The sequence below is a fragment of the Saimiri boliviensis genome, chromosome 7, assembly GCF_048565385.1.
Source record: "Saimiri boliviensis isolate mSaiBol1 chromosome 7, mSaiBol1.pri, whole genome shotgun sequence".
Lineage (NCBI taxonomy): Eukaryota > Metazoa > Chordata > Mammalia > Primates > Cebidae > Saimiri > Saimiri boliviensis.
In genome coordinates this window covers 119,219,234-119,291,322 of record NC_133455.1, presented here as the reverse complement: position 1 = coordinate 119,291,322, position 72,089 = coordinate 119,219,234, and the positions used below count along the sequence as shown (strand labels likewise).

Genomic DNA, 72,089 nt, shown 5'->3' with positions numbered 1-72,089 from the left:
TATAGCCAGCTCTTTCTCATACTTTATCTTAACATAAATATTAATAGAGGCAGAAGGCACAGAAATCCTAGACAGACAGGGATGGGTCCCTGGGAAAACCCCACCTTCAAACCCAAAACAGCCTGAAAACCTCAAACTTCAAGTCCTGTTTACCTGCTCTCCTCTGATTGGTTCTTCTGAATAATGCCTTTTAACCAATTGAATGTTGCCTTTTCCAATACTACCTACGGCCCATCCTATAAAGGCCCCAGTCTGTGGAGGGGAGACAGCTTGACTTCGGGGAGGAGAGAGCTTGATTTCGGAAAAGAGACCTCCTGACTTCGGGGGAAGATGACCTGCTTTTCCTGTTCCCTCTCCAGCTCCCCTCTTCATCGAGAGCTGTTTTCATTGTTCAGTAAAATTCTCCACCCTTACCATTCTTCAGTTGTCAAGCGTGACCTCATTCTTCTTGGACACTGGACAAAAGCTTGGGACCCACTGAGTGCTGGTACCCAGAAAGGCTGTCACACTGGCCCTTTGCCCTGGCAAGTGAAGGGCAGCCTGCCCATTGGCAGGGACTTCAGGATCGCGGGCACTCTTGTCTGGTTGCCACCATGTTCCCTTCAAGGCGACATGCCTGGTCTGGCTACGGGCTTCGCATGGAGCTTACTCCCACGTTGGTGCTGGGAGTCACTGGCCAGATTCCGCACTCACTAACTCACGTGCTCCCTCCCTGAAGGGGAAAAGCACAGTGGGTCAAGCGAATGGGGCGCCCCTTCTGGGAGTCTGGCAAAGGGGCCTAAAATCCTCCATCAATATTACTGTCTCTGATCACCCAGTTACAGATGGTAGGGCCCCTCCCCTGTTGATGTCAATCTCAAACACTTTTTTGTTTCATTTACAACACATATTGGAACTTGCATTATTTTTTGTTTGCTTTTTAACTTAAATTTTCTGATTTCTTTTATTAGAATATAGTTTCTATGAGGTCAGAGAACCTGTTTTTTTATTCACTGAATAATTTCATTACTTAACAAATATATGTCAGGCACCAGGCTGGCAGACACACACACAATATTTGTTAAATAACCATACATCTCTATAAGGAACCCTCCCTTTAAAGTTTTTCTATGTATAAATTGAGAAACTGGTAGAAAGAGTCCACATTCTTAGAACTTATTCTTAGCAGATAATTTAATTTGAATCTCAATGAGAATGAAATTTAATAGATATGACTATTAAGAAAGCGTCACACGGCCGGGCGTGGTGGCTCAAGCCTGTAATCCCAGCACTTTGGGAGGCCGAGGCGGGTGGATCACGAGGTCAAGAGATCGAGACCATCCTGGTCAATATAGTGAAACCCCGTCTCTACTAAAAATATAAAAAATTAGCTGGGCATGATGGCGCGTGCCTGTAATCCCAGCTTCTAAGGAGGCTGAGGCAGGAGAATTGCCTGAACCCAGGAGGTGGAGGTTGCGGTGAGCCGAGATCGTGTCATTGCACTCCAGCCTGGGTAACAAGAGCGAAACTCTGTCTCAAAAAAAAAAAAAAAAAAGAAAGCGACACTCAGCGTCATATTTTTTAAAAGTACATTCATTGACCTAATGACTTATTTTATGTGGACAACATATCACAGAACCAGAAATATCTTGTCCAAAATAGCCTAGCATACTTTAGTTCAACAAGCAAATAAAGAGATGTGTTGAAATTTAGTTGGTGAGATGAGACAAAGCCAGCCCCCACCTTTTTTTTTTTTTTTTTTTAGACAGAGTCTCACTCTGTCGCTCAGGTTGGAGTGCAGTCTCGCAATCTTGGCTCTGCCTCTTGGGTTCAAGAAATTCTCCTGCTTCAGCCTCCTAAGTAGCTAGGATTACAGGCACCCACCACCACACCCTGCTAATTGTTGTATTTTTCGAAGAGATGGGGCTTCACAATGTTGGCCAGGCTGGACTCAAACTCCTGACCTGAGGTGATTCGCCTGCCTCAGCCTTCCAAAGTGCTGGGATTACAGGCGTGAGCCACCACACCTGGCCATATCTTCTCGTTCCTAAAACATTTTGCCCAATGCTAAATTTTCTTGCTTGGTTTCACCATAGTAATCTGCTCTAGAAGAAAATTACCACAGATGGAAGGTGTACTGGGATCTTCCTTCCTCCCTCCCTCCTTCCTTCCGTCCTTTCTCTCTCTCTCTCTTTCATTCTTTCTCTCTCTTTCTCTCTTTCCCTCTCTCCCTTCCTCCCTCCCTTCCTTTCTTCCTTCCTGACAGAGCCTTACTTTGTCACTTAGGCTGGAGGGTAGTGGCATGATCTCAGCTCACTGCAGCCTCGACCTCCCCGGCTCAAACTACCTTCCTGCCTCAGCCCCCCAGGTAGCTGGAATCACAGCTGCACACCATTACGCTGGGCTAATATTTGTATTTTTTGTAGGGACAGGGTTTTGCCATGTTGCACAGGCTGGTCTCTAATTCCTGAGCTTGAACAGTCTGCCCACCTCAGCCTCCCAAAGTGCTGGGGTTACAGGCTGAGCCACAGTGCCCATCCTCATTTCTACCTTTTACATGTCTTTTTTTTTCCTTTGCTTTTATTGTTCATCTTCATGCCATGAGCTTACTCTGACCATAATGAGTCTCTACTAAAAATACAAAAAATTAGCTGAGCATGGTTGCGCGTGCCTGTAATTCCAGCTACTCAGGAGGCTGAGGCAGGAGAATTGCCTCAACCCAGGAGGTGGGGGTTGCGGTGAGCCAAGATCTCGCCATTGTACTCCAGCCTGGGTAACAAGAGCGAAACTCTGTCTCAAAAAAAAAAGAAAAGAAAAGAAAAGAAATATCAGAGATCATATGATTTCATTGGTCAGTACATTTCCCTGATTCTTAAGTACATTTAAGTTAGTACGTTTCCTATTTTTAAGTGAATTATGCAGGGATTCACTATGGTGACTAGTTAAATCTCTTACCTTTGTTGTGATCGTTTTTGTTGCTTGCATGAATTGAGTCAATTGTCTATTAAGGTTTTCCACAGTCTTGATTTTGCTGATTGCATCTCTGTATGTTGTTCAACATGTTTTTCTTTTTTCTATATATCCTGTGTATTGATAGCAAGGTAGATACTTGATAAGATTCAGGTTGAATTCATTTTATGAAGGGAAAAAAAGCCCTGCTATTTCACAGTATGAGTTGTGTGGTTACATTCAGAGGCATTTACTATCTAGTGTCTCTTTTATGTAATGTCAGCAGCAACTGATGATCATTAACTAGGTCCCTTAATTCATGACACAAAATGGTGAAAGTTGAATCCAATGTTAAATAACATACAGAGATGCAATCAGCAAAGTCAAGACTATTTATTTATTGACTGAAGTACTTCCATAAATAGTGAGTTCACCTCATCAATTATTAGGTTACTCTTTGTTACAGTTTGTGTAAGAAATAGTTTGCAGGAGAAGTACTCGATTCTTTACTTTAGCAGTTTTCTAACTAATGAATAAACTCAGGAGGGGAGGGATCTTAGACAGAATCTCCCTCTGTCTCCAGGCTGCCGTGCAATGGCGCGATCTGGCTCACTGCAATCTCCGACTCCCAGATTCAAATGATTCTCCTGCCACCGCCTCCCTAGTAGCTGGGATTGCAGGCGCGCACCACCACGCCTGGCTAATTTTTGTATTTTTAGTAGAGACGGGGTTTCACCATGTTGGCCAGGATGGTCTCTATCTCCTGACCTCGTGATCCACCCACCTCGGCCTCCCAAAGTGTTGGGATTATAGGCCTGAGTCACTGCGCCTGGCCCCAGATTTTTTTTTTACTTCCATAAAATAAATTAAGACTTACAGAAAAAATTGTGAGAAAGAGACAAAGAATGTGTAGATAGCTAGTTTTGACTCAGATTTCTTAAAAGTTAATGTGCTACATTTGTTTTATGTAATCTTTCTTGGTTGCCTTTCAAAGAGAAGGCTTCTAGGTCCTTGAGAAAGACATTAGTGAGTCGTAAAACTGGTAAGAGGTTGGAAAAGATTTAAACCTCAAAGTGGTAGAGAAATAATTTATAATTGCAAGTTTTCTAAAGTAAATACAGTAAGAAAAGGGAGGCCAGGGAACTATAGTTAGGAAGGAAATTGTCTAAAATTTTAGTCAAGATCAAGAGGCAGTTAAGGCTGATCTTGGACAGTATGTGTGTCTATACGTACATTTGTGTATATGTGTGTATGTATATGCTTATATGTATATGCACACATTCACACATATAATTGATATTTTTGCGCTGTTTACTAAAGCACTTTGCAGACACGATATTCTCTTAACCTTGCAGTATGTAAGTATTTCCACAAAAACCTGCTTACTTCTAAAGTTCTTCCTCTGGTGTTGGAAAGCTGGCTTTCAGGACATCACAATCTGAGTTGCCGGTTTGTTATAGCTCATTTGATTCCTCTTGTTGGATTGGAGAAACTTCTCCCATAATTGACTGGATTTGTTTGTTACTGTTTTTTTTTTTTTTTCCACCAATGAGAAGGTAACTTTCTTGCAGCTTCTAGTCAAACAAGAGCCATATGAGAAAAGTGGGACGTATGTGCTGATTTTAATTTCTCATTCAACACTCCGTTTTGATTTGTCCTCTGCAGTGCTGACCATGATACTTACAGTGGCATTTGGATTGTCAATGTCATGCTGATTTCATTTTACTAGTGTGGGATACATTTATAATTTTACTTTTCATAGTGACATGAACAAAGTCATTAATAAATATTAAACAAAACACATTCCACAAAGTCATCTTCACTTATATCAACCTCCAGGTTGGACATACACCGGAAAATATTTTCAATCTCTCCTCCCCGCAAAAATCCAAAACAGTTATTCACTCCACCATCTGGTTGACAGTGAAATACTAAAAAATAAATGAAAGATGTGGGAGTGTAGATATCTCTTCAACATATTGATTTCAATTCCTTTGGATATATACCCAGAAGTGAGATTGCTGAGATCATATAGTAATTCTATTTTTAGTTTTTTTAAATACAAAAATTAACTCCAGACTATTTTTAGTTTTTTGAGGAGCCTTCATACTCTCTTCTACAAATGGCTATGCTACTTCACAATTGCAACACAATGTGTAAAGTGTTCCCTTTTCTCCACAACCTCACTAATACTTATCTTTGTTGTTTGTTTCTTTGCTTTTTAAATAATAGCCAGTCTAATAGCTGTGAAGTGGTATCTTACTGTGGTTTTAATTTGCATCTCCCTGATGATTAGTGATATGGAGGATGTTTTCATATCTCGTTGTCCATTTGCATGGCTTCTTTTGCAACATTCTTGACAACAGCCAATATAGGGAAGCAATCTAAGTGTTCATCGACAGACGAATGAGTTTTTAAAATGTGGTCATCTATGGTCAGGTGTGGTGGCTCATGTCTGTAATCCCAGCACTTTGGGACGCCGAGGTGGGTGGATCATCTGAGGTCAGGAGTTCGAGATCAACACGGCCAACATGGTGAAACCCTGTCTCTAATAAAAATGCAAAAAATTAGCCGGGCGCGGTGGCTCAAGCCTGTAATCCTAGCACTTTGGGAGGCTGAGGCGGGTGGATCACGAGGTCAAGAGATCGAGACCATCCTGGTCAACATGGTGAAACCCCGTCTCTACTAAAAATACAAAAAATTAGCTGAGCATGGTGGCGCGTGCCTGTAATCCCAGCTACTCAGGAGGCTGAGACAGGAGAATTGCCTGAACCCAGGAGGCAGAGGTTGCGGTGAGCCGAGATCGCGCCATTGCACTCCAGCCTGGGTAATAAGAGCAAAACTCCGCCTCAAAAAAAAAAAATGCAAAAAATTAGCTGGGCATGGTGGCAGGCAATCCCAGCTACTTGGGAGACTGAGGCAGGAGAATCACTTGAACCCAGGAGGTGGATGTTGCAGTGAGCAAGATCACGCCATTGTTCTTCTGTCTAGGCAACAAGAGTGAAACTCCATCTCTAAAATAAAATATAAAATAAAATAAAATAAATGTGGTACATATGTATATGTGTATATATATATACACACATATATATATATACATATATACATATATATGTGTGTGTATATATATATATATATATATATATATATATATACACACACACACACACACACACACACACAGTGAAATACTATTCAGCCTTAAAAGAGAAGTAAATTCTGCTACTTGTGACAATATGGATGAATCTAGGGGGGCATTATGCTAAGTAAAGTAAGCTAAGCACAGAAAGACAAATATTGCAAGATCTCATTTAAATGTGGAATCTAAAAAAGTCAAACTTGGAAAAGTAGGTTGTTACTAGAGACTGGGAGAAAGAGGAATGGCGAGATGCTGGTTGAACAGTGCGAAATTCCAGTTGAGGCAAGTGAAATAAGCTTTTGAGATCTATTGCATAAAAAGTATGTGAGATGATGGAGATGTTAATTAGCTTGATTTGATCATTCTACAATGTTTGATTAAATCATTGTAGATATATCAAAACATCACATTGAACCCCCAAAATATGTAAAATAATTTTCCAGTTTAAAAAACAAAACAGAAGGCTGGGTGCGGTGGCTCATGCCTGTAATCCCAGCACTTTGGGAGGCTGAGGCAGGCGAATCACGTGAGTTCAGGAGTTCAAGACCAGCATGGCCAACATGGCAAAACCCCATCTCTACTGAAAATACAAAAATTAGCTGGTTGTGGTGGCGGGCTCCTGCAATCCCAGCTCTCCTGAGGCAGGAGAATCACTGGAACCCAGGAGGTGGAGGTTGCAGTGAGCCTAGATCACGCTACTGCACTCCAGCACACAGGCCTGGACAACAGAGTGAGTTGTCTCTGTCTCAAAAAAACCCCCAAAAAACAGAAAGATATGAAACAATGTGAAACATCTGGATATTGTTATTTACCTTATCAGTGCTTAAAACTGTCTAATAACAATTTTTCAGAATGAGACATCTAACTAGGAGAAGTATGCAAATAAAGGTGTTATAATGTGAACTATTAATCTTATTAGGGATTCTCATTGGGAGAGGTTTGAGAAACCAGAGTAAAGAGGATCAAATATAGATTGATTTCAAAATACAATAATTTCATATTTATTTATTTTTTCTTTTTTGTTTTTTTAATATTTATTTTTAATAAATATAATGAATTAATAAATTGCTGCATGTATGCGGGACTAAAATGAGGCATCAGTACTTCATGCCTCATGCAAGAGTTTCAAATGGCTTCACTGCTACGGCTGTCTGTCTATGTGGTTAGAAACTGTTGTTCAGTGGTGAGCAGTTCGTGGGCTTCAGGTTTCTCTTTCTGAAATGGCCCAAGGATAGTGGTAAATATGTCACTTCTTGTTGGTCACGAGCTCAGGCAATATTTTTAGGGATCTGTAACGTGGTTCTGAAGCATCTTGCAGGGATTTAGAAAAAAATGTCTAAGTCATAAAACTCTGTGTTCTGTGATTTTGTTGTTGAAACTGGAGCATAAAAGAAAAGAGAGAGAGAAGAAGACAAGCCAATGTATAAACAGAGCTCAGGATACAGCTTCAGGACAGGGAACTGGAGATCAGTAATCAAATCAGTCACTACCCACCAGGCTCAAGGCCTTGAAAACCATTTGTGACTAATACTCTCACTCACTCGATTTCAGTATGTGTCTGAGGTATCAAGCTCTAGAAATCAGAAATAAAGCCAGAAGCAAAAGAGAAAGTTCTCATTTCCAATAAACTCAGTTAGGTTGACACTTCATTGCTGGGCACGGCGGCTCACTCCTGCAATCCCAGCACTTTGGGAAGCCAAGGTCGGGGGATCACCTAAGATCAGGAGTTTGAGACCAGCCTGAACAACACGGAGAAACCCCATCTCCACTAAAAATACAAAATTAGCCGGGCATGGTGGTGCATGCTTGTAATCTCAGCTACTCGGGAGGCGGAGGCAGGTGAATCACCTGAACCCGGGAGGCAGAGGTTGCAGTGAGCTGAGGTCATGCCACTGCACTCTAGCCTGGGCAATAAGAGTGGAACTCCATCTCAAACAACAACAACAACAAAAACACACGCAAAAAAAACCTTGCTGAAGAAATTATGCTCTTATCATAGAGTGGTAATGGAGTATTGATTTAATTTTAAACATATCCTATATTGATGGTTAATATTTATTGGTGTTTACCATATGCCAGGCTTTGTACAAAGCACCTGAATGCATTAGTTCAAATAATCATTGTCATAATGCAGTAAGATATATGAAAATCTGGTTTATTTTTAGCTCAATTTTCCAGTAATTTTTAACTCTCTATTTGAATTTAGCTATATAAAGAAACCTGTAGATACTAATGTATATTGATTATTTAATCATTTATTTCTGTACATGTACTTGTCTTTCTGTGTACTGTCTACCTGTCCTCATTGAGCCAAAACACAGATCGCAGTGTATGATTAACTTAGACATGCCAACTTCCATGACAGTCATACTATCTCTTTTTAAAAAATGGAACATGACTATTGTTCTTCATGGCATGGAAACAATATTGTGTTAAAAACAATTTGAGTAACGATTAGTATGTTTTATCTGCTTGACATGAATAAACTGAAGATTTTATTTTTATGTGTATTTTATTGTGTGAAATTAGTTATGTTTAAATATATTTTCTTTCTTTCTTTTCTTTTTTTTTTTTTTTTTTTTTTTTGAGACACAGTTTCACTCTGTTGTCCAGGCTGGAGTTCAATGGTGTGATTTTGGATCTCTGCAACCTCCGCTGCCTGGGTTCAAGTGATTCTCCTGCCTCAGCCTCCCAAGTAGCTGGGATTACAGGTGCCTGCCGCTATACCCAGCTAATTTTTGTATTTTTAGTAGAGATGGGGCTTCACCATGTTGTCTAGGCTGGTCTTGAACTAGTAACTTCAGGTGGTCTACCCACCTTGGCCTCCCAAAGTGTTGGGATTACAGGTGTGAGCCACCATTCCTGGCCATAAATATGCTTTCTGATTGATGAGTGCATGTTTTTTTCTTTGAACCATATGCTTAGATAGAACATCATTACCATTCTGTTACAATAGAGATTTTTAACATGTTCACATTTGAAAAAAACAATTTTGAGTTCCGTTTGTATCCATAATTATATCAGGTATAAACTCATATATAATAAGCTATACATTTCAGTATGTGTAACGTGTACTCTATTATTCCATGCATAAACGAAGTAAATTTATTTCCAAGGATGGAGTCATTGGCATCAGCCAACTTGTGGGAGAGATTCTAAATTAGGCTTAAGAGCGGGCAGGGGAGTTGCTAACATCCCTTATAGTAAACAACTGAGGCAGTCCTTGATTCTGCCAGGTCATGAGGATTTTACCCATAAGATATTTTGTGAAAGAAAAAGAAATAGTGAAACTGCACCACAGGAGAAAGAGTATTGAATTGGAAGCAAAGAAGACGTAAGAAACAATAACAACAGTTAACAATGCTTTTTCATTCAATCCCTAGGAAAACCTTCTGATGAGGGTACTTTCATCCCCTTCATTTTACGGATGTGGAAAAAGCAGATTAGGGAATTCAGCTGGACCAAAATTATAAATACAGTAAATGATACAACTCAAACTATTATCTTACATTATCTGGTATCAAACTTGTGCCCTTAATCATAATATCAAAATGCTTCCAAGAAATTTAAATATGGGCTTTGCAACCAGGGGATAAAGTCTTGGGGAAGTCATCACTTACTTAAAAAAGAATTTATTGAGAAGCAACCTTGAAAAAACTTGACAAAAAAAAGGATGAAATTATTTCATACTTACTTTTCTACAAAGAAAAAAAATAACGTATCTCACATTTATCACACATATGCAGTGAGAAGGTGCTGGAGGCTGCAGCAGTGCCTTTCACACAGGAAAGGACCCTTACTCTGAACTGTGCTAAGCAGAAGGGTGGGAGTGCCTCATTATGGCTCATAATGAATTTCTTGACCCAGTGACTTCCTTTGTGGTTTCACAGGAGTTCACAGGAGCTGCCAACACTCTAGCTTTATGGTTTTCGGCTCTAACAGAGTGAGGAGCATAGAAGTCCTTTTGTTTGCTCGAAGACCAACTGTTAGGATCACATATTGTACATGCCTTGTCTGTGATGCTCAGATTTCCTAGGAGTTCAGCTTCTGTACTGAGTCTCTGTCTTTATTTCATTCTGGTGCGTTAGGCTGTCAACCTAGAAGGAAACATTTACATCTCCTCAAACACTCTCTCTCTTCAGTCTTTGTCAATTCCTAAAATAGTAATAATTTTCTGCCTTTTTTTTTTTAAAGGAAGCTGTTATGAGTTGTGCTGGAAACCAAGAAAGGATGAGCAAAGAAAAAGTTCCCCTGAGTCATTTGACCCCAAACATTTTGGCATACCCAAAGGCTCCAGAGCCCTTTCCGTCAAATGTATTATTGCTGTCGAAGATCCTGCCCCTTGGTTTGGCTTCTGTAGCTAGACAAAGAGAAAGTTAAGACCATCTGCTTCTGTGTCACATTGTCCCAAACTTTTCTACTTGACCTAGATAGAACTTGGGTATTAATTTATCGGTTACCTTTTCTTTTCTTTTCTTTTTCTTTTTCTTTTCTTTTTTTTTTTTTTTAACCTGATAGCAGTACTTAGTATCAGTTACCTTTTAAAACACATTTTAAAATTTACATTTGCAACACCCCTTTGATTATTAACTTCCAGTGTATGTTGAGGCAAGTCAGTGCAAAGCGGTTTCAAAGTCACATCATACTTAACAAAGGGATAGCATATTAAGGTAATATAAAGGGTCTTGGTTCTGTGAAGCTAGAGAAGATCTAGACCAGGAGAAAGTCTCAGGCATTTAAGACCATGTTTTCTGGTTAAGGAAAGGATAATTGAAAGCAGTCACAAGTGCCATGTTTCATTCATTTACCATCATTATCAACAACTTATTTAATGTAGTAATAATTTTGTAATTGGGATTTCTAAAGTCCCATAAACTGGAGCTAACATATATGGCCTCACAAGCATTGACTACAGATGCTACTGTATTAACCTTTCATTCTGGAGTTTGAGATGTTGAGTGATTTCTGTGACTTGGGCTTATTGGTAATAGTTTAATAGGCAACAGAGTATACATTTTGTTCAAAATAAATGAAATGTTTCTAATCAACAGATTTTATTTGTTTCTTTTATGACTTTTAAGAAACTTAAATGCAGCCCAAAGTAGCCTTTGCATATCAGGCCAGCTAGAGATTGTTCAAAGAGTAGTAATAACCTTTTCTCTTTCTCCTGACATTTTTACTGCTACTGAGTATCATTAATAAAAAAACATTCTGGGGCTGGGTGTGGTGGCTCATGCCTGTAATCCCAGCACTTTGGGAAGCCGAGGCAGGCGGATCACCTGAGGTCGGGAGTTCGAGACCAGCCTGACCAACATGGAGAAACCCCATCTCTACTAAAAATACAAAAAAAAAATTAGGCGGGCATGGTGGTGGGCGCCTGTAATCCCAGCTACTAGGAAGGCTGAGGCAGAGAATCACTTGAACCCAGAAGGAGGAGGTTGCAGTGAGCCAAGATTGTGCCACTGCAGTGGGTGCCTGGGTGACAGAGCGAAATAGTGTCTCAAAAAAAGAAAAAAAAAGGCTCTTTTTTTTCAGTTTCCTGTACAAGCCTAATATTTCTCTTTATTGATTTTTCAAATTGCACTACATTTATTTGCTGAATCATTTTGAAAATTTATACATATGTGTGTAAATACATGCTAAGCATCAATTTTTGGAAAAAATGAGTAATACAATGAACAAATGTAATTTTTTTTCAAAGCCATGATGACAGGTTAAAATAGAAATTAGAATATAAGATACGCATCAATAAGAAATAAAGGGCACAGGTCAGCAGTGTGTTGCCATGGTTGAGTCATGGATATCCTTTTATACTATTTCTTTGTGTTTTTTGAGACGGAGTCTTACTCTATCACCCAGGCAGGAATGCAGTGGTGCGACCTCAGCTCACTGCAACCTCTGCCACCCAGGGTCAAGCAATTCTCCTGCCTCAGCCTTCTGAGTAGCCAGGATTACAGACAAGCACCACCACGTTAGGCTAATTTTTGTATTTTTAGTAGAGAGGGGGTTTCACCATGTTGGCCAGATGGGTCTCAAACTCCTGACCTCAGATAATCCTCTGGTCTTGGCCTCCCAAAGGTATAGGATTACAGGCCTGAGCCACTGCACCCAGCCCATTTATACTATTTCTTTAGCAAACCAAAAAGGAATGGTCTGGTCCAATGGTCCTCAACCTTTTGGGCCCCAGGGACCGTTTTCATGAAAGACAATTTACCCATAGATGGGAGCAAGAGGGTGGTGGTTTGGAATGATTCAAGTTCATTTCATATACTGTGGATTTTATTTCTATTATTATTACATTGTAATATATAATGCAATAATTCTACAATTTACCATCACGTAGAATCAGTGGGAACCCTGAGCTTTTTTTTTGGGGCAACTAGACAGTCCCATCTGGGGGTGATGGGAGACGGTGACAGTTCATCAGGAATTGGATTCTCATAAGGAGCACGAAACTTAGATTCCTTGCATGTGCAGTTCACAATAGGGTTCATGCTCCTATGAGAATCTAGTGCCTCCGCTGACCTGACAGGAAGCAGGGCTCAGCTGGTAACGCCAGCAATGGGGAGTGGTTGAAAATACAGGTGAAGCTACAGGTGAAGCTTTGCTCACTCACTCGCCATTCACCTCCTGCTGTGTGCCTGGTTCCTAGCAGGTCACAGTACTGGTCTGTGGCCTGGGACATGGGGACCTCTGCTCTGGTCAATTACACATTTCTCCTGAATTCTGGAGAGACAACGTACCAGTTCCTCAGAGGAAACAAAGATTTTTCTAAAAAATCACATCAAATTAAATTACTGCTGACTGCATGGTGGTCCAAAAGCTAATACCATTGATTGATCAGTGCATTCAAATCTATAACACTATGTGAGAAGGTGAGTTTTTCCTTACTCTGGAAGTGTACAGCAGCATCAAATTAAATCACCCACTGTGTGAGTTTTTCTGATAGAAGAAATTATTTTTATTATCCACCTGAAGAGAGAGAAGATAGAAATGGGGTAAAATTAATCTCTAAGAAGCCTATGAGGGTGCTATGCCTTTAAAAACTCATTACCACTTGAACAAATTAGGAAGAGACAAGATGGCTGACTAGATGCAACCAGGAAGAACTTCTCCACCAAGACAGGCCAGAATATCAAGCTGACCAGCATACCCAGAACAGATCATCCTAGAGAGCACATTGAGAGTGGATAGGGAGACAACCCAGATGCTGAGGCTGAAGGAGAAGGAAGCTGGGAACCCCTGTACCGGGTTTCTAAGAACCTGAAAGCATTCAAAGGCTAGAATCACTCCTAAGGAAAGGATGAGTGAAACAAATATGGAGCAGCCCACTCCGAACATGGACCTCCAGGAGCATAGCTTCAGGAAAGCCCATGACCCCTATGGATATTTGAGTGTTTGGTTGTGGGGCAGAGGGAACTGCCCAGAGCATAGCCAAAGATAGAGCTTGAATCTTTCTGGAGCCCAGGTGGTCTAGGGAAGGGACAGTTACAGTGGAACATGGTCATAGACACTCATCCTTCAAAGTTCTTCATACTCCTCTAGGTGGCTCTGACCTATGTAATCAATCAGACCTGGAGATAGCAGGGCTGTCTTGGCCATGGGACCAAGGCAGGTCCTACCTGCACACCCCACTGTCCACTGGCCCTTCCCAGAGTCTCTGCCTTGCTTTGCCAGCATACAGTATCAGATACTCTGCGGACCACCTTTTCCAGGGGCCATCACTGCCGTGGTTTCTCCAGATGCCAGTGCTGACCCACCAGAACACTTTTGCTGACAGCCTCCTGCCAGAGTGTGTTAGCTTGTGACCTTGCCACTGCCACTCTGAAGCATGTTCACCTGTGGAGCCCCAGCCAAAACCACCAAAATGTTTCCCACTCATGGTACCCCTGGGTCCCCCACCAGAGAACTTCACGTCCGCAGTGCCCCACTGGACAGCTTACCCCTTAAACCACCCTCATCACCTCCGGCAGTCTTGGAGCACCTTGGCTCTTTCAGCTTACCTGAGTCTCAACCTCAAAAAATCTGGAGAACTAAACTGTGGGCTTTATCTCAGCCACCCAGGGTTAGAGCACATAGCCTAAAACTGCAGAGTTGAGCCTGGGCCCTCTGAAAGCATCCAGAAACAAAGCCATTAGACTATACTCAAATCGTGTCACAGTCAAACCTTCAAAGACAACAAAGAACATAAGAACAAAAAGCCCCATTCAAAGGACAGCAACTTTAAATGAAAGAAGAACATCAGCTCTCACAGATGAGGAAGAATCAGCACAAAATCTCTGGCAACTGGCAACTCCAAAAGCCAAAATGTTGTCTTACCTCCTGCCTCAGTCTCCTGAGTAGCTGGGACTACAGGTGTGTGCCACCATTCCCAGCTACATTTTTTGTATTTTTAGGAGAGACAGGGTTTCACCATGTTGGCCCGGCTGGTCTTGAACTCCTGACCTTAAGTGGTCTGCGCACTTCACCCCAAAGTGGTGGGATTACAGGCATGAGCCATAGTGCCTGGCAATACTATGTCTTTCAATCCATGAACATAGAATGCCTTTTCATTTATTTATGTCTTGTTATTTTATCTTCTTTTTTGAGATGGAGTGTTGCTCTGTCATCTGTCACTCAGCCCGGAGTGCAATGATGTGATCTCAGCTCACTGCCAACTCCCAAGTTCAAGTGATTTTTCTGCCTCAGCCTCCCAAGTAGCTGGGACTACTTTTTTTTTTTTTTAGTAGAGACAGGGTTTCACCATGTTGGCCAGGCTCGTATCGAATTTCTGATCTCAGGTGATCCTCCTGCCTCCCAAAGTGCTGGGATTACAGGTGTGAGCCATTGTGCCAGCCTCCAATTCATTCTTTGAAAATTATCAGCCAGGTATGTATTTGGATGCACATGTTTGATTAGCTTACTTATTTTTTCTATGGTATATAGTAGTATTTATTCAAATTGTCTCTTTTTTCCTGAGTTGTTTTTATCAAAGTATGTATCTTCATAGGAAATCATACATTTTAAAAAAGTTGATGTTTATTCCTAAAAGTTACCTATTCTGTTCTATACTAAAATAGTTTACTTAGAGATTAGAATTGCTTTAGATCTATTTACGCCTTCTGAATCAATATATCCTCCATATATTTTGGGTTAGTTTTCTTTTTTTAATGAATTGAATTCATCTTAACTTTCTATATTAAAATAACTTCTTAATGTTTCTAGTTTTCTTATAGTATGGAATATTTTATAAATTTATTATTTTAAAAGCTTATATGTTTTATAATATTAAGACAAATTTGGTGCAAGCAATGTGCAGACTCAGTTTGATATCTTGATCATTTTCTTTCCTTTTTTGATGATTCTCTACTTACCATCTTCTATTGCCTCTATTAAATTGCCTCTTTGAAATGATCTGAACTTGATGCCGTAATAAGTTAACTTTTAACTGCCTAACCAATAAAATCTATAAACATTTTTACATTTTATTACATTTCACAGCTTGTGAATCTAATGTCAATAAAAATATAATAAAATATAAAATACTGGTACTATTTTCTGTTTCTATCAAAATACTCAGCTATCCACTAACATGTTTTGATAAGGACACCTGGGTCTATGCCATTGCTAATAACTCAAAAACTGAATTGATGAAATTACTCTTACATAATTAAAATAACAAATGATAAAAGTATCTTGATGAAAACCTTAGATCCAAATATAAAGGCTATTTAAAATTATATTTTAGTAATTAAAAATTAATGAAATTGTTCTAAAAAATCTTATCCTTAGCTACCATAGCTGCAACTATTACTAGGGCAATTAAATAAAGGAAGGCAAATATCACAGCAGCAATGCACCATGGAGACACTGTTCAAAAAGAGAGAAGTTGGCTAATGTGATCACGCAAACCAGATTCAGGAGTTGATATTAAAAAGAACTTTCACCAAGAATATTTAACCCAGTTGAATTGATCTAAAATCTAAGCCCATGGGAGCACCATGCTGTGGGAAAATATACTTTAGCCTGTGGGGAGAAATTCAAAAAATTATTTTGCACATTTAGGTGCATCCTGGGAAGATATGAACATTTTAATGTTGATATAAGCTGTTTATGGAATAACAAGTTGCCCTCATAAATAACTCTTTCAAAGGCTACAAAGGAGCACTTCAGAAATCCTACTGTGGATTTAGTTCATTTTCCTGCCCTATTTTTTTTTTCTTTTTGATACAGTCTCCCTCTGTCTCCCAGGCTGTAGTGCAGTGGCATGATCTTAGCTCATTGCAACCTCCACCTTCCAGTTTCAAGCAATTCTCCTGCCTCAGCCTCCTGAGTAGCTGAGATTACAGGTGCATGCCGTCATGGCTGGCTAATTTTTGTATTTTCAGGAGAGATGGGTTTCTTCCCTGTTGGCCAGGCTGGTCTCAAACTCTTGACTTCAAGTGATCCACCTGCCTCAGCCTCCCAAAGTACTAGAATTACAGTATTCTGTGACCATTTTGATAAAAGTTCATTCATCGTGAGCTATCTCACATGCTCCATTTGTTTGTAGAAATATGGTAGCACTAAAGAGACACGTAACTTTTTCAAAATTAAAATACAAAACCCAGAGACTGTGTGTGAAAACATTATTTTTCTGTGACCTTGGTACACCATGCTAAGTCATTGTGGCCATTGCTGCCTCATTTGCTCTTAACAGAGCACTGTAGGTTAGTATGACCCATTAAAAAGTGTGGGGACAAGAAATAAATCCTGATTCAAACATTAGTCTAAGAATATTTGTTTTCAGGATTAGTTCATTAAAATATTTAAGCAAAAAAGTGAATCTAGAGAACCTAGAGGCTTAACTTTTTTTTACCTTTTGTTTTCAAAGTTTTAGTTATTTTTCCTTTCTGGACATTTGAAGAACAGTGAACTTTGAGGTCTGAGTATGTTATACTTTCCTCAGAAAACTTTGAAAAATATAAAAAAAATTCATACAATGACTATAATCCAGATACCTGTATATACACATACCTATTATAGTTGTTGCATGCATTTTTTAATATTTTTCAGTTTCATATTTTTCAGAAAACGATAAAGACTAAATAATGTAATGTAATGTGTATGATACATAGACATATAATTAAGTGGCATGTTATATGTTATACAAATTGTCATATTTTATGCTCATAAAAGAATTTAAAATTGACTTCTTCTTTTTTTTTTTTTGCTTTGTGAAATGTGGTAAATTCTTACTCTTTTAAAAAAATTCTTAGTTCCTTGATCTATAATATAGGGATGACAATACAATAATCATTTATTGATATATTATAGGAATTAAGTGAATAGCATAGTGCTTGAAACATATTAAACACTCAATAAGTGTTTTTCTTTAGTAATAGTACTAATACCAGTAATATAGAATAGTAATTGTAAGAATATAATGGGTGTTAGCAGTAAAATTAGAAGTAGAAGCAAGAGTAGAAATATTCAAATTCATTTAAATGCCTATTTCTGCCTCTTCTTATAGTTGAATTTAATCTTAATGAAAGGAGCATGAAAAGCAGTTATCTAATTCTTACTAAATAAATTCTCTCAGCAGCATATTGCATGTACTCTTTCTGTACAAGCGAAGCAGAACTCATAGACACCAAAGTCAATAACATTCTCCTAAATAATATTAAACCTAGTGCAATTGTAAATATTTACTTACCAAACTATAGTTTTCTGATATTTAAATCCCCTTTAATTAGAAAGTTTTTTAACTCATTCATAAAGACAAAAGATTTTCAAATCCTCCTCTAAAAGTACCCAGTTATGAACTCATTATTTTAAATATTATTTACTCATCAAATGAACAGATTATTTAGTAATAACAGCAGTATCTGGTTTTACCTGCATTTATTTCATGAAATGCCGGCGAAGGATGAAGATCGTGAGAGAGGCTGGGCAGTGCTAATGTCTCTGGTTCCATTGTTCAGATTAAATTGTAAGGGCCAATGAGGAGCACAGGGTCAGAATGAGGTGGGACCAAGGCAACAGACGTCTTAATATTGCAACATCAGAGACGATGTTTACACTAAGACTAATATGTAAATGTAACCTATGTTTTTGACTCAAGAAAATTAAAGATAATGTACTCTTATAGATTAAATTTGTTTTTTCTTTTATGTATGATGAACCACTTATTTCTAAAAATAAAATTTTAAATGTTAACCATGAAGATTTCCTCTTTGCCTTAAGTGCTATTTTTTAAAAACAAATGAGAAAACAATAAAGACTAAATAATGTAATAGAAATAAATGGCATTGCATTTGAATGATTATAACAGGTACTGATTTTCAGAAATACCTTTTTTTGTGATTATTGTAAATGATTCAGTGAACACAACATACAACCTTATTCCTTCAATATAATCTCTAACATGATTATTCATAGCTTTGCCTAATTTTTCAAATGACCAATGGATGTTTTACTTTAAAAAGTAAAATAACTGGGCACAGTGGCTCAGGCCTGTAATCACAGCACTTTAAGAGGCCGAGGTGGGCAGATCATGAGGTCAGGAGTTTGAGACCAGCCTGGCCAACACCATGAAACCCATCTCTACTAAAAATATAAGACTGTCTAGAAAAAAAAAAAGTAATATAACTGTCAAATTAAATAATGAAAACGATTATTACTTATTTCTATAATAAAATTTATGGAGTCATCAAACATAGAGGAGATAGCTTTGCAGGTATTTATGTGGATAATTTTCCATGATATATTAAGTGGAAAACAATAAAATTATAACATAATATGACTTTATATTTTGGTAGAAAAAATTCTATAATTATATGTGTTTGTAACATAAGAAGGTTATGTGTCTGACCTGATAAAATTGTAATTCAATAATATTTTGGTCATTAACCTGTTAAATTTGTATTTTTCATATGTGGTTTTCTATTTTTGCATTACTGTTCTGATGAGCATAATTTATTTTTATCATTGAAAGGATTAAAGTGTGCATATGTGAAATTTCTTTTATAGTCCAGTGTGTGCTCTGAGACATGCACACCACAGTAACCACAGGTCTACTGCCCTCACCTTTGATAGACAGAAATAAACTTCATAACAAAAGCATATAATTTGACTGGGAGACTATGGAACATTGTTGGGTCTTAAGTTGTTTTGGAAGATACAGTGCTAATGTTTTGGAAAAGTACAAAGATAATGATCAACTTCAGATAATAATTTGAGTATACATGCATTAAATTCTAGAGTGAGGAATACAATGGTGAAAAGAAAGTATAATTTCAAAAATTATAGAAGAAAAAACAGATTGAGAAAACTAAGTTTATCTAAAAGAAGCTATAAAGGTGGATGGGGTGGAGAAGAGACATAAGATCAGGCAGGACAAGCAGAAAGCATAAATTTTTGTAAATTATGTAAATTAAAATTGGACATATCAACAGTAAAGATAAACTGTAAATGTTCCAGGGAAAAAAATATAAGAATTATCACAAGGAGTTCTTAAAAATTTAAAAATATTACTGGTTATTTACAAAAGTTATATCTAGTAGATAAGGATGTGAAATGGTTGAAAATAGAAGATCAACATTTATATAATGCAAACATCAATCAAACTAAAATATCATAGCTCCTAATGTCTGACAAAACACACTTCAAGGAAAAATGTAGTAAGAAGATGGTTTTTTTTTTTTTTTTTTTTTTTTGAGACAGTCTTGCTCTGTTGCCAGGCTGGAGTGTAGTGGCACAATCTTGGCTCACTGCAACCTCCGCCTTCTGGGTTCCAGCTATTCTTCTGCATCAGCTTCCTGAGTAGCTGGGACCACAGACAAGTGACACCATGCCTGGCTGATTTTTGTATTTTTAGTAGAGACGGGGTTTCACCATGTTGGCCAGGACGGTCTTGATGTCTTGACCTTGCGATCTGCCCGCCTCGGCCTCTCAAAGTTCTAGGATTACAGGCGTGAGTCACCGCGCCCAGCCCAAGAAGACGGGTTTTTAAATAATAATAAAAGTTTCAATTCAACAGTCGTATATCACAATTTTAGTATAACCCTTTAACACTTCAAAATATAGCAAGGACTAAATGATATATATAGGGAGAAGGAATAGTAAACAAAACACAATGATTTGAATAAATTTTAACATACTCTGATATATACAAACAGACCCCCAAAATTACATTTGGACAATATAAAGAAGATTTAAACAGCACAAAATAATAAATTTTCTTTATTGAATAAAGACGTTAATTTCTCTCATCCTATTTGTCTAAAAAAATATGTGTTTTTGGCTAATGCATGAGGAAAAAGGCTGGAGATTGAGTGCTGTCTTGATTCATTTTCTGTCAGCAGATAGCCTGTATAGTTCCTTTTCTTCTGACTTCCATTTGCGCTGTTGGAAAATCAGTCGACAGAATGAATGCTGTTTATTTCCACTCATTGTCTTTTCTCTCCTGGTTATGTCTGGAAATTTATCATTGCTCCTGGTGTTCTTCAGGAGCACTATGATGTGCTTATATGTGGGTTTATTTATTGTTTCTTTTCGAAAATCTTGATTGATATTAATTAGACTTCTTAAATTTGTGGATTGATGTCTCATTACTCCTGGATTGGAAAAGTCACAATCATTAATTCCTCAGAGAGTACATCAGCCCCCATATTTGCGATTTCTGAAATACTAACTGGAGCCATTTGTCTAAACTGCCTTATGTTTAATTTCCTTTTCATGCTGTCTATCTTTTTGTCTCTATGCGCTGTTATGAAAAATGATGGCAGACATGTCATTCAATTCATTAATTCTCAATCTGTGTCTAAGTAAATATTAAATGTATCCAATATATTATTGTCTTTCAAAAAATTGTATTTAGTTCTTTTACAAATCCATAAATCTACATAGAGTTTCTTGCTTTCTAAACACATTTCCAAATTTGTCTTATGTTCCCTTAACCATGGTAAATGTAGTTAATTTATACCATGTGTCTGATTATTGAAGTAATGGTTGTTTTACATCCTTTTCTTCTTCTTCTTTTTTTTTTTTTTTTTTTTGAGACAGTCTCGCTCTGTTGCTCAGGTGGGAGTGCAGTGGCGTGATCTCAGCTCACTGATCTACATGCCTTAGCCTCCCAAAGTGCTGGGATTTCAGGTGGGAGCCACAGCGCCTAGCCATTGTTTTGTAACTTCTGCTGTCTTTTGTGTTCCTGCTGGGTTTTTTTTTTTTTTTTTTTGAAAGTGTTTGTTTGCTTATGTGCTTAGTTTTTTGTTTCTAGCTCTGAGCTTCTCATCTTTCTCACTAATTAATTCATGGTAATGGTAAATCATTAAGCCTGGATGAAATGAGTTGTTCCGTAGAATATTACAAATTAAGTTTTTATTTATTCCTGCTAGGTGACAAGAAATATTACTAATTTAGACTATTTTAAAATGAAATCTTGACCTGCTGACTTTTTGACCGGTGGTGGTGTTAATTCAGCCTGCAAATCCACATGATGTCTCGCTCCAGAGATACTATTTCAGGAAGAAAATGTGTCTTTCAATCATCATAGGGAAGCTGATTTAGTTTAAGCTTACCTTATCCAAAGCATATAGTTAGGGTTAGGTGTGTGTGGGAATTGTTGAGATATATGAGAAACCAGGTATTCAAAGTTCACAGTTATAATGGAATGTTATTTTAGTCATACCTCTAATATCAAGTGAGATAACATGCAAAACTGCATTTATATATTCTCCATTCTTTTTAAAATAAACTTTTATGATAATGAAAATGACTGATTAAATAAGAAATCGACTAAGCTTTTTCCCTCTGAAACATGACAAACATACAGGAAAGGGCAGAAAACATATATGTAGAGATTGATGAATAACGATACAAGTTAGGTCAAAATAGATCTACTACCTTCCAGAGTGTTCTCTACTTTCTTCCTCTTTATTACAATGCTTCCTCCCAGAATTAACCATTCTTCTGATTTTCCCACTTCTTATGCATGTATTCTTAGACAGTAGGCTCTTTTGGCTTATTTACATTTTATTTACGTGAATAGAATCAAACTACTTTTTTTTTTGCAATGTTTTATTCTGTATTTGTTAGAGTTACCTATGCTGCTGTAGACAGCTACAGTTTACTTCTATGGGTGATTTCTTTGTATGAAATGCTCTCAATCAGTTTACTTACTCTGCCTTTGATGGATATTTAATTGGTTTCTTTCTAGGGCTATTATAAATAACATTGCCTGTATTTCATAAATTATCATTTTGCTATACTTATAATCTATATTTAAAATTGTCATATGTTTTCTGTTCTTGTGCTCTGTTTGTTTGGATATTTAGTGACTAGGTGGGTATATGGGTATTAATGGTTATAAATTTCTCTAGGGTAGCCTCTGACATTTTCCATTTTATCACAGCCTTTGATTCTCTTTATTCTTTTGGCCTTAGCCACCTCTCTCACCTTCCTGTAAGAGAGGTGGTTTAAGGGCAGTGATCAAAATTTGAAAATAACAACAAAACATCTTGGTATTAAAAATAAGAAAATTTAACAAAAAATAAGTAAAATGTTGGTCAATTGCCAGTGATAATCAAGGTGAAATTTGAGAGCCTGATAAGCATTAACACCAGCATGTTTGACATCTATCATCAGAATATGCAATCTGGATACAGTAAAAGAGAATATTAAACTTCTTTTTTAAATTTTTAATGATTTTTTTCTGCATACTTAGTGACAAGAGAAGATGAAATTTAATCTAGCTGCGTGCCACAGTTAATTAGGCATATGTAATGGAAAATAAGAAATGAATGGCAATAAAATCATTCAGGCGACTCACCATTAGGTCTAGTTTTGTATGGTTAGGGCATGGCAGTAGCAACAAATGAGAAAATAAAAGTCAAACCTGAACGATAATGAAGAAGAAATTAAGCAGAATGAATGAAATAAATACGGAAGACAAATGTTGGCCTCACAGACCTTTTTTGTGGTTGTTTTTTTAGATATTTGATGTTCCAAAGGTAGAAGTGCTTCTGATCTGTCTCAACCAGGTACTGTACATGGAACTGTAGACTCACTGAGACTCACCCATTTTTCTGTATCCCCATTACTGGTTCTAATTCTTGCATGAAATATTTAGAACTTTAATATGTTCACTGAGATAAGAAAGGCAAGGAGGAAGTGGAAAAGGGAAAAGATGCCAGAGAGTGATAAAGACTGTGATACAGTTGTTAGAGCTCAGCTTCCAAGGGCACAGAATATAGCAAAAAAGCGTGGAGAACGGAGGTGAGGTGTGGTGTGAAAAACCGATGTTGAGAATCATGTCCCCGGAAGCCTGTGGTGGCAGAGTTGTGAAAGAGCCATTGGGAACCCATCACACATCTTTATGAAATAAACTGTGTGTGAATGTTTCTTTTGGGTAAAAGGGGTCCAAAATGAATAACATGGATTCATCCTAGATTCTGTAGTAGGCTGAATAATGGCTCCCAGTATATCCAGGTTATAATCATTGGAAGCCATGAATGTTACCTTACAGAGCAAGAGATACTTAGCAGAAGTGATGACGATACTGAAGTCCTCGAGATTGGAGGATTATTTTGGATTATCTAAGTAGGCTTAAAATGTAGTCACAAGTATTCTTATAAAAGAGATTCAAAGGGAGATTTGAGTACAGAAAAGGAGAAGGCAGTGCAATCATTTGAGCAGAAGCTGGAATGACAAAACCTCAAGTGAGGAAATGCTGGCAGACATGAGAAGCTAAATGAGGAGAGGAACAGATTCAGCCCTACGGAAACTTTGATATTAACCCCATAAGATTTTTTTGGACTCCAACCCTCTAAAACTGTAAGAATAATTTTTATGGTCTTTGTCTACTAAATTTGTGCTTATTTGTTATAGCAGCAATAGCATACTAAGACAGCTTCTATGCATGAAGAATGATGGGTGGGATATAGAGCTCTAACAGAAAACATGGGACACCTGGTTTGAGGGTGAGGAAGAATCTGAACCACACAACACACTAAAGCAGGTTCATTGCCCATGTCAGAAGCCGTAGTTGCAGGGCTCCGTAGGAATGTATCCAAGAACTCCCTGAGATTCTCTCCGGAGACAAAGAGAGAAGTAATCCACACTACCTTTTTCTGGGCTGATTTTCCCATCTGAGTTCAGTTGGAGAGGAAAAAAAAAGAAAATTTTAGCTTTTCATAAAATTCCAAAATTTTATTATATGGACTTGGGAATCTGAATTGCTAAAATTACATGTTCCTGTGACTGAAAATGACTAAGAGATAATTATCTGAAAATTACTTGCATAATTGGAGATGCCAGGGAAGCCAGTGAAGAACAAGACTACATATCCAGTTTAGAAGGAAACTGAAGGAAACTTTGGTCATAAACTTACACAGGCAGTATCTGAATTACTTTAATTGTTTTGTTTATATAAATAGAATTCTGGAATCTTGAGAAACAATAATTCTTATACAAATGCAAACCTTTTAATCAGAATCCTGTTAAAAATACCAATGACTGGCTGGGCGAGGTGGCTCATGCCTGTAATCCCAGCACTTTGGGAGGCTGAGGCGGGTGGATCACCTGAGGTCAGTAGTTCAAGACCAGCCTGGGCAACATGGTGAAACACCATCTCTATTAAAAATACAAAATTAGCCAGGTGTGGTGGCACAAGCCTATGATCCCAGCTACTCCAGAGGCTGAGGCAGGACAATTTCTTGAATCCGGGAGGTGGAGGTTGTGGTGAGCCAAGATCGTGCCATTGTATCCTAGCCTGGGCAACAAGAGTGAAACTCCTCAAAAAAAAAACAAAAAACAAAAAACAAAAAAACCAACCAATAACCACTAATCTCTTCTAGTTTTAATCTTCTGGTTTCTCACTTTTGTGAATTTGAGAATGAAGGACTCTGATGGTTATATGTCACTCTTCTGTTCATTATTTTCATAAAAATATAAATATTTGACGTCTCTAACATTGCCCATAATCTTGTATAATGTCAGCATTATATAATAAAATACATTCTCCATAATGTTATAAATATCAAATAAAAGCATAATTACTACAAAGTTCATATATACTATTATGTTTAAGATGGTATGCTACTTTATATTTTGACTTTAAGTTATTGGTCCTGTGACTGAACTTTGGCTTCTTTATCGGTCGTAAGAAATATTGTGGGCATAAGTAATAATGTGGGTACAAAGTTAGAACATGTGTTCAAGGAAGGCATCTCAAAGGAGGTGTCATTTGAATAATGTCAAATGAGTGATATTTGACAATGGAGAGCCTCTAAAATATTTGAGCAAAGAACTGTTCTGATAGTGGACCATCTCTAAAACATAAGACTGAATGGTTTGTTTGAGAAATAGCACTGTGGCTAGATCAGAGGGAGGGATGGAGCAGAAATAGGGTAGAGAAAAAGACAGAAAATGTCAGGGAAACAAGAGTGTAGTCGATATTATTCAAGGTAGGTTGATGCATTCGTGAATGTCAGGCAGGAAAACAAATTTTGTGCCAAAGTCATTACATAGAGGGAAGTTAATACAGAAGGGTATTTACCAAGCAGTTGGAGAACTCTAACAGTTAGTCGGGAGAAAGAAGATCATTTAGATATGGGCAAAACAGGAAGCAAATACTATTCCCAAAGCTGGAGGAAACAAGGGAGCAGGTGGATTCACAAGAACCGCTTGATGGGCACTGGCACCACCGTGGCTGGTGCCTTACGGAAGCAGTTGTTACGTGGCAGCAGTTCAAATGACATAGCCTGAAGGAGGGACGAAAACATGATTCCAGTTTTGTGAGGCATCTAAAATAGTCTAATTCATAGAAGCAAGGAGCAGAATAGTGGTTGCCAGGGACAGTGAGGAGCAGAAAATGGGGAAAATGTTTTAGTAATGCAAAATGAGTAAGTTCCAGAGATCTGCTGTACAACATTGCGTCTGGAGTTAACAATATTGTATTGTACATTTCAAAATTTGTTAATAGAGTAGATCTCATGTTGTGTTCCTATCACAGTGAAATAAATATTAAAATTAAGTAAAACGGACAAGTACATAGCATGTGTGGCCACCGCAGGAGATAAAGCCTGGAGCAGAGAGGGAGAAGACAAAATACCAGACTACTTCCCTCTTCCCACCTTCTAAATCTCAACCCAGTGATTCCCTCGACTGGACCTACTGGTTAGCCATGGAGCTGGTTAGCCATGGAGACGGTGAAACACGTATTGCCAAAATCAGCAATCCAAGAAACAAGCAGAACGGGGGAAAACCACAGAGGACAAAAAGAAAAGTGACTGACAGAGTGGAAGAAACCAAATCTACCAAAGCATAGAATCACACTATTTTGGGAGAGATGCTTCTCATACTCAATCAGACGTAAGACTTGTTGGCTGGGCGAGGTGGCTTACGCCTGTAATCTCAGCCCTTTGGGAGGCTGAGGTGGGCAGATTACCCGAGATCAAGAGTTTGAGACCAGCCTTGACAACATGGTGAAACCCCATCTCTACTAAAAATACAAAAAAAAAAAAAAAAAAAAAAAATTAGCCAGGCGTGGTGGGGGATTCTCCTGCCTCAGCTATTCGGGAGGCTGAGGCAGGAGAATCACTTGAACTGGGAGGCAGAGGTTGCAGTGAGCCGAGATTGCACCAGTACACTCCAGCCTGGGCAACAAAAGCGACACTCCACAAACGACAACAACAAAAGACTTGTTAACACAATATTCTGTGAGGATGTTCAGCTTGACTTGTCCAATCTACAGATAAGTTTACTGTAATGTGTGTAAAATCACTCAGATAAATTATCAGTATGACACCACATGTGGAAGGGTTTAGTAAGGGGGGAACAGGTGTTTTGAACAAAGAATTGAGTATACTTTAATTCACATACTGACACAGGAGATAAGACTCTAATTCCTTATCCATAAGGCTAAAAACCAAATAGCTATAAACAAAATGTTTTCATCAACTTGGTTCCAAAACCTGAATTTAGCTAATAGTGGTTTTTGTTTTATACATTTTGCTGTGGAAATATTAATGTGGTTGGTTATAGGGTGAATCACCAAATGCCAATGGGGCTGTTAATTTATGTATGCATACACACACACACACACACACACACACACACACACACACACACAAATTTTTTGAGACAGAGTCTCTCTCTGTCACCCAGGCTGGAGTGCAGTGGCATGACCTCAGCTCACTGAAAACTCCCCCTCCCCCGTTCAAGCAATTCTTCTGCCTCAGCCTTCTGAGTATCTGAGACTACAGGCGCACGCCACCAAGTCCCGCTAATTTTTTGTATTTTAATAGAGATGGGGTTTCACCGTGTTGCCAAGGCTCGTCATGAATTCCTGAGCTCAGGCAATCCGCCCACCTCTGCCTCCCAGAGTGCTGGGATTACAGGGGTGAGCCAGCGGCCTGGCCTAAGCACATATATTTCAAAATATAAACTAATAAATTTTAAAATGCATTTCTTTCCACAAATTCCAGATAAGAAATTAGGATCTCTGTATCCTACACATCATTTAGTTTCTACTTGAAAGTTTTTAAAGGTGTGATGAGAAAACTATAGTAAAAAGAACAATCTTTGATCTATTCCTGTGATATTTCTCTTTGTTATCTGCCTCTGCCAGTGTTGCTAGTGTTTCATGCTAGCAATGTTGCATATAAACCTGGAGAAAATACCATTTCCGTACTTTCAAAATACTTTGCTACTATTTATAAAAGAAATTCTTACCTTTAGATTGTGTTGTTGTTAAAATTGAAATTAAGTACAGAGTCTTATGACTGATAAAAACGGTTGCTTCTTTAAAAAACAGTCCGCAAAAACATAGCTTTTGATTCCAGGAATTATTTTTGCCATATGCTTCTTTTCTTTCCTCTCATGTGAACCATCGTTATGTCTAGTCTCAAAAATTTCTGTTACAGTCACAATTCTGTCCCGGTAAATATTCAGAAGTAACTCAGGGGCAAACAATTCATTGCCTTAAGCTTCCAATATTAAAGAAGTCCTTTGTGTATCGATAGGCACCATGATAATTTTTCACATGGTGTTATTTAACATCGTTCTCCACAGCAGCTTAACGTTGTTTTTTGTGTGTGTGTGTCTTTACCTGTCCATTATTTCCTCGTACAAAACATGCTATCTCTAAGCACATTATCAGAAAAAAATCCAGTTAAAAACCATCTCATAGAAAATACGACTAGTATTTAAGTCCAATCGATGCATTATGATCCTTAGGCTATTTTTTCTTTGTGATTGGCTCTTTCCACCTCTTTCCCTCCTCCTCTCTTAACAGGTAAATATTGTCACAGTTTTGAGTTTAATAATGTTTCCTATGGTTACACTTTCTGTAATAACAAAAATCATGCAGTTACAATGATAGCGATCAGGTACATCCATGCTTAAAACCTCAGTTCTGGTCTCTTCTCTCCTCCCTAAGCCACATCTTCTGCTTTTTGGCCAGGTACATTGCTTCAACTTCCAATATTGTTTGCAACAGCATCTTACTCTTTTTGCCAAACACGCCATTTCCTCTACCCATTACCCATCTACTTTATCTCCAGCATCCTATGGTCACACCAAGACCAGTGTTAGGTGTTAACCGTTATTTCGGGCAGCAGCAACTCTGTGGTTGGAAAAATTCTGTACGGTACGGTGTGATGTGTCGGCCACACCCATTACACACAAAGTATACTGATGACTGAGGCCTGACAGGGGGCCAGGGTCATATCAGAATCCAGAGATTTCCATTAAAGTTTAAAGTTCAGTCTTCAAACTCACTATAGCTAATAATAAATAGCTTATATTCTATCTGCCGCAATATGTTTCTTAATGGTTTGAGGCACTAATTGGGTGTTAAATACCTTACACGTTTATACATTAAACCATTCTCAGAACATATTTCCAATAAACTATTTAGCTGCATTTTACATTTTCTTTACAGGTGATGGAAATGAATCTTAGAGGGGTTATATAACCGACTCAAGTTTACAATCTACCAAAAGTAGAATCAAGCCCTTGAAACTACTTACTTTTGACACCTCATATTTAGCAGGTTGAAGAAGCAGAAAGAATGATTACCTGACAAGGATTGACTAGAAATTAATTTTGAATGCAAAATAGTCTTTGATTCATCATCATTTTATTTAGCCTGTGATGTTGTTTTTGTTGTTGTTGCATTTTTTGTAGAGATGGGGATCTCATGTTGTTGCCCAGGCTGGTCCCAAACTAAGCTCAAGCCATGCTCCCACCTTGACCTCCCAAAGTGTTGGAATTACAGGTGTGAGCCACCGCACCCCATCCCATAACTGTTTACATATAGTTTTGGTCTTATAGAGAACCTCACTGGGGGCCGGGTGTGGTGGCTCACTCCTATAATCCCAGCATTTTGATCACCTGAAGTCAGGAGTTCGAGACCAGCCTGGCCAACATGGCAAAACTCTTGTCTTTACTAAGAGTACAAAAGTTAGATGGGCACGGTGGCATGCTTGCAGTCCCAGCTATTCGGGAGGCTGAGGCAGGAGAATTGCTTGAATCCAGGAGGTGGAGCTGACAGACTGCACTTTGTTGCCCACGCTGGAGTGCTGTGAGCCAAGATTGTACCACTGCGCTCCAGCCTGGGTGACAGAGTGAGACTCTGTCTCAAAAAAACCAAACAAAATTAAAAAAAAACCTCATTTTTTTGTTTGTTTATTTGTTTGTGTTTTTTTGATGATTAAAAACCGTGGCAAAATTGAAAGATGGATATGCATTGTAAGGCACAGATTTGAAGTTAGATTAGACAGCCATGGGAGATGCAAGGGTATGTATAAGATTAGTACACAAATACGTGCATACATACAAATAACTCAGAAAATTTTTTTTACTTAACACTCAGACATCTCACTGATAGGCTGCAAAAAAATGTTATACAAATAATGAGAGCATTTCCTCCCATTAACCTAACTTCAAACAAATCCAAATAAATTCTAAGTTTTAAAAAAGACCATCCATTTTGGGGCCAACATCCGTTTCAAGTAAAGTATTTATATACTAAAGTATTATAAAATCCATAAATAGATATTGTTATATATAGACAGATACTTTCATGAATTAAATTATGTTTCTTAGAAGACAGAGGCATGAAAATGGAGAAACCAGGAAATAAAACATGTAACTAAAAACTTACTAGGACTTTAAAAACCACCCCTCAGTCACACAAAATTACGGGGATAACTTAGTTTAATTATCTGTCTACATATGGATTTTTACCTCTGTGAGAAAGATCAGGCCAGGCATGGTGGCTTACACCTGTAATCCCAGCACTTTGGGAGGCTCAGGCAGGTGGATCACGAGGTCAGGAGTTCAAGACCAACCTGACCAACATGGTGAAACCCCATCTCTACTAAAAATAAAAAAATTAGCCAGGCCTGGTGGCGCGTTCCTGTAATTCCAGCTACTCAGGAGACCGAGGCAGGAAAATCACTTGAACCCAGGAGGTGGAGGTTGAAGTGAGCCAAGATTGCACTACTACACTCCAACCTGGATGACAGAGTGAGACTCCATCTCAAAAAAATAAAACCAAGAAAGATCAGTCAGTACATAGTCAAGTGTGTGTGTGCATGCATATATATGCATATGTATAGATATATGTAAATATATGTTGTCATTATTATATAATAAACCTGCATTTAATATATTTGTAATATTTATCTAAATTTGAACAAAAACTAAAAATTCCCAGCACAATTGAGGCAAAATAAAATACAATTTTCTTACAGTTATGCAAAATGATTCTCTACATTTTAATCCGTTAGAGGCAGAGGTAGACAAAGGTTAGTGAGACTCAGCTTGATCACTGCTTTGTTGACTTTGAGCATGTTCTCTTGTGTCTTTAACTATGAAATTTAAGAATGAGTACTATCAATATCATTGGGTTTATGAAGACTAGATGAAATGAATTCTGTAAAATAATCGAACACAGAGCCTGGCATAAAATAGACTCAAAAATTGTTAATTGTTTTATAGATAATCATTAAATATAATCAATTATAGACTATATACTTCACTATTAAAGCATTAGAGGCAAATTATAAAATATTAACAATAATCATTTATAAGACTCTTTTCCTAAGATTTATTTCAAGCTCCTGGAGCTTGAGAACGTACAAATTGTTTAACATGTACTGAATGAGTGTTTACTCACGGCATGTTAAAAGTTGAATTGGTTAGTTAGATAGAGTCTTACTGGTCTGATTCATCATCTCCTGTTTGGGTATTTATGTGTCTTATTATTCTGAGTTAGGGAATCCTTTTACTTCCTGTGTCTCTTTTTTTCTTTATGCCCAAGTTCTATCAGCAGATACTGACCAAAGAGCTTTGCAATGTAGACAGTTTTGCCTAAAGGTCAAGACAGAGGCTCAGTTCCACTTCACTGACACTTAGTGAAACTACTCAGGCTTTGGACTTTATGACCAATATGTTGACTTTAGTTTGTTATTTCAGAAAGAAGACCCAAAGGGCCACCCAACAATTCACCACAGAGAAACTTGTTACTAGCCACATAGGAGCTAACAAGCTGCAGCTGCAACTGAGCTCTTTGCTGCTCTTTCAGGAGGTTCTTACATCTTGCTGGGTCCCATGTGAGGCATAACCTATTATTTAGAAAAGGTGCACACTAAGGACTCAAATTAAGAAATTTTGAAACAAGTGATGTTTTCTCCACTCTGGCTTCATAAACATCTTTCTATGCTAGACAATCAGGGAGACTGTCAATGTTTTATTCAAAATACATGTTACCAAATCTGTCACCACCAGCTGCACTCTTCTTTTACTGTATAAACATGTCACTCTGTAAATAGCTACTGGGCAGTGTAGATTTAGTTATATGCATAACTTGAACATTATTTTGTTTCTTTTGGAGGCTGCCTATTCCTGAATCTGATGTGGAATTGGCAACTGCTTTGGTTTTTTTAAATTTATTTGCTTGAAAGGACTCCTTGATTCATAGATACAGAATGAATGTTGTCTTAGCAGGCTTAAAAATGACATGAATCTCCTTGGACATCTTCATCAGAGCTCTTGGGTGACCAGGCTCATTCTCAATGAGCAGTAATATTTTTAAAGGAATGTTTTTTTTCTGAGCACTAGGTCTCAACTATGGGCTCAAAATACTTAGTAAACCATGTTGTGAACAGATATGCTGCCATCTGGACTTTGTTGCTTTATATATAGAACACATATAGAGTAGATTGAGCATAATTCTTAAGGGCTCTAAAGTTTTTGAAATGGTAAATGAGCATTGGCTTCAACAAGTCACCAGTTAGCCCCTAACAAGAGAGTCAGCCTGTCCTTTGAAGCTGGTGCTTTGAAGCAAGGCATTGACTTTCCTCTCTAGTGAAGTCAGAGATGGCTTTTCCAGTGGAAGGCTGTTTCGTGTACATTGAAAATCTGCTGTTTAGTGCAGCCACCTTTAACAATTATCTTAGTTAGATCTTCTGGATAACGTGCTGTAGCTTATTCATCAGCACTTATTGCTTCACCTTATACATTTGTGTTATTTACATGGCTTCTTTTTTTTTTTTTTTTTTTTTTTTTTGAGACGGAGTTTCGCTCTTGTTACCCAGGCTAGAGTGCAATGGCACGATCTCAGCTCACTGCAACCTCCGCCTCCTGGGTTCAGGCAATTCTCCTGCCTCAGCCTCCTGAGTAGCTGGGATTACAGGCACACACCACCATGCCCAGCTAATTTTTTGTATTTTTAGTAGAGGCAGGGTTTGACCATGTTGACCAGGATGGTCTTGATCTCTCGACCTCGTGATCCACCCACCTCGGCCTCCCAAAGTGCTGGGATTACAGGCTTGAGCCACCGCACCCGGCCTTACACGGCTTCTTTCCTTACATCTCATGAACCAACCTCTGCTAGTTTCCAATATTTTTTTTCCTGCAGCTTTCTTTTCTCTCACAGTCTTCACAGAATTGAAGAATCAGCACCTTAGGCTCTGGCTTAAAGAAACATTATGTGGCTGGTTTAATCTTTGATACAGACCAGTAAAACTTTCTCCATATTAGCAATAAGGCCGATATATATTATGTATATATACATAATTTGCATGTTCACTGGAATAGCAATTTTGATTTCTTCCAAATACTCTTTCTTTGCATTCACCATTTGGCTAAATGTTTGACTGAACAGACCTTTTGGCCTGTGTAGACTTTCAAAATACCTTCCTCACTAAGCCGAATCATTTCTGGCTTTTGCTTTAAAGTAAGAGATGTGTGACTCTTCCTTTCACTTTTACTCTTGAGGTCATTGTACTGTTATTAACTGGCCTAGTTTCAGTATTGTGTTTCAGGAGATTGGGAGGCCTAAAGAAAGGAAGAGAGATGAATAAGGGCTGCCCAATGAAGCAGTCGTAAGTGTACATTGATCAATGAAGTTAATTCTGTTACATGGGTGTTGTTTGTTGCATCACAAAACCATTTCAATCGAACATCAAGCTTCACTGGTCACAGATCACCATAAAAGCTATTGCAATGATAGTAAAAAATTTTTAAATATTGCAAGAATTACCAAGATGTGAATCTGAGACAGAAATTGAGCACATGCTGTTAAAAAAAAAAAATTGCACTGATAGACTTGCTTGAAGCAGGGTTGCCACAAAACCTCAATTTGTAAAACATACCATACCTGCGAAGCACAATAAAGTGAAGCGCAATAAAATGAGGTGTGTCTGTACTATCACTGGGGAAACCCAACAGCAGGGACAAGGGAGCGCCCTATGCTATTTTTGTAACTTTTTTTTTTTTTTGTCCACCTATATTCATTTTAAAATAAAAACTGAAAAAAAAATCCCAGAGGTTAACAGTAGGCAGTATTCTTATTCCCTGGGTATTAATGCTAGTTACCATCACTTTCCTTTTCTTCTTGTGCCTCAGCCACATTGCTGATTCTCTCCCTCCTCCTTAATAAATCTTCAGGCCACATCAAAGATGGTAAATTCAGAGATGGCGGATGTGCTGTTTCCAATCAAAGCTTGTGAAAGTCATTGCTGTTCTTTATTGATGAATACGAACTTGGAAGATTTCTCTATCCAACACACTCAAATGTGTGTTCTTTACACTTGTCTTTTCCCAAATACTGTATTTTAACATGAACTTGCACATGTAAATCAATAGTAGACTCATTCAGAAAGATCTTTCTTGAGAAAAAACAAAACAAAACAAAATGAAAATAACCAAGTATGAAAAGGAGTTACCAGTTTGTCAAAGTGCATCCCCCTAGAAGATTAGTACCTCAAAATTTTCTCTAGACAATCATTGCTACCTGTTAGGGACAAGAAAACCCCCTCTGTGCAGGCTGACCCCTTCCCCTGCTCTGATTGCTCTGCAGCTGCATTTCTGAACCTCTACCTGCGTACCACATCAAGGCTGCCAGACATGCTACAATTAATCAAAGCCTGAATACAGCCATCCAGGCAGCTCAAGGGAGGGCAGGGAGAACATATGTTGGTTATTCATAATTTTAAATTTCTGTTTGACACATATCTGTAAAAAACTCCTGGTTTCTCTCTTTTTTAAAAAAAGATTGTCGCCACAAAAGTCACAGGATAATGTATTGCAGGTCTATCACAAGTTAACAAATTATCTCTGTTCCTGTTACCAGTGGATAGATTACGCCCCTCTCATCCTATATTAACCCCTTGTTTTGTAAGCTCAGGGCCACCTTCTCTGACTCTTATGGAGCAGCCCGCAGGTTAATAAAGCTTTCTTGCCTGACTTTGGGTCTATTCTCCTCTCTCTTGGCTACCCTTACACTTCCTTTTTTTTTTTTTTTTTTTTTTTTTTTAAGAAGGAGTCTCACTCTGTCACCCAGGCTGGAGTGCAGTGGAGTGATCTTAGTTCACTCCAACCTCTGTCTCCTGGGTTCAAGCGATTCTCCTGCCTCAGTCTCATGAGTAGCTGGGACTACAGGCCCACGCCACCATGCCAGCTAATTTTTGTATATTTAGTAGAGATGGGGTTTCACCATGTTGGCCAGGCTGGTCTCAAACTCCTGACTTCAGGTGATCTGCCTGCCTTGGCCTCCCAAAATGCTGGGATTACAGGCGTGAGCCACTGCACCCAGCCTCCATTTTGTTTTGACTGAAGTTGGACTCACTCTGATATCCAAACTGGATCCCAACTGAGCCAGTCAGTGTATCTTGTCCACTGGCCAGGGTAATTTATATCCTGCCTAGTCAGTGTCAACGTTATGGAAATGATTTCTTGGATGAAGCTTGACACAAAAGAATTTATATTATGTCACTATATATGTTATAGTAACACAAATTCTCAAACCAGGCAAAACTGAACTATGCCTCGGTATCAGCAACCCTAACGCTTTTTCAGGGTTGTTACTCTGCTATAGTGGATTGGAATTTTCTTCTTCTCCCTTCACAAATGGGAAATTATTTCTGGGTCTTTGTCTCGCTCTCTTCTGACCAAACACTGGAGATTCTTTCTATGCATTATTCATTCACAAAAGGGAGTGATGTCGGGTGAGCTCCTCTGAGTGGTTCTGAGTCTGCAGCTCGAGTGAAAGTCCTTTGCCTCTTGCTTTGACCCAGTTGTTAACCCAGTGATTGCTTCTAGATTTTCCCAAATGGAATATAATCTATGCCCTGGTCACTTTAACTTTTTCTCTGGAGTGTGCTTCCTTTGTTTTTCCATCAACAAAGGAATCACTTGAACTATTTTTCTCCCTGATCAATCCAGAAAACACTTTCTCCAAATATCATGTGTCTAGTATTATTGTGCAACAAACTTTTATAATAATGGTACATATGTATCTTAAGAAACTTAAATTGATAGTCTTATTTTACATTTAATAGTATACTTCAAGTGCTAATGATATAATTGAGGAACACTTAACTGGACTTCATCATTTTAGTACACAACATGCCAAGAGTCAAGAAAGCCCTGAGTTACAAAGACGATGTGACGTCAAACCAGAACCATTTCCATAGTTGAATAAAGGAATAATTTGGAAAATGAACTCAAGTTTGTGGTGATTGATATAGTTAGTAATTATGCTTCTTGGAGATCTAATTTTTTTTCTTAATTATTTTTTAATGAAGGTAAAACATACATATGCTTTAAAAATCCATAGTACAGAAGGACTCATTATGAAAATTAACAGTTCTGTTTCCCACTTGTACTCACTCTGGTCCTGCCCCAAGGGAAATAATTTTCATTCTGGTTCTTCTATTGTTATCAGATTTCTCTCTAAAGGTATAGAAAGCTGCTTTATTACTTTTCCAACCAAGAATCAATCTAGGATTTCCTTGGTCTAACCAAACCAAGGTTCAGAGATAGTCTCTTCCATGTAACCATTAGGATTCCGTTCTGCTTTTTTTAAAAAAAATTTGTTTTGTTTTGTTTTGTTTTGCTAAAAGTATGCAAGAATTCTTGACTTTGACAAGGAACAGAGGTATCTCCACGATAGTATGGATGCTGTCTTTTTCAAAGGAAGTTTATCTCCAGATAATGATAAGAAAACTAGCTACAATATCTTTTGGGTGCAGGAATGCAGAAGATAGGCATATCTTGGTGATATTGTGGGTTTGATTCTAAAACACCACAATGAAATAAATCACACCAATATTTTTGGTTTCCTAATGTATATTAGTTATGTTTCTATTACACTGTATTCTGTTAAATGTGCAATAGCATTATGTCTTAAAAATCAGTATATCTACCCTAATTTGAAAACATGTTATTGCTAAAAAATGCTAATGATCATCTAAGCTTTCAGCTAGTCCTAATTGTTTGCTAATGGAGGGTCTTGTCTTAATGTTGATGGCTGTTGACCGACTGGCATGGGGGTTGCTGAAGGCTGAATGACTTTGGCGATTTCTGAAAATCAAAAAAAATGAAGTTTGCGCACTGGTTGACTGTTTATGAAAGACTGTCTGTAGCATGTGATGATGTTTGAAGCATTTTGCCCACAGTGGAACTTCTTTCAAAATTGTTCAGTTTCCATGTAGTTGTACAGTTTTGTGTGACTTTCTTAATCCCGAGTTCTAATTTGATTGCACTGTGTTCTGAGAGACTGTTATGAGTTCCATCATTTTGCATTTGCTGAGGAGTGTTTTACTTCCAATTACATGGTCAGTTTTAGAATAAGTGAGATGTGGTGCTGAAAAGAATGTATATTCTGTTAGTTTGGGGGTGGAGAGTTCTGTAGATGTCTATTAAGTCTGCTTTGTCCAGAGGTGAGTTCAAGTCCTGAATATCCTTGTTAATTTTCCGTCTTGTTGATCTGTCTAATATTGACATTGGGATGTTAAAGTCTCCCACTATTACTCTTTGGAGGTCTCTAAGTACTTGCTCTATGAATCTGGGTGCTCACCTATTGGGTGCATATATATTTAGGATTGCTCACTCTTCTTGTTGCATTGATCCCTTTATCGTTATGCTGTGTCCTTCTTTGTCTCTTTTGATCTTTGTTGGTTTAAAATCTGTTTTATCAGAAACTAGTATTGCAACCTCTGCTTTCTTTTTCTTTCCATTTGCTTGATAAATATTCCTCCATCTCTATATTTTGAGCCTACGTGTGTCTTTGTAAATGAGATGGGTCTTCTGAATACAACACATCAGTGGGTCTTGACTCTTTATCCAATTTGCCAGTATGTGTCTTTTAATTGGGACATTTAGCCCATTTACATTTAAGGTTAATATTGTTATATGTGAATTGTATCCTGTCATTATGATATTGGCTGGTTATTTTGTTCGTTAGTTGATGCAGATTCTTCATAGTGTCTATGGTCTTTACAATTTGGTATGTTCTTTCAGTGGCTGGTACAGTTTTTCCTTTCCATGTTCAGTGCTTCCTTCGGGAAGTCCTTGTCAGGGGAGCCTGGCAATGACAAAATCTTTCAGCAATTTCTTGTCTGTAAAGGATTTTATTTCTTCTTCACTTATGAAGCTTCGTTTGGCTGGGTTATGAAATTCTTGGTTGATACTTCTTTACTTCAAGAATGTTGAATATTGGCCCCCACTCTCCTCTGGTTTGTAGGGTTTCTGCAGAGAGATCTGCTGTTTGCCTGATGGGCTTCCCTTTGTGGGTGACCCAACCTTTCTCTCTGCCTGCCCTTAACATTTTTTCCTTCATTTCAACCTTGGTGAATCTGACAATTATGTGCCTTGTGGGTGCCCTTCTTAGGAGTATCTTTGTGGTGTTCTCTGTATTTCCTGAATTTGAATGTTGGCTGTCTTACTAGGTTGTAAGCATCCTGAAGAGTGTTTTCCAACTTGGCTCCATAAGGCTAGCATTTTTATGGACAATATGGTAGCCAGGGGGTTAGGAAATGGGTGTTGCTGATTGGTTGGTGGGGGGTGGTGGTGAAACCATGAAGGTGTAGAAAATGATCCTCATGCCCTCAGTCTGCCTCTGGGTGGGGCCACAGAATTAGTTGAGTCATGAGCCAGGAGTCCAGGTGGGGTCAGTCTGAAACAGCATTTCAAAGAAACCAACCTTAGCATCTGTAACGGTAATGGTATCTATAGGAGCAATTGGGAAGGTCACTAGCCACATAACTCCTGAGCAGTACGTGATTATAGAAACTACATCTACACTTTAGCAGAGCTCAGGTACGTCTCATAATCCTAACCTTGTGGCCCTTTTCTTAGTTTGTCAAAAGCGGTTTAGTTTTGAGAAGGGCTATTACCATCCTTGCCTTAAGGTTAAACTATAAACTAAATTCCTCCTGAAGTTAGCTTGGCCTACATCCAGTAATGACCAAGGACAGCTTGGAAGTCAGAAGTAAGATTGAATCAACTATGTCAGATTTCTCTCACTGTCGTAATTGCTGAGGTAGCTTCAGTCACAGCATGAGACCCTTCATGTCAGAAGCACTGCATCCTGCTTCTCTGACCTCTTTTATCTGCCTACTCATTCACCACTTCACCTTCATGCTTAACCTCTTTTCTTTCATATTAGGGGAATTTTCTTAGTCTTGGGTCCCACAAAAATGTGAAACTCAATGAAGGGCAGATGATTGATACTTGCGTGGCATCCTGAACTGCATAAAGGAAGAGGGCCTGGGGCTTCTGAAAGGGACTTCTGGAATAGGGACATGTTGTGGGAGGGCGAAGGTGGGGAAATATGTTGAATAAAGGTTTTCTTGTTATGTAAGTAAGCGTCCTTCAGGGGGAAAAAAAAACGTTGTTTAAGAGCAGCCCTTTTCCTGATATAGATAATTTTACTAACATAGATTCCTTAACTAACGTCATTTTCCTTTACAAAAGGGCAGCTTTTCACATGAGCTACTCTTGTGTCTGCAGTATCTCAAAATAACCAGCTTGAAATATGCCAAAAAAGAAAAATATTTTCGGGTGACATATTCTGGTCTCCTATCATATTTTGGGGTGATATGTCCTGAGCCTCAACAACACGTTTCTTTTTCTGACATATATCCTCAAATAGCCTTTTCATATAAGATAAGCAAAATAATTTTGGATATTTATATATACATTCCTGAGATCCATTGGTGTGAGGGTGGCAAAGCTTTTAGCAGATCTAGGGGGAAAAGAAGGCCCGATGCCTGCAGATGTGAAAGTTTGTCCAAGTATAACAAAGTTTCCTACATTTATGAGAGGGGCAATGATAACTTTTGCTATACGATGAAAAGCAAGGAGTGTTGGCTTCTATACATGTTTTTGTATGCATATTTTTCATTATCTATGCAGACAATACTTAACCAGTTCTTCAAGAAAGTAATGCAAAGGATTGGATTGTCAAATCCGAATCATAAGCATCCTCAGATATCTTGCCCCGTATCATGCTGTACTCTTAATTTCAGTTATACAGTAATTGTGAGATGCAGACAAAACAGTGGAAAACCCAGGCCTGCAAGAGCAGCTTCTCATTCTTACTTTCCCGTTAGGATACACTCTGGCCCAGACAAACAGATAAACATATAAGGTCTCTTTATGATGCTTATGGCTGCACCATTTACACACAGGGAGGTGCGTCGGTCATGACACATCCTACTTTATGCTCAGATGGTTACATGGTTATGGTTACACATAGTTTATGTGACATTTTCCAGGAAGCCATTCTCCATAAACCCACAGATTCTAGTTTTATGCTTTATTATTATTATTATTGATATGGTGTTTTGCTCTTGTCACCCAGGCTGGAGTGCAGTGGTGTGATCTCAGTTCACCCGGTTCAAGAGACTCTCATGCCTCACCCTCCCAAGTAGCAGGACTTACAGGTGTGCACCACCATACCAGATCAATTTTCTATTTTTAGCAGAGATGGGATTTGTCCATGTTGGCCAGGCTGGCCTCAAACTCCTGACCTCAAGTGATCCACCCACCTCGGTCTCCCAAAGTCCTGGGATTACAGGTGTGAGCCACCATGCCCAGCCTTAGTTTTACATTTTTATTTGATTTTACTAACAATTTTAGACACTCTAATACATCCTGCTAAAATCATTCAATTGATAAGGATTTTGCAAGCAAAGCCCACTATCTAGCTAGTAGGTTTATTATTAGCATTTTTACAATGAGATTTTACCAGGTCAGTAACATCTCTTATTTTTTCTCAGAGAGCCCTCTCTCCCTGTTAAAAGAACAACTTGTAGCCTGATGCTAGCAATTTTTTTTTTCCCGCTCAAAGAATACATTTTCTAAAAGCAGTGAGATCAAAATAAATTTCTTCCTTGGGGATATTAAAATGTATACTATTACTATGTTATGCAACAATTTAATTATAAATTTTTAGGTAGGGAAAAGACGCCAATGTTTATATCTTAAGTGAACATTAATTTATTTTCCCAGCTCTTGACTGAGGTTTAAAAGTCGGCTTAGCTGTTGAAGTCATCACTTGCTCTGAACAAAAGCACTAGTAAACAGCAGGGGAGCAAGAGGGTGGCTTCCTGCAGTGGCTACTAGTGGACGGGAGGTCCCACAAAGAAAGATGTTCTGTTGGCGGGATACCTAACTTTTCAAAAGCAAATTTATATAAGTGAAGCTGGAAATTTCAGCGGAATTTAATCTGGGTTCTCTCTGTAGGAGCCCCAGGGAATCTTTTGAGTGCAAACTTTATTTGGAATTGTGTATGGAATAAAGGTAGGAAAGGAAGTGTAAGAGGAAAGGGAAGGTGGAACACAAGAAAGATTTTCTGAATCTAGTTTCTAGAGGAGGGGACTGGAGCATAACACTTTGAGTAATTCTGGGAAATGGGGCAAAACACAATGTTCAGAATTACTTGACTTTAGGGCTGAGACTGCTGGACTCTAGAGAATCCCAAGGTTCATTTGTAGAGGATGGTTCTGGTGATGATTATTCAGCACTTCCGGACTAGCATGTCTGAGAACAGCAAGGCTTTCAGCAGTTATCACACAAAAAAGAACCCACAGATACAGCTATACAGAAAACTGGTTGGCCATAGTTCCCCAAATATTCCAAGGGACGCAGGCAAGGCAATGTTAACCTCAGGAACAACTGGGGATGAGTGGAAGAGATATAGTGCATGGAAAGCATTCACCTGCCTGTGTACAAAACTAAATAGAAAGGACATCAGAGTTGGCAGCTCAGAAAGAGTTAAAGGAAGGAGATATATATATATATATACATGCTTACTCTGTGTGTGTGTGTCTGTGTGTGTGGGGAGGTGGGATTGTTTAGATATCTTACTTAAGGCTGGAGTTCTTTAATTAAACTTGCATTTGTTGGATTTTTATTTCTAAGTCAGTGAACTAAGAAGAAGAAAAAAAAAAAGACAATGATTGATGGATGTATTCTCACCAAACATGGTTCTAAAAACTTAGAATAACTTCCAAATAAAGGTGGCTCAGTGAGTAATGAAAGTGTAGTAATAATCCCTATTGCACATTCTGTCATAAATGTGTACTATTTCAAGAGAAAAACTAAAAGCAAACCCCTGAACTCCTGTATTTTAAGGCAATTTTACAGGGGGGGAAAAATAATCAATATCAGATAGGTTTCTTCTAGATTAGGTTTTTCTAACACTAAAACTGAAAATGAATAGATTTCAAGTAAGCAAAGGATTTTTGAATAAATCACTTCAACTAAGATTTGCATAAATTCTGGATGAAGTAGATTTTATGCTTATATTCTTCAGTAAGGATTTATATTTCTACAAATTTGGTGGTGCGGTGAAACCAGCTCTATACACACAATGCACACTGAAAAGACGGAAAACTTTTGACCTCATAAAAACTGAGAAATCAAAGTAGTCTTTGGCTTTTTTTTTCTGTTGTTGGTTGAAAGCCTATCTTTTACAAAAATGTTTATCTATAGTAATATTACAATGCTTGAACATAAACAATATACACAGCATAATAAACAAAAGTTTATCTGAGTGTCTGCTTTTGTATGATGATGCATGGTAAATTGTATTTCCAGATACTAAATCATAGATCGAAATCTGTCATTTGAAGATGCTTATTATAGCCAATCTGTTCCACATTGGAAATTTGACCTGTTCCACATTTCATATTCCTGTCAACAAGGTTACTCTTCTGTAGACAAAAAAGTATACATTGACGTAGCAGCATAGTATCTGAATCAGATAACACTAAACAATATAATAATTTATGTATTAGCAAAAATAAAGAAAATAAAGCAGCTAAAATCATGTTCAAAGAACTCCAAGGAAATGAAAAGTGAGGTGTTGACCAAAGCTTTTAGGGCTAATGAGAATGAGGCATCAAGTGGGAAACCCGTCCAGTTCCACCTTTTTGAACGTTTCCTGTCGTGGCCAGGATAATTAGGTAGGGATCAGAAGAACAGAGTGAGACAGGGAAATCCCACTTTACATGACATTGGGCAAATTACTTAGCTCTATATGCCTCAGTTTTCACATTGATAGACTGAGGATATTTATATATCTTTACTATGAAACCATTTACAGAAATAAATGAGCTAACATATGCCAAGTTCTTTAAATTGTGTACTCTTCAAGTACAAGCTAAGTAATAAATGTTTGTTATTATTAAGAGGAAAATTCTGTGAGTAATTCTATTACACTAAGTAAATTTACCTTTGGTTTGCCAATCATTTCCTTCATTTTCCAGGTAACTCTTCAAAATGAATTCTATTTTCAAACTTTAAAACCAAAACAACAACAAAACTCCATCTCACCTCTTCTCACCTTCTTTAGTGCTTACCACAGTGTTAACATTACAAAAGCACTGTGAGAATTTCCTGTATTGTGGTTCCTGGAACACGTTAGAAGCTTGTGATTTTACTGCTTCTTATTCATACTATAATACATGGCTCATCAATAGATGATTCAAAAACATCATTTAAATACACAATTTTTCATTCTTTTTTTTTTTTTTTGCCAAATTCCTTCATACTCAACTTTCAGAGTCTTTCAACTGCAGTTCAGCTCCATCAATTCAACACTGTTCTTTCTAAACAAGTACACATCGTGCCTTCTCTACATCGCTCTTGGAACATAACTTCTCATGGCAGGTATGTGTGATTTCAATCGCCAAATTAAAAATAACCAGAAAAGCTATTTCTTGGGTTGGCTAATTTTGGGGCAGTGCTTTAAGAGAAAAGGACATGATGAACAGTGGATATTTTTAGGCTTTTCATGCATTAGCACTTTCCGCATTCATTTTACTTTCCTGATTCTTCATTGTTTAACTTAGAAATGATTCCATGAAGCTTTTATAGCAGGTTGAAAGAGTGGCTTCTGGCAGGGCTACCTCTAAATTCTGAACAAGAATTGAACTTTAACCTGGTTAAATTGCGAGCAACAGAATTCTAGTACATAGAAATTCTAGACATAGAAAGTGCCAAATATTAATGACGCAATGCTTAAAAGTTTTAAATTTACTATTTATGTTGTGACATCCAAAAATTACACAAATGAGCAGTTTGACACATTGTACTGTTGTGAATGATAACATCATTATTTGAGAGTGTGGCAGTGTTAACACAGAATCTCCTAATGTTGAAGTGTTTTAGGTGAAAAGTCTAGAAACAAGCCATTTTGAGTGTGAACAAATGTAATGTTCTTGGGGGAAAAAGATTGTTTGTGTATCATAATTCAATGCACTGTGAAATGAACCCAGGCCTCCACGGTATCACCCATCTACTGATTGTAGAAGGAGTTATCACACAAAGTCCAGGATGTTCCTGTGTCTTCTTTTTCCTGTAATATCTCTATGAAGCCATGAGCAGCTAGACGTTTATCAGAGCAGAACTGCATTGAGAGGACGGGAGGACACACTCTCAATTAGTATTATTGTGACAATGGTAGACTATGTTAAATGAAAGATTCCTGAACTAGACACACTTTCATTTGATTTCCGACTTGCATACTTACTTGCTTTGATACCTTGAGAAAATAACATTATTATTGGACCTTATGCTTTCTCATCTACCTAATGAGAATCATACTATCTATCTTACGATTTTGTTGAAAGAATAAAAATAAATGGCTAATATGTAAGTCCATAAAACACAACCTGGTACCTCTTAATATCGTCTTCCTCCAGATCTTTAAGCTTCTCTGTCAGTTTTAAACATACATGGTAAATTCACTTTACTGAGACAGAGCTGGTAGAGAAGAAAATGTTTGAATGATCTCCCCGAAGAATAAGATACATCACATAAAAATGTTGGTATTGGGCGAAGTCCTGATTGGAAAGTCTTCATTTTTCAGTGTTTTATTGGCAAGCTGACTCTGTTATCAAATTAAAGAATGTTTTGGATTCTTTCTCACCAGTTTCTGCTTTTAAAACGCAGCTCCTGTGTTTTCTCTTTAAGTCATTACCCTGTCTGTCGTTCTTGCAGTGTTTAAGGCCACTTTCTGGAGGCTGATTTCTGGGACCTTGGGTATAATATGTCTTTCGTTGATGGCTACGCTGGGAATTTTGTTAAAAAATTGTAAGTTCTTCTAAGCAAGTCTCCATAAAAATCAAAACCATGATGACATCATTTAATAATAAAGGCTTCATCTTACTAATGTTAATATGTTATTATTTCAGAAACCCATATCTAATTAAACAAATTTCTAATCATTTCTTACAGCTTTTACTAAACTGAGTACTGAGTCAGCATTTACTCCGGGACCCAACATAGAACTCCAGAAAGGTAGGTCGATTTTTTTGGAAAACTTAGCATTGGTAAAGGATGAAGTAAGCAGTTTCTTGTTTCTCACACAGAGAAGCATGATAGACTGTTACACTTAGTGATAGAAATTTGCCTGCCAGTGTAGGATAGTCTCATTTTACTGTTCTCTAATGTAAACAGGATTAAATTACATTGAATGTGCATCATTTATACATTTAACTAATTAGGAAAATGGTATCTGAAATGAAAAATATATGAGTGTTCATCATTAGGTAACAAAAAATAAACCACAGGAAATATTACAGTTAATCCTCATTACCTGCCTGAATTTGCTTATAACCTATACTTTTGCATCTCATTAATTTTCCCTTTTGATTCTTAAATGACGCAGCATATAGTGCACAGATTTCTAAACCTTGCTTATCCAATGAAAGCCAGCTCAAAGTCCAATTTTCTCTTTCTTTTATTTTTAAGAGACGGAGTTTTGCTCTTATCTCCCAGGTTGGAGTGCAGTAGCACGATCTCGGCTCACCTCCTCCTCCGGGGTTCAAGAGATTCTCCGCCTCAGCCTCCCGTGTAGGTGGAACTACAAGCACCCACCACCATGCCTGGCTAATTTTTGTATTTTTAGTAGAGAGAGGGTTTCGCCATGTTGGCCATGCTGGTCTTAAACTCCTGACCTTAGGTGATCCACCCGCCCTGGCCTCCCAAAGTGCTGGGACTACAGGCATGAGACACTCTGACCGGCAGAGCCACAGCACCCAGTCCAGATTTTCTAAATATATTTTTTCCAAATGCACCCCAACTTGTCTCACCATTGTCTGTGATTATATAGTGCTTCATTTACAGTGTAACATCTTGGCCGGGCACAGTGGCTCATGCCTGTAATCCGAGCACTTTGGAAGGCTGGAGGTAGGCATATTACTTGAGGTCAGAAGTTTGAGACCAGCCTGGCCAACATAGAGAAACCTCATCTCTACTAAAAATACAAAAATTAGCCAGGCATGGTGGCGCACACCTGTAGTCTCTGTTACTTAGGAAGCTGAGGCATGGAGAGTTGCTTGAACCTGGAAGGCAGAGGTTGCAGTGAGCTGAGATGGTGCCACTGCACTCCAGCCTGGGCAACACAGCAAGACTCTGTCTCAAAAATAAATAAATAAATAAATGGTGCAACATCTTCAGCACCACTTACACAGCAAAGATTTGAGTGCCCATGCTATGTCATGCTTTTTATTACTGTGGATAAAAAATGTTGAAAACACTATTATTGATAAACTATATAATTAAGACTCAAGATAATTGATTCATTTATATACCCTTTCAAATATATCAAAATTCTCCAAATGTACCCAAATCCTACCCCACCACCTTTTTTTTTTTTTTTTTTTTTTTTTTTTTTTTTTTTTGAGAGAGAGAGTTTCACTCTTGTTACCCAGGCTGGAGTGCAGTGGTGCAATCTCAGGTCACCACAACCTCCACCTCCTGGGTTCCAGTGATTCTCCTACCTCAGCCTCCCGAGTAGCTAGGATTACAGACATGTGCCACCACACTCAGCTGACTTTTTTTTTTTTTTTTTTTTTTTGTATTTTTAGTAGGGACAGGGTTTCTCCATGTTGATCAGGCTGGTCTTGAACTCCCAACCTCAGGTGATCTGCCCACCTCAGCTTCCCAAAGTTCTGGAATTACAGGTGTGAGCCACCACTCCTGACCAGTGCCATATTCTTTTCTGACTCAGAAAACATGCTGAAATGTTTTCCTCCTTTCAATCTCTTTCATCTAGTTAACTTCTATGTATGCTACAGTACTTAGTTTTGAGTTACTTCCTCAAAAAAGTTCTTCTAACTGCCCCTCATCTTACACTCTGCTACATGCTGTTTTAAAATACTTAATTGTTTTTGTGTACTTACCTAAATCATCCTTAAGTATCATTAATACATTATTGAAAATGATATAATTCCGGTTCTATCTCTAGAATATAATCTCCATGTGGAAAAGACATCATGTTCATTTCGAATTAGCTCACCTTTATAGCCCCTGAACTGTGGTGTATACAGTAGATTCTGAAAGAATGCTAAAAGAATAAACAGCAAATAAATTTTGAATAATGAAATGGCATTGAAGAAAATGTCATCTCCTATGTCATTAGTTATGTTTTATCTTTTCTGTCAGACTCTGACTGCTGTTCTTGCCAGGAAAAATGGATTGGTTATCGATGCAGCTGTTACTTCATTTCCAGTGAATCTAAAACTTGGAATGAAAGTAGACATCTCTGTGCTTCTCAGAAATCCAGTCTTCTTCAGCTTCAAAGCAGAGATGAACTGGCATGTACTGTCTGATTTTCTACATTTTCTTTGATCTAGAAAAATATACTATCTAAACAAGTTAAATAAGTAATTAATCAGAATGGATGATTATATTGGAATTGAGTTATTGATTCTGTGTACCTTAAAATAGTCATTGTAAAATCTATATTAAATTCCTTGATGATTTATATCATAGAAATACAAATCAAGATAGGTGCCAAATAAAGTGAAAGAAACTTTTCAGGAAGAATTCAAAGTATATTTACCCATTTTAGATAATAGATCATTATATTTACCCACTTTATTTAAAGAACCAACTAAATGTGATTTTTAGCTCTTTTAATTAAATTTCTTTTTAAAAATTAATTTTATAGTTTTTGTCATCTTTCTGGCATATAAGCTAGTGTGGAAAATACGGTAAGAAAAATTACTAAATTTTTTTCTTTTTTTGAGACAGAGTTTCACTCTTGCCCAGGCTGGAGTACACTGGCACGATCTCAGCTTACTACAACTTCTGCCTCCTGGGTTCAAGTAATTCTATTGTCTCAGCCTCCTGAGTAGCTGGTATGACAGGAGCATGCCACAAGTATTTTCAGTAGAGACAGGGTTTTGCCATGTTAGCCAGGCTGGTCTTGAACTGATCTTGGGTGATCCACCCGCCTCTGCCTCCCAAAGTGCTAGGATTACAGGTATGAGCTAGCATGCATGGCCCTAATTGCCCAATCCATAAGGAAAAGTGAAAAAATTCTCCGGATGCATGCAGCACCTGTGCTGATTATTGGTTGAGTAGATTATACTAACGAGATTCATCCTTCAGAATATCATTATTTTGGAATCAAATTTAAATTGATCCCCTGCAAAGAAAGTGTTACATGAAGACTCTATCTCCTTTTGTAAGGTTTTTAATTCTTCAAGAAGTGAGATTTTGTGGTATTTTTTATCCATATACGAATGGGCCAGATAAATAAGAACTTTGAGTTATGTGACTATACCTTTTGTGTGATGGACAGGCTGAATCTTATTCTGAACACTGACTTTCCTTCAAAAATCTGTTATTCCCAGAGTAGATTAAAATTAGATTAATGTGATTGTTTTTCACTTGAAGCAGGATTTTATGACCTCCAGTCAACAATTTTACTGGATTGGACTCTCTTATAGTGAAGAACAAAACGCCTGGTTATGGGAGAGTGGCTCTGGACTGTCCCGGGATCTGTAAGTTTCTGCCAGTCATTACCTTCTTTGCTCTTTATGAATTTGTTCTTAGATGTGACTAGCAAAGGTCAGATCCAGGAGCACTGTAGCTGAAATAACCTTGTCTAGGGCATGAAAATACAGAAAAAGGAAAAGGTACAACAAAATAACAATTTTAGATCTGCCTAGAACATCCAAGTTTATGTTCAAATGACATAAAGTTAGCATATTTGTGGCTATAAAAGAACTTTAACATTGTGCTTTTTATTTATTTATTTATTTTATTATTATTATTATTATTTTGCCTTAGTACAAGCACTTGGCAGTTTATGTGCATGTACAGATACTCATATACACAGAGGCAGTCCAGATAAAACAGTCTATCCATTATTTTATTGATTCTGGTAGACTCAATATTCTCAGCATCCCCTTATGTTTTGTATACTGTAGATTTATTTTCTGTATATGTGTACTTTTTGAATCTCATTTTCATTTATAAACATGAGATTTGCAACATCACACAGGGACAAAGTTTATGCTCTGGCTTGTTTCTGTTTCCCTAGACTAGATTGGATAATACATCTTAAACAAAATAGAAGTAAAGCATATCACACATTTAAACCATCAATGACAACAAAAAAACAACAAGGAAAAATCCCTGGCCTCAGTGATATTGATCAGTGAGAAAACAACTGGGTATTTTGTAGCATTATACTAGAGAATCATGAAAATTGTGGTTACTGAAAAAGAAAAAAGGACTCGATATGTTAATATCTCACTCAAATGCTTTTAAAGGTTACATCATTTAATTGAAAACTTTCTTGATCATTCTCACTTCCTTTTTCTGTATGTTAACATTTTCTTCTTCATTGCAGATTTCCATTGTTTGAAACTTCTAATCGAAAGAACTGCATAGCATATAATCCAAGGGGAAATGTTGTAGATGAGCCCTGTGAAATTAAAAATCGTTTTATCTGTAAGCAACAGGTCATTTAAATGTTTCTTGGGGCAGAGAAGGTGGAGCGTAGAGACCCAACATTACTAATAATGATACATTTACCTGTTACATTATTGCTTATTGTCTTCTTCTGAATCTATAAATGTTTCAAATAGTGTCTTATACAATTGTCATATATGTGAAATGATGTGTTTTATAATTGATGAAATTTGTACATCTACATTTGAAATTATAAAGTTAATATAAAGAATTTTGTATTTTGATTTGATGTATGTATTTAATGTTAAATTTGATGTAGTTTTATTGCAGATTTATGTAACTTTATTTACATTCTTGCTAATTCTCAGCAGAAATTTAAATAAAATTTAATTCACATCAAATAAAATTTACAAAATAAAATTTAACTCACACTGCCTAGGCTGGAGTGCAGTGGTAAGATCATAGCTCATTACAACCTCAACTCCTGGGCTCAAGTGATCCTCCTGACTCAGCCTGCCAAGTAGATAGGTCTACAGGCACCATGCCACTATGCCCAGCTGATTTTTATTTTTTAATTTTTTGTGAAGACAAGATCTCGCTACGTTGCCCAGGCTGGTCTTGAACTCATGGCCTCGAGTGATTCTCCCACCTTGGTCTCCCAAAGTGCTGAGATTACAGGTGTGAAACACCATCCCTGGCCCTCTTCACATTCTTGTATGAAGACTGATTCAGGAAAAATGCACTTCAGTTAACTTACAAAAGATATAGGATGAAATATAATATCTTTCATATGTTTAATGTGAACTAAGCTTATTATGAATTGCACGTTCTGGAGATTTCTAATATTCTGGTTTTGTTGTCCATGTGATTACAAAATTATTTATTTTTTAATTAAAAATTTTAAAATAATATAAGCAAGCATGTAATGGTTATCAATATTTTTTTGTGCTAATTATTTTATCTCCTTGACCTCCTCTCATGAGGCATTGTCTTCTGTTTTAACACTTAGAGTGTTTTTCTCTTTTATGAATCAAAGCTGATCTATTTTCATCATTGTTGTGATGAAAAAAATCATTTTGATTGACTTAAGATGGAAGAATTTGGACTGGGTGTGGTGGCTTATGCCTGTAATCCCAGCACTTTGGGAGGCCAAGGTGGGCAGATCACTTGAGGTCAGGAGTTCGAGACCAGCCTGGCCAACATGGTGAAACCCGTCTCTACTAAAAATATAAAAATTAGCTGGGCATCATAGTGCACACCTATAATCCCAGCTATTTGGGAAGCTGAGGTGAGAGGATCGCTTGAACCCGGGAGCTGGAGGTTGCAGTGAGCCAAGAGTGCACCACTGCACTCTAGCCTGGGGCATAGAGCAAGACTACTCAAAAAAAAAAAAAAAGGGGGGGGTGGGGTGGGGTGGGGGGGAAGGATTTGGAACCCGAATTGCATCTGAAAAACGGCCTCATCTTTGTCATTTAGTGTAATCTAAACACGGAGTAACATCCCATCATAATCCCAAATCCTACTCAGACTAAAGGGGAAGGGATGGTGCAGGTGTACACTAGGCCACTGGGGTACCAATGAGAAACCACTTTAGAGTTATGTCTACTGTACCCACATAATCCTAAAAATATGTTACAACTGCCACTTCATAGTTTATGTCATTTTATTTATTTATTTATTTTTTTGAGACAGGTTTTCATTCTCGTTGCCCAGGCTATAGTGCAATGATACAATTATGGTTCACTGCAGATTCGACTTCCTGGGCTCCGGTGATCCTCCCACCTCAGCCTTCTGAGTACTTTGGGACTAAGGTGCTAGCCACCATGCCCAGCAAATTTTTAATATCATTTGTAGAGATGGGGTTTCTCAATGTTTCCCAAGCTGGTCTTCAACTCCTGGGCTCAAGAGCTCTGCCTGCCTTGGCTTCCCAAAGTGCTGGAATTACAGACATAAGCCACTATACCCAGCCAGTTTATATAATTTAAACACTGCCTTTTGGTTCCTTGATTGACATATGCTAGGACAAGTAATTATTTTCTGGCTTCCCCAGTATATTAATTCTTGGTTCCTCCATTAGTTGTGAAGTCCCAATTATGGAAAAGGAGTCAGGCTGGTGGGAGCAGAGGAAAGCAGAAAAAGAAAGCAGATAAGCTATTAGTCTGCCTTTCTTCATGGTCCAGGACGTGGGCCATGTGCTTAAGTATCACCAGACACCTGTAAGTTAACTCACTGCCACCTTGGTGTTATCAGTACTGTCCAAAGCCTTCTGCAGCATACAGCATAAACGCTATTCCATAACATCCCCAGCAAGCCTTTGTTTCTTTGTGGTCAGCTTTTCTTCTGCTGGTGCTGCCTGTTGCCTCCCTGGAAACGTATTTTCCTACTTTTCTTTAACGAATCTGCCTTTCTTACCTACAACTGGCTTGGTAAATTCTTTTACCTCAAAGCCACTGGCTCAGATAGCTGTTGCTCATCCACAATATTAGTGTATTAGTCTGTTCTCATGCTGCTAATAAAAATAAACCCGAGACTAGGTAATTTATAAAATAAAGAGGTGTAATTGACTCACGGTTCTTCAGGGCTGGAGAAGCCTCAAGAAACTTACAATAATGGCAGAAGGGAAAGAAAACACTTCCTTCTTCACATGGCAACATTAAGGAGAAGCTCTGAGCAAAAGGGAAAAAAGCCCCTTATTAAATAATCAGATCTAGTGAGAACTCACTATCACTCCCACTACCACTCCTCACTCCCATGAAATGTGAGGATTATGGGCACTACAATTCAAGATGAGATTTGGGTGGGGACACAGCCAAGCCACATCAGTTAGTGACGTCTAATTCTTATAATGCATGCATAAGAAAGTGAGTTATTTTATAGCTGAACTGGGACAGCTCTTTGTTTATTTCCAGAGATGCCTTGGTGTCTATTTTTGACTCTTGGCAGTGATATGGTAAGAACTCACTATAAACCATTAGTTAGCTAATTAGCCTAACTAACTATAAACCATTAGTTAGGCTAATTAGCTAACTAATGGTTTATAGTGAGTTCTTTAAAGTTCAAAATCCCTCAGTGGAATCTAGGGTCAGTTTGTTTATTGATAGCTTCCACCTGAGATAATGACAAATCTTGTGTCTGCTATGTGACTAGATGGACATACAAGACTGCAGGAAATTTCAGTTTCAGTTCTTCTGAAACCAAGTTTCATCACACAAATATCAGGTTTCATTCAGAGACGAAGGGTATCTTTGTACAAATAAGAACACCGAAGAACTTGTTTCTAGATGTCTCTTGGTCCCACACTGCTGATTTGAATTGTCTTTCTCCTGCTGTAACATATTCCTTTCCCTTATTAAAAGCTTTTCATGAGTATGTTCATTGGAACCTTATAATTCCTTTCAGTTATCTATACCTGGAAATGTTAGTTCTATAATTTTTGACTTTCTGAAATTTGTCTCTTTATATCCTAGCCAGTGGTTGAAAAACTTTTTTCAAAGAACTATATAGCATTTATTTTCAACTTTGTGAGCCATTCTCTGTTGAAACTACTCAACCTTGCCATGATAGTCTAAAGAAGATATAAATAATACAAAAATGAATGGTCTGACTGTGTTACAAAAGAATTTTATTGACAAAACATATGATGAGACAAATTTGGTACACAGGCCAGTTTGCCAACACATGCCCAAGTATGTAAGGTGAAACTCTAGGGCCATTATTCTACTCCCTGCTTTAATCTTTTCCAGGTCACTTCTTACTAGTTGTAAATGTACTTACACATTTTGCTATGTGTAAACAGTTATGGTTCTTACTATCAATCTGTGTTCATTTTAAAGGGTAAAAATCTACAAATTATGTGCTATAGCCAAGTTGCAAGATGTCCATCAATGATTTCCACCTGTGGTGTACATACCTTTGTGGAATTTCCTTCCACACTGGGTTGACCTGTGTGACCAGTGAAATAAAGTAGAAATGCCTGGGCATGGTGGCTCACGCCTGTAATCCCAACACTTTGGGAGGCTGAGGTGGGCAGATCACCTGAGATCAGGAGTTTTGAGACCAGCCTGACCAACATGGTGAAACCCCATCTCTACTAAAAATACCAACATACAAAAATTAGGTGATTAGCTCCTATAATCCCAGCTACTCGGAGGCTGAGGCAGGAGAATGCTTGAAACTAGAAGGCGGATGTTGCAGTGCACCAAGATTGCACCACTGCACTTTAGTCAGTGTGAAACGCCACAGAGTAAAACTCCATCTCAAACAAACAAACAAAAAAAAAAATAAGAAAGAAAGAAAGTGGAAATTATGATATGTCATTTTTGAGAATAGGTCATCAAAGATATTATGACTTCTTTCTTTTTCCTCTCTCCCAGATCACTTGATTTGCGGAAAACCAGTTACAATGTCATGAGCAGCCTTGTTGAAAGGACCATGTGGCAAAGAACTGAAAACTCTATGCACAGCCCACAAGGAACTGAAGTCTATTTCCAACAGCTATGTTATATGCCTTCTTTGCATGTATGGGCTCCAGTCCTAGTCAAGCCTTCAGGTGATTACAGCCCCCAGCCAACATCCTGACGGCAACCTTATGTGAGACTCTGAGCTAGGTCCATCCTGCTATGCTTTTGAGGATTCCTTATTCTGAGAAACTGTGTGAAACAGTAAACTGTTTATTCTTTTAAGTTGCTAAGTATCAATGTTTCACATAGCAATAGATAACCAGTACATATTTTGGTACCTAGAATGAAGTTACTGTTATGAAGAAAAAGAAAACACTAAAATTTGGGGGTGCTTGAAAACAGGCAGTGGATGGAGGCTACAAGGACAGGAAAGACTGAAACCTTTGATTAAGGGCTTATAGTAGGGAAGCAAAAACATATTAGAAACTGGAGAAAGTAAAAAATTTTCGATTTCGTGCCAGGAAGTTTAGCAACACTTGTCTGTAGTATTGTGGAAGGTAGAAAATGTACGTAATGAATTAAGAGAATGCTCTAAAGTTATTTCCAGTCAGAGTGTTGAAGATACTGTCTGCTTTCTTCCTACTGCTTATATTACAATGCTATAGAAGACACATAACCTATTGCAAGGGCTTTTAAACAAAAGAAGTCAGAACTTGATAGTTTTGAGATTCCTGGACTCTCAAATTTTAACATGTCAAAAATGCTAAAATTGAGAAATAGATTCTGAGCAAGTGTCTAATCTAGAGTGCTCTCAGGAAAGCATGATTCTAAAGAAGAAGGTGTGGGCGTGACTGAAATTTCCTGTAAATATCATAGAAAGAATATAAGTAATGCCTCAATTCAGTCTGACGAAGGATCTATAAAGGTCAAATAAAAGGGCTTCTAGAAAGCCCTAGGACATTGTCCCTCAGCTGTCTCAGCAGAAGCTCCAGGTAGAGAGGAGACTGAAGGGATTTATGTATGTGGTTTTTACAAATAGAGTTCATAGAAAACCCCAAAATGTTTTTGAGATGACTATGTCAGTAGAAAAATGACAGTGAAGTGTTACCTTGTATTAAAAACTAGGAACGATTCAAAGGACAGAACTAAGAACCTATAAGGTGGATCCAAGAGTTATAAAGAGTCATTTTGTAACAGAAACAGGACTGAGTCCTAATCAAGTAAGTCCCAACATTTGCTATGCTAGAGTTTAAATTACTATGCATCAGTGACTCCTTTGTAATTCTCATGTCCCTCCCTCTTTTGAACAAGGATGTCTATAGAGTTTATTGTTTTGGATGCTGAGTGTTTAAGGGAAGAAAATCTCTAGTCTTGTTAACTTCATAAGCATTCAGATGGAGAAAAATTATACTCAAGAAGCTAAAGCGAAGGAACCACACCTAGTGAGTCTCACTCATGCTTAGGTGTGACAAATTTCTGGACTTTGAGCTGACATTGTAACAGGATGAGATCTGGGAGTTGGTGTGGATTTTGTATGTGGGAAGGATATAAATAATTTGGCGCCAAAGTTTAGACTCTTGTATACAGCTTCCTATATGCTCCCAATGATCCCTGTTTCTTGGAATTTAACACTTTTGATGTAATCAATTACATGGTATAAGGGTTGATCAGTACAACAAAGAGAATAAGGCAGAAGTTATAGCATGTCACTTTTGAGGCTAGATTATGAAAGACAGTATGTCTTCGGCTTTGCCCTTTCTCATGTCATTTGGTTTGGTGGAAGCCAGCTACCTTGTCACGAGCAACTCTTTGAAGCATTCCACGTGGCAAAGAACTGAGGCCTCCTATAAACAGTTAGCAAGGAACTGCAGCCTCTTGCAGACAGCCATGTGCATGAGCCTCCTTGGATAAACTCTTCAGCCAGTGTCAAGCATTAGGTAACTACAACCCAACCAACATTTCAACTGCAATCTGATGAGACATCCTGAGCTAGAAACACCTAGCACAATTGCTCTTGATTCCTGACCTCAAGAAATTGCGTGCAGTGAAATGTTTTGTTTTAAGCTTACAGGTTTGAGGGTAATTTGTTCTTTATAGTAGTTAGCTAATACAATATGTTTCATCATCATGACCTCAGGAATAGAGGACATATCGATTGACTGATTGATTGATGGAGATGGAGTCTCACTCTGTCACCCAGGCTGGAGTGCAGTGATGCAATCTCAGCTTGTTGCAACTTCTGCCTCCCTGGTTCAAGTGATTCTCATGCCTCAGCCACCTGAGTAGCTGGGATTACAGGCACCCGCCATCACACCAGGCTAATTTTTGTATTTTCAGTAGACGGGGGCTTCTGCCATGTTGGCCAGGCTGGTCTCCAAATCCTGGCCTTATGTGATCCACCGCATCGGCCTCCTGAAATGCTGGGATTACAGGAATGAGCCATCGCATCCAGCCAAATAGGGGACATTTTAGAGCCCAATAGTGAGCTAGGATTATATTTTCTTCTTTGAGGTTCTACTGTTATAACCCTCATACAATAAGAAACAAACTCTTCTGCCAGATTAAATGTTTATTTTTGTTTAGTTTTTAGTTCTCAGTTATGTTATATATCCTTCCAAGGGCCCTTAACCACCTGCTGTTATTTGGACCCGCGTGTTACTGGACCTGCTCCACAAACTGCTCTCATGAAATTTTTCTTCACTAATTTTTTCATTTACACTAAATCCTTCATTGATTACACCTTACCTCTTTATATATTTTTAACTGAGTGAAAGCACAATAAGGAATACCTATTTTAAATTTACATTTAAATCTTTAAGCTATGTCTACACTTACACAATTACTACCAGATTGAAATATAGACTATCTACCACCACCAAGACTCTCCTGCTGTTTGCTAATTGACATTGTCTCCCCTGTTACAAGAAAATCACTACTCTGATTTCTGAAAATAGTGGTTTGTTTAGCCTGTTTTTGAATTTCATATAAATGGAAGCTCAGCATATATGATCTTTGTGGTTTCTGTTGCTAAGCATTACGTCTGTGAGATACATTTATATATTTGTGCAGCAGTAGCTCCTTTTATTGTCATGCAGAATTCATAAGAATGTATGAAGCTGAGGCAGGCAGATCACAAGGTGAAGAGATCGAGATCACCCTGGCCAACATAGTGAAACCCCGTCTCTACTAAAAAAAAAATACAAAAATTAGTTGGGCTTGGTGGTGCATGCCTGTAGTCCCAGCTACTTGGGAGGCTGAAGCAGGAGAATTGCTTGAACCCAGGAGGTGGAGGTTGTAGTGAGCTGAGATTGCGCCACTGCACTCCAGCCCGGTGCCTGGTGACAGCGCAAGACTCTGTCTCAGGCCAAAAAAAAAAAAAAAAAGAATGTATCACAATTTGCTTATTCACTCTAATATCGTTCAACGTTTGAGTCATTTTCACTTTTTACTATTATGAGTAAAATTGCTATAAACATTTTAATATATCTCTTGTGGGACATGTGGCTTCGTATCTTTGAGTGCATGCCTAGGAGTTGAATTTCTAAGTCATAAGCTGTCATATATTTAGGCCCTTTAGTTCATGCTTTAAAAACTTGTAACAATTTATTGATAAAGTTTATTTATAATTTCACTGGCAGTTTATGTGAGTGTTATTCTACATTCTTGACAACACATAGTATTATGAATTATTTTAGTCTAAGGACCTTCTGGATACTATTTGCATGCAACTGTACATTGAATTTTCATTTCCCTAATAAATAATATGCTTACTCCTCATCTTTTTTTCCCCATTTTTATACCCTCTTCTATGTAGTGCTTGTTTAAGCTTTCAGCCATTATTTATTTTTAACAGTGTCATTGCAGTATAATTGAGATACAACAACTTTATATGCTTAAAGTATGACATTTGATGTATTTTCATATCTATGCATCTGTGAAAACATCACTTCAGCAAGATATAAAACACACACTACCCTCAAAAGTATCCTTTTGCCTAAATACAATGCTTTCCTCTTGCTCCTCTCTCCACAGGTGAGTATTGTAATGTATTCTGTTATTATAAATTTGCCTTTCTATGTTTTATATAGATAGAAACATATAATATGTACATCTGTTGTCTGGATTTTTCATTCAGCATAATAGTTTTTATAGTTATCTATGTTGATACATGTATCAATAGTTAATTCCCTTTTATTTCTTCTTTTTGTTTTCTTTTTTTGAGACTGAGTCTTGCTCTATCGCCCAGACTGAAGTGGAGTGGCACGATCTTGGCTTACTGCATTCTCTAACTCCTGGGTTCAAGAGATTCTTGAGCCTCAGCCTCACCAGTAGCTGGGATTGCAGATATTCACCAACACATCCAGCTAATTTTTGTATTTTTAGTAAAGACGAGGTTTCACCATTTTGACCAGGCTGGTCTTGAACCCCTGACCTCAAGCAATCCACCTGGCTTGGCCTCCCAAAGTACTGGGATTATAGGCATGAGCCACCATTATCCCATCAATTCCCTTTTATTTCTAAGAGTCTTCTGATCCTTGAACAAGCTATGTTTCTTGTACCTCAATATGCTTATTTTTTTTTTTGTTTCTGTCTTCTGTTTTAGGTTCAGTGATACATGTGTAGGCTTGTTATATGAGTACATTGCATGTCACAGTGGTTTGGTGTACAGATAATTTTGTCATCCTGGTAATCTGCATAGTACCCAATAGGCAGATTTTCAATCCTCACCCTTCTTTCTCCTACTCTCTACCCTCAAGTAGGCCCCAGCATCTGTTGTTTCCTTTTTCTGTGTGCCTATGTACTCCATGTTTAGCTCCCACTTATAAGCGAGAACATGTGGTATTTGGTTTTCTGTTCTTGCGTTAATTCACTTAGAATAATGGCCTCTAGTTCCACCCATGTTGCTGCAAAGGACATAATTTTGTTCTTTTTTTATGGTTGCATAGTATTTCATGATGCATATGTACCACATTTTCTTTATCTAGGCCATCATCTCAATATTCTTAAATCATACTCAGCAATGCTTTGTAGTTTTTAATATGCAGGCCTTTTATGTTTTTATAAGATTCCCCAAAGTAGTCTATTGTTTTTAATGCCATTATACGTTGTATTTCCTAATTTCAAATTTTTTATTTTTAAAATTGTAAGCATATATATATGTTCATTTAAACCGTTGATTGTAAGTGTATCTTTTATTGTTCAACCTGCCTAAATTCACTTATTCTAGCAGCATTTCTATAGTTTTCATTGGCTTATCTGCATAGATGAATAAAGACAGTTTTACCTCTTTCTTTTGAAAACTGTATGGCTTGATTTATTTTTATCACCTTGTCACAGTGGCCTGAACATTCAACACAAAGTTGAATACAAGTGGTGAGTAAAACACCTCGTTTTGCTATTGATCTTAGAGCATGAATATTCACTTTTTTGCTTTTATACTTAATTTTAGCTATAGGATTTTCATAAATGTTCTTTACTGGATTGAGAAAGTTCCTTCCTAGTTGTAGTCTGGTGAGAATTTTTATAAGCAGTGGATATGACATATGTCTTTATTAATGCTTTATTCTGCCTTGTTTGAAATCAGATAGTTTTATTTCCCAGTTATAAACCTCAGTTGTTCATGCTATCTTTTTTATGTATCTTTGCATCTATTTGCTAATTTTTTTCAATTTTATTTTATTGAGGTAAAAACACAACATAAGATCTGCACTCTTAATAAATTTTCAAATATGCAGTACAGTATTATTGACAATAGGTACAATATTGCTTAGATTTCTATAATTTGTTCATCTTGCATAATTGAGGCTTTTTGCCCTTAGATTAACAACTTCCCATTTTTTTCTCTCTCCATTCCTGGCAACCACCATTCTACTCTCTGATTTTATAAGCTTGACCACTTTAGATAATTCATATAAGTGGAATCATACACTGTTTATCCTTCTGCAACTCGCTTATTTCATTTAGTATAATGTCCTCGAGGTTCATCCGCATTGTTACATATTGCAGGATTTCATGTTTATTCTAAGCGTATCTTTTATTGTTCAACCAGCCTAAATTCACTTATTCTAGCAGCATTTCTACTGTATGTGTATGTACATGTTGGCTACTCTGACTAGTATAGCAACGGACAATAGTATACTAATATTTCTTTGAAATTCTTATTTCAATTCTTTTGCCTAATTCCCCAGAAGGGTGATTGGTGGATCATACTGTAGTTCTACTTTTAATTTTTTGAGAAATTACCATCCTGTTTTCCATAGCAGCAGCACAATTTTTCATTCCCACTGAAGTGTTCAAGGGGCCTAATTACCCTACACACTTGCCAACACTTGTCTTTTGTTCATTTGCTAATAGCCATCCTTATAGGTGAGGGATGACATTTGCTGGTTATAATTTGCATTTCCCTGATGATTAATAATATTGAGCATCATTTCATATACGCATTGACCACTGGTATGTTTTTTTTTTTTTTTTTTTTTTTTTTTTTTTTTTTTTTTTTTTTTTTTTTTTTTTGAGACGGAGTTTCGCCCTTGTTACCCAGGCTGGAGTGCAATGGCACGATCTCGGCTCACCGCAACCTCCGCCTCCTGGGTTCAAGCAATTCTCCTGCCTCAGCCTCCTGAGTAGCTGGGATTACAGGCACGTGCCACCATGCCCAGCTAATTTTTTTTTTGTATCTTTAGTAGAGACGGGGTTTCACCATGTTGACCAGGATGGTCTCGATCTCTCGACCTTGTGATCCACCCGCCTCGGCCTCCCAAAGTGCTGGGATTACAGGCTTGAGCCACCGTGCCCGGCCCGGTATGTTTTTTATGGAAAAATTATCATTCAAGTCTTTGATGCATTTTTTAATTGGGTTATTTGTGTTTTTTCATTTTGACTTGTAGGAGTTCTCTATATGTTTTGGATATTGACTTCTTTTCTGATATATTTTCTCCCATTCTGTAGATCATCTTTTCATTCCATTGGTTGTTTCCTTTGTGAACCCAGAAAATTTGAGACAGATCTCAGTTAATTTAGAAAGTTTATTTTGCCAAGGTTGAAAATGCATGCCCATGACACAGCCTCAGAAGGTCCTGCTGACGTGTGCCCAAGGGGGTCTGAGCACAGCTTGGTTTTACACATTTTAGGGAGACATGAGACGTCAATTAACATATGTGAAATGAACATTGGTTCGATCTAGAAAGGTGGGACAACGCAAAACAAAAATGGAACAATGTGAAGCAAGGAGGGGCTTCCAGGTCACAGGTAACAGACAGGTGGTTGCATTCTTTTGAGTTTACAAGTGGCTGCATTCTTTTGAGTTTCTGATTAGCCTTTGCAAAGAAAACAGTCAGATATGCATTTATTTCAGTGAGAAAAGAAATGACTTTGAATGGAATGGGAGGCAGCTTTATCCTAAGCAGTTCCCAGCTTGAATTTTCCCTTTAGCTTAGTGAGTTTAGGGGCCCAATGTATTTTCCTTTCACATCTTTGATGTGAAGAAGCTATTTGTTTGCTCTAGTCCTACCTGTCTATTCTTGCTTTTGTTGCCTGTGCTTTTGGTGTCAGATCCGTGAAATCATTGCCAAAACCAATGTCATAAGGTTTTCCTTTATGTTTTCTTCTAGGAGCTTTACATTTTCAGTATGTACATTTAGTCTTTTAATCCATTTTGAGGTGTGTGTGTGTGTATGATGTAAGATAAGCAATTTATTTCTTTCAATATGGATATTCATTTTCCCATCATTATTTGTTGAAGAAACTGTCATCTTCCCTTTAAGTAGTCCTGCCACCCAAAGACCATTTAACCATATTTGCAACAGTTTATTTCCAAGTTCTCTACTCTGTTTAATTGGTCTATATGTCCATCTGTATGCCAGTGCCACATTGTTTCAATTATTGTAGCTTTGTAATATATTTTGATATAAGAAAGTTTGAAGCCTCTGGCCTTTTGCTTCTTGCTCAAGATTTGTTTGGCTATTCAGGGTTTCTTGTGATTTCATGTATATTTTAGTATCATTGTTTTCCTAATTCTATATAAAATACCATTGAGATCTTGATAAGAATTGCATTAAATCTGTAGATCACATCGTGAAATATGAACATTTTAACTATATGAAGTCTTCTGATAAATGAATATGGAAGGATTTTTGCATGTTGACATTGTACCTTGCAACTTTAATTAGTTTTAAGAGGTTTTTTTGTGTATTGGTTGGAGCATGCCATATGCAAACAGGGACCATTTTACTTCTTCCTTTATGATTTGGATGCCTGTTATTTCTTTTTGTTGACTAAGAACTTTAACTGGGACAAGGGTTAAATAGAAATGACAAATGTGAACATCCTTGCCTTGTTTCTGATATCAAAGGAAAAGTTTAGCTTTTTCTATAGCATGAAATTAGCTATATGCTTTACATATAGGGCCTTCAAAATGTTGAAATAATTTTCTCAAATTCTAGATTGGCAGAAATTATTATCATAAAATTGGTGTTAAATTTTGTGAAAACATTTTTCTGAATCTATTGAGATGCTTAGGTGACATTTATCCCTTATTTTATTAATGTGGTATATTACATCAATCTATTTTGTATGTTGCTATCCTCACATCCCAGGGATAAATTCCTTTAAACGTACTGTTGAATTCCTTTAAATGTATTGCATATACTCCTTTAAATGTACTGTTGAATTAATTTTGCTAGTTCTTTGTTGAGGATTTTTGCATCTACACTTATTAGAGATATTGGCTTATGGTTTTCTTGTGATATCTTTTCCAGGCTTTGGTGTAATGGTAATGCTGTCTACATAAAATTAATTTGAAAATATCTATTATTTATAAATTTTTTATATAATAGCTTGAGAAAGATGAGCATTAAGTTCCCCTTAAATATTTGGTGACTTCACCAGAAAAGCCATCTTGTCCTGGGAATTTTTTTGTTGTGCGTTTCTTGATTACTGATTCAATCTTCATTCTAGTTATAGATACACTCAGATTTTCTATCCTTTCATAATTCAGTCTTGGTAGGTCCTTGTTTTTATAAATTTTTTATTTTTTCTAGGTTATCCAATTTGTTGGCCTGTGATTATTCATAGTTGTCTCTTACCATGTTTTGTATTTCTTTGGCATCAGTTGCAATGTCTCTTACTTTATTTCTGATTTCATTTACTTGAGGCCTCTCTTTTTTCTTAGTCTAGCTAAAGGTTTGTGAATTTATTTATATTTTCCAAAAACTAACTCTTAGTTTTGCTTACTTTTTATATTTTTTTCATTCACTATTTTATTTCTGAACTAATCTTTGTTATTTCTCTTGTTCTTCTAAATTTGAACTTTGTTCTTTTTTGTCTTTTCTAGTTTTTTGGGGTATATATTAGTCCATTTTCACTCTGTTGAAAAAGACATACCTGAGAGACTGAGTAATTTATAAAGAAAAAGAGGTTTAATGGACTCACAGTTCCATGTAGCTGGGGAGGTTTCATTACCATGGCAGAAGGTGAAAGGCATGTCTTACATGGTGGCAGACAAGAAAGAATGAAAGCCAAGACAAAGGGGTTTCCCTTTATAAAACCATCAGATCTCATAAGACGTATTCGCTACCAAGAGAACAGTATGGGAGAAATAACCCCCATGATTCAATTAGCTCCCACTGGGTTCTCCCACAACATGAGGGAATTATGGGAGCTACAATTCAGGATGATATTTGGGTAGGGACATACCCAAACTACATCAAGGTATAAAGTGAGTTGTTTGAGATCTTTCTTTTTTCTTAACGTAGACATGCATCACTATAAACTTTTCTTTTAGCCCTACTTTTACTACATCCCATAAGTTTTGTTATATTTTTGCTTTCATTTATCTAATGAGCTTTAAAATTTCTCTTTTGATTTATTCTTTGACATGTTGGTTGTTTAAACATGTATCATTAAATCATCACATATTTATTAGTTTTCCTTTTGCAATGGATTTCTAGTTTCATTCCCTTGATGCTGTAAAAGATACTTGATATGACTTCAATTTTCTTAAGACTTATTTTATGACCTAACATGTAATCTATCCTGGAGAATGATCCATGTGCCCTTGAGAAGAATGTATACTCTCCTGCTATTGGATGGAATGTTCTGTATATGTCTGTAGGTGACTTGGTTTGCAGTGTTGATCAGGTCATCTGGGTCTTTGTTGCCTTTATATCTGGTTGTTCTATCCATTATTAAAAGTGAGCACTGAAATCTCCTACTTTTATTGTATTGCTATCTATTTCTCCCTGAAGTGTAGTCAATGGTTGCTTTATACATTTAGATACTCTGATGTTGGGTGCATATATGTTTAAAATTGTTATATCCTCCTGGTGAATTGACTCCTTTATCATTACAAAATGTCCTTCTTTTTTTCTTGTGACAATTTTTGACTTAAAGCTGATTTTTTATAATACCAGCAAAGGCATTTTTGTTGTCTTTTAGTTCTTATTTTGGCAAGAGATTTTTTGCAGTCTTCGTCAGCCTTCATGCTAGTCCAAACTGGCTTTCTTTTTTTCTTTGTAGATCCCAGGCATTTAGAATATGTCAGCTCCTGTCAGCACTCTGAGATAAGCAGGAATAAAGCTAGCTCCTTAGACAATCTCCAGAAAATATGGATTATCTGATGTTTAGTTCAACTTTTTCCCCCGAGGAGAAGCTGAGAGCTGAAGGTTTTAGTCCACTCACTCTGGGTTGATCCAAGAAGAGAAACCGCAGGGCTACGAAACTGCCAGCTGATATACCACCTATGTTCTGTGGGTCCCAGGCAGCCAGGCTGTGTTTGGTTCTATCAGTATACTGAGACAGGCTAGAGAGAAGCCAGCCTTGGGAGTAGCCCCTGGAAAAATTGGGGAATTGGACATGCAATCCATTATTTATTAACTAAGAGCAAAGCTGGGAGTTGGGGAGCTTCTTTCTGCTTTTTTGGCACTGTGCTGGGGGTAGGAATTATGGCTGGAGGTTGCCTTAGATTTCCCTCAAGTTTCAGTATGAATAGTTTCACCAGCAGCATAGGAGAATCTCAACTAGTTTCTTAATTTCTCACAAAGAAAATTTGTCTATGAATTTTTCTTTGAATTGGTGTGTTTGTAGGGATTCCTATTCTCTCATCTTGCTAATTTTACTCCATCAATATTTTAGAACTTATATATATATAAAAAGATACATATTTATAATTTATGTGTCTCTATATATTTTCTTAATTTAATGTTTATATATAAAATGTTTGCTATATTTCTAAATTGGAATACAATAAAATGAAATGTAATTGCATCTTAAATGGACAAAATATTACTATATAGAAACAGAAGTCATTGTGGCTGGAGTCATCTCATGATGCAGAGAACGAATGCCGTGGTACACAATGCCATCAAACATCCTGTAGGAGCTATGATAACACAATCCCATATAGTACTAAGTAGGCTTTCTGATAGTTTCTCCTTGCCAACTGAGGTTTGCTTAAATGTATTCTTGGAAGTGTTTCTCACTACGATGCACATATATTGTAAAATTCGGTATGATATTTTTTCACACATGGTTTTAATTGCTCCAACATTAAAATGGTTAGACTTACATTTTTTAGCCAACATAGGTGACAGCTGTTTGCTAAAACACTAAATAAATTATACAGACAGGCTACATGAAAGTAAACATGTACATTAAGAACACAATGACTCTGAGGTTAACATTTAGAATTCTTACTTACTGAGAGCTTATGATAAGTCTTCCATACAACCTTTGATTGGCTTGAAGTATGAAATAGATTTCAGAGTAAGGATTGAAGAGAAAGGGCACTTTAACAAATACCATAGCAGCGAAATCCTGTTTCTCTCATTGCAGAGATGGTTGTCTACTCCCAAACATCACCCATCCTTTCCCCAAACTCATACAATCAATAAGAAAAGCAAATAAAACCACAAAATACCTTACCCTTTCAACATCTCTAGGAGACAGAGTACCACAACCTTCAAATTACCTATAAATAAAGAGATAAATTTGTAAAAGACCCCTTACTCCTGTCTACCGCTGAACACCTGCAGTGGAGGGTAGGGAGATTAGTCTTTAACACACTCAGAAGAGAAGACTGGGGGGCATAAATGAATCACAGACCTAATAAACCCTGAAAGCGAAAACTTCAACAATGAATGTCAAAATACCTAACACGGTTTGGGACTTGGTAGTTCACAAAACCGGGAAAAGGCCTGAAACGCAAGACCAGAAGTGGAAAACTTGGAAAGGAAAGCAATGGTTTCTGTGAGAGAAGCAGAAAATAAAGAAGGGATGACACTCCTTAGAAATGTGACTATTGGCCAGGTGTGGTGGCTCACGTCTGTAATCCCAGCACTTTGGGAGGCTGAGGCAGGTGGATCACGAGGTCAAGAGATGGAGACCATCCTGGTCAACCTGGTGAAACCCTGTCTCTACTAAAAACAAAATACAAAAATTAGCTGGGCGTGGTGGCGACACACACCTTTAATCCCAGCAACTGAGGAGGCTGAGGCCGGTGAATCGCTTGAACCCAGGAGGCAGAGGCTGCAATGAGCCGAGACGGCGCCACTGCACTCCAGCCTGGTGACAGAGTGAGACTCTGTCTAAAAAAAAAAAACAAAGAAAAAGAAAAAGAAATGTGACTAACAAAGCAAATACTTAATTTAAGGAATTTAAGAATTTGCAGAAAGGAATGAGGAAAAAGACATGACAATCCTTTGCCCTTCCTAATGCCCTCATCACCACCACCCATAGAGAACTGACAGAAGAGGGAGCTCTCTAACTAGGATCCTTGTCCACTAACTAGGAATAGGAAAAAAGAAACCATATTTATGTGAAACCTCTTTAAAATTTCACATGATGTGAATAAAATATTTCTCTCATAAAAAGTCACTCCCTCAAAAAAGGAACCAACCACGAAGCAAATGAAAAGGATAATAAACGCTGCAGATTGAATTAGACATTCTAACACCATCATAAAAACAAGAACAGAAATGCCAAAAACAATTAATAAGGTTGGTATGAAACAGGAGTTGAGCTGTGAGGGGTAGCAGTATACCAAAGTGAAATAATGAACAAAGATTTACAAGGCAAATGTTAGCAATTTCTTATTGGGTTTGCAATCCTGATGGTAGACAAAAAAGTAGACATGAGAACAGAACTAAATGAGGCAAAGGAAGATGTTGTGTAATGTTAAAATCCTCGGCCAGGCGCGGTGGCTCACGCCTGTAATTCCAGCACTTTGGGAAGCTGAGGCGGGTGGATCACGAGGTCAAGAGATCGAGACCATCTGGTCAACATGGTGAAACCCCATCTCTATTAAAAATACAAAAAATTAGCTGGGCGTGGTGGCACGTGCCTGTGATTCCAGCTACTCAGGAGGCTGAGGCAGGAGAATTGCCTGAACCCAGGAGGCGGAGGTTGCAGTGAGCCGAGATCGCGCCATTGCACTCCAGCCTGGGTAACAAGAGCGAAACTCCGTCTCAAAAAAAAAATCCTCATACTGCAATGAAGATGACATAGTTAAGAATTTATGCAGCAATTAATATACAGATTATATAAAATACAAATTAAAAGAGATATAAGAAAAAATAGACAATAACACATTAATAAAGGGTGATTTTAACATACCACTCTCAATATAAGACAGGAAATGTGGACAAAAGAATAAGTTATATTGTAGAAGATCTAAGTGTAATGTATAGTAGATATTCTGAATATATATTGATTGATACGTATTGATTGATATGAATACATATTGATTGATACACTGATAATAGCAAATATATCTTTTCTTCAAATGCACCAGAAACATTCAAAAAAAAAAAAAAAAGAAAGAAAAGATAAAGCTCACAAGAAAAGTAAAAAGTGTATGACTATTTCTTTTTTTTTTTTTTTTTTTTTTTGAGGCGGAGTTTTGCTCTGGTTACCCAGTCTGGAGTGCAATGGCGCAATCTCGGCTCACCGCAACCTCCGCCTCCAGGGTTCAGGCAATTCTCCTGCCTCAGCTTCCTGAGTAGCTGGGATTACAGGCACGTGCCACCATGCCCAGCTAATTTTTTGTGTTTTAGTAGAGACGGGGTTTCACCATGTTGACCTGGATGGTCTCGATCTCTTGACCTCGTGATCCACCCGCCTCGGCCTCCCAAAGTGCTGTGATTACAGGCTTGAGCCACCGCGCCCGGCTATATTTTTTCTAGTTAAGAAATAGTCAGGCCGGGCGCGGTGGCTCACGCCTGTAATCCCAGCACTTTGGGAGGCGGAGGCGGGTGGATCACGAGGTCGAGAGATCGAGACCATCCAGGTCAACATGGTGAAACCCCGTCTCTACTAAAATACAAAAAATTAGCTGGGCATGGTGGCGCATGCCTGTAATCCCAGCTACTCAGGAGGCTGAGGCAGGAGAATTGCCTGAACCCAGGAGGCGGAGGTTGCGGTGAACCGAGATCGCGCCATTGCACTCCAGCCTGGGTAACAAGAGCGAAACTCCGTCTCAAAAAAAAAAAAAATATATATATATATATATAGATAGATAGATAGATAGATAGATAGACACATGTACAGTCAACGCTTGAACAAGGTGGGCATTAGGGTCCCTGACCTTCTCTGCAGTTGAAAGTCCTTGTGTAACTTCTGACTCCCTAAAAACTTAACTACTAATAAAATATTTTTGACACTGTCATTTTGTTTCTAGCTCCACATTTCAATCAAAATGATTAAAACAAATAACACCAAACTTGTTTACAAAGATACAAAGAGTCACTGCAGAGGGAGAAGCTCTTTCATTTGTTTCTAAAGATACAGCTCCAATATGGCTGCCAAGTGGAACAGTGCTCAGAAGGTTGATTTAGGAAAGATGTACCTAAGGTATATGACAAAAATGCAAAGTAGAAAAATATCGGCCAAAATGTTGGAACACTGACTTAGCACGCTTATGCATTGTATTTCTCGCATATATGCAAAGTTTTGGCTTAACTGTTTCCAGAGCAATATATCTTAAATTGAAAATAAATTCCTTGGTATTGAGGCACTTATAATGCTTAAAATTAAAATATATCCCTAAGTACTAAAGAACTTATAACCAAAATCCGTCCCACCTTTCCCATCTCCCCATCCTTCTCTCTTGAACCTTCATTTGCTGCTGTGGTTTTCTATGATGGAGCCAGAGCTCTCTTTCTATATCTGACCACACCAAAGTATAAGGAAGGGCAAGAGTGATTCATTTCCTATCACTACTCTATCAGATGTCCAGAGATCCATTTGCCTTTTCGAGGTTATGAACAGTTGTATGGGGAGTGGTGATCCAGATGGTCTCAAATTGGATGGTGATATCTGCTTTCAAAAGAAACTGCACGTCGGAAGCTGCCTTCCCCTGAGAAGGAGCATGTTATTCTCACTGGGGTAGATCTTGAGCTGTGCCTCTCTGGAGGCTCCTGCTGCTTCTTCAGACGCACATCACTTCAGGGCAATGATAGCAGAAGATGCTGGCTTGAGTAGGGGTTAGTGATGGCCCAGGGTAGAGCAGCTTTTTCACAGCTTGCCCCCCGCCGCCTTTTTTTTTTTGAGACAGGGTCTTGCTCTGCCGCTCAGGCTGGAATGCAGTGGCATGATCTCAGCTCCCTGCAACCTCTGCCTCCTGGGTTCAAGAGATTCCCATGCCTCAGCCTCCCAAGTAGCTGGGATTGCAGGCGTGTGCCATCAGGCTCAGCTAATTTTGTATTTTTAGTAGAGGTGTTTTGCCATGTTGGCCAGGCTGATTTCGAACTCCTGATCTCAAGTGATCCCCGCCTTGGCTTCCCCAAGTGCTGGGATTAGAGCCATGAGCCACCATGGCTGGCCAGCTTGGCCCCTTCTTATTAGTCATACTTAACAGAGGGCTGTCTGACTTCTCTGTTTTTCTCAGTATTACATCCCCAACCCTTGCCTGCATTCCTGGGAATTTATTTCTAGTCTTTGAGAAGGGGAAGACCACTTTTATATACACAATTTTCTTTAAAAAGTCCTTTTGGTCTGTGGCAGTTTAAGATTTCTCAGAGTAGGAGTAGAGACCTTTTTCTTTTTCTTTTCTTTTCTTTTTTTTTTTTTTTTTGCTATCTTTTACTATGAAATTTGAAAATTAACATGGAAGAATCTAGCTGAGTGAATATCAATGTATCAGAACCATAGAGGCCTATGGAAAACACACACAAATAAGTGTAAATTTATTCTTCCAAAATAAAATCTTGCTACATCTGCATGCTCCTAAATAGTATACCATTTCTGCCATTTTTAAATTTACGGAACTGCTTTTTATTCTAATTATAGCTTAGAAGTCAATTCGTACACATCAGGACTAGTAACTTACAAATTTCCTCTTTAAAAACAAAATCTGAGAGAGAACACAAAGTGCATAAATCGTAGGTGCTTGATTAATTTTTATGTATGCATACACACACACACAGTTATTACCCAATTTCAGATACAGACTCTTCCTGGAACTAACAATGGTTTCTTCATGCCTCGTGTCTATTAAAAATTATTCTTTAGCCTTTAGAAAACCACTATTCTGATGTCTAACTTTGTAAACTGTTTTTGCCTCTTTGTAGACATCATCTAAATGAAATCATGCAGTACATATTCTTTGCATCTGCACCCTTTCTCTCTGCCTAAAGTTTGTGATATTTTTTTAAATTTCAAGGTCAGGGGTATATGGCCAGGATATGCAGGTTTGCTACATAGGTAAACAGGTGCCATGCTGGTTTGCTGCACAGATCATCCCATCACCTAGGTATGAAGCCCAGCATTCCTGAGACATTTTTCTTGATGCTCTCCCTCCTCGCCACCTACCCTCTTACAGGCCCTAAAGGATGCTGTTCCCCACCATGTGTCCATGAGTTCTCATCATTCAGCTCCAACTCATAAGTGAGAACATGCAGTTTTTGTTTTCTGTTCCTGCATTAGTTTGCTGAGGATAATGTCCTCCAGCTCCATCATGTCCCTGCAAAGGACATGATCTTGTTTCTTTCGGTGGCAGCATGGTATTCCATGGTGTATGTGTACCACATTTTCTTTATCCAGTCTCTCAATGATGGGCATTTAGGTTGATTTCATGCCTCCGCTATTGTGAAGAGTGTTTCAACGAACACATGTATGTGTGTATCTTTATAATAGAATGAATTACATTCCTTTGGGTGTATACCCAGTAATGGGATTTCTGGGTCAAATGGTCTTTCTGTCTCTAGGTCTTTGAGGAATCATTGCACTGTTTTCCACAATGGTTGTACTAATTTACATTCTCACCAACAGTGTAAAAGCATTTCTTTTTCTCTACGACCTCGCCAGCCTCTGTTGTTTTTTGACTTTTTAATAACAGCTATTCTGACTATTCTGACTGATGTGAGATGACATCTTGTGGTTTTCCTTTGCATTTCTCTAATGATCAGTGATGTCGAGGCTTTTTTTCCATATGTTTTTGGCCACATGTATGTCTTCTTTTAAGAAGTGTCTGTTCATGTCTTTTTCCCACTTTTTAATGGAGGTTTTTTTTTTTTTTCTTGTAACTTTAAGTTCCTTGTAGATGCTGAATATTGGACCATTGTCAGATAGATTGCAAACCTATTCTCCCATTCCGTAGGTTATCTGTTCACTCTAATAATAGTTTCTTTTGCTGTGCAAAAGCTCTTTATTTTAATTAGGTTTGTCACTTTTTGTCAATTTTTTGGTTTTGTGGCAACCGATTTTGGCATCTTCATCATGAAGTCTTTGCCTGTGCCTCTGTGTGATATGTTTTATTACCAGTAGAATTCCATTGTATGAATACACAATTTGCTTATCGGTTCTACTGTTCTACTCATAATGGTCACTTTGGTTATTACCTATTTTTAAATATTATGAATAAATTTTCTCTAAACATTTTTATTTTTCTTGTATATGTACACTTTTATGGATACGTATCCTCATTTCCCTTACATGTATATTGAAAAATTAGCTCTCTAAGTCCTAGCAGAGGCATGTATTTAGGTCTAGAAGGTGATCCCAAACAGTTTTCCAAAGTGCTAGTCAAAATGTATAATTTTACCAGCGGTTTTATGTGACTGTTGGTTGCAGAAACCAGTCAAATTGCCCCATAGAACTGATGTTTATTGTTTCTTTTAAATAGATATAGAAATTGACTCTGTCAGTCTTAAAATTTG

General features: G+C 37.8%; 1 protein-coding gene and 1 long non-coding RNA gene across 6 annotated transcripts; one reads left to right on the top strand and one right to left on the bottom strand.

Annotated features, from left to right (window-relative positions):
* Positions 1 to 8,607: 8,607 nt before the first annotated feature.
* On the bottom strand, positions 8,608 to 17,128 carry LOC141585194 (uncharacterized). The gene is made up of 2 exons (XR_012518597.1): positions 16,905 to 17,128; positions 8,608 to 10,164 (listed from the first exon to the last, which is right to left on the bottom strand). It is a non-coding gene; the product is annotated as an uncharacterized LOC141585194 (long non-coding RNA).
* A 26,083-nt stretch (positions 17,129 to 43,211) lies between these two features.
* Positions 43,212 to 60,398, top strand: KLRD1 (killer cell lectin like receptor D1). Of its 5 annotated transcripts, none has more exons than XM_074403298.1 (7): positions 43,227 to 43,498; positions 44,831 to 44,923; positions 45,068 to 45,130; positions 47,279 to 47,430; positions 48,518 to 48,624; positions 49,479 to 49,579; positions 53,914 to 54,032. In XM_074403298.1, the coding sequence occupies exons 1-7, from the start codon at positions 43,492 to 43,494 to the stop codon at positions 53,949 to 53,951; spliced, it is 561 nt and encodes a 186-aa protein (XP_074259399.1). In that variant the 5' UTR covers positions 43,227 to 43,491; the 3' UTR covers positions 53,952 to 54,032. The 5 variants fall into 5 exon arrangements, with proteins under 5 accessions (XP_074259400.1, XP_074259397.1, XP_074259398.1 ...); XM_003934500.3 differs by having other exon boundaries at positions 43,228 to 43,498; positions 48,521 to 48,624; XM_074403296.1 differs by lacking the exon at positions 49,479 to 49,579 and having other exon boundaries at positions 43,225 to 43,498; positions 53,914 to 60,398.
* The last annotated feature ends 11,691 nt before the right edge of the window (positions 60,399 to 72,089 follow it).

Bases quoted from the DNA above. Each gene is read 5' to 3' on its own strand.
- KLRD1 (XM_074403296.1), top strand. The intron at 44,924-45,067 runs GTAAGTTCTTCT...CATTTCTTACAG, and splicing joins GGGAATTTTGTTAAAAAATT to CTTTTACTAAACTGAGTACT. The intron at 48,625-53,913 runs GTAAGTTTCTGC...CCTCTCTCCCAG, and splicing joins TCTGGACTGTCCCGGGATCT to ATCACTTGATTTGCGGAAAA.